General features: G+C 49.2%; 1 protein-coding gene across 3 annotated transcripts; it reads right to left on the bottom strand.

The window, feature by feature from the left end:
* Positions 1-23,495: 23,495 nt before the first annotated feature.
* On the bottom strand, positions 23,496-65,264 carry LOC122379064 (sushi, von Willebrand factor type A, EGF and pentraxin domain-containing protein 1-like). 3 transcript variants are annotated; one of them, XM_043360956.1, is made up of 13 exons: positions 65,090-65,264; positions 56,267-56,446; positions 39,819-40,031; positions 38,325-38,411; positions 37,814-37,947; positions 37,280-37,491; positions 36,694-36,902; positions 36,288-36,464; positions 35,845-36,024; positions 35,399-35,581; positions 31,761-31,925; positions 28,954-29,035; positions 23,496-24,724 (listed from the first exon to the last, which is right to left on the bottom strand). In XM_043360956.1, exons 1-13 carry the CDS (start codon positions 65,130-65,132, stop codon positions 24,388-24,390), a joined length of 2,202 nt encoding a protein of 733 aa, XP_043216891.1. In that variant the 5' UTR covers positions 65,133-65,264; the 3' UTR covers positions 23,496-24,387. The 3 variants fall into 3 exon arrangements, with proteins under 3 accessions (XP_043216891.1, XP_043216889.1, XP_043216890.1); XM_043360954.1 differs by having other exon boundaries at positions 31,761-33,917; positions 65,090-65,242; XM_043360955.1 differs by having other exon boundaries at positions 24,717-24,849; positions 31,761-33,917; positions 65,090-65,242.
* Positions 65,265-72,089: the final 6,825 nt, after the last annotated feature.

The following is a 72,089-nucleotide window of genomic DNA, read 5'->3' as shown; positions in this document are numbered from 1 at the left end:
AACGCAGCATGGATCAGATAGCTCTCATAGTTTGCTGAAGAATGTGGCTTTTGCTTGGTTATTTTCAAGTTATCTGTGATTTGGTGCGCCGTGATCGTAGCATTATACAAATTACCTATATCAACTTTAAAAATTGAATCAACTTTTGAAGTGAAGTTCACATGAAAAATCAAAAGTTCAAGCATAATAATTGTTTAAACATAATGATGCAACATGTGTCTCCCAGATGGAACTTATATTTCAATTAAAAACTGAAAATGGAAAACAGAAGATGGATCTGCGGAGTTACTGAGATCACAAGGTGCTCTTTATTGTTGGTAATTGAAGATGTTGAGAGAACTTGTGAATCTGCATACCAGTCCTGACTTGCTTGATTGTTTAAAACTATTTTAATTCTCATAATTGTGTAATGTGTAGTGACTGTGCACACTGCGCAGCACATGTGCGCAGAAATGTGCAGGTGGCTGGTAGGTGGGTTAAACTTCGGAGATGCGAATTTGGATGTCAGTTATAAAATTAATGGTTATGCCTTGTAGAGTAAGCTCTGCTGTTTTTTTGTAATTGTCTTTTTTATAATTGTAACCTACAATGCTGTTAGTTTCATTTTTATTTAAATGCTCGACCAGAATTTGCACTTGTTCATGCATGAATGGCTAAGTTTGGGGTGTTTATTCAACCCTGACTGCTCAATTTTTTCAAAGGCACATGACACAGCACGGCTAGATCATCTGGTACCTACCTGTTGACTATTTTTGTTTTTGGTGGTGATTTGTTTGCTGTTTGTCTTTTGCAAGGTGGTCAATGAAATAAAATAATGCATTATTTTGGAATGTTTCCTTGACAGAAGCCAGGAGCCGGATTGATGTGTGCTGGTGAATGAGATGGTTCAAAAGCATTATCTGATGTTTTTCAATGTGCATAAGCCATAACATCCCTTTCATATGCTGAAGTTTTAATAGCTTCTCAGTCTCTGTCATAGTCATTTTCCTGAAATATTGGTGTACAGTAGATAAGAGATATCAGTACCTTCTCACTTTCTCAGAGGTACCTGCCTTCTGCTGGATGAATATTTAATTGGTTGGACGAAATGGACAGGTAGCCTTATGATAATGTAATGAGAAATCTTATTTCTATAAAACTTTGAAAATGAAGTTCTAATTATTCATATGTGCATACATTTTTGATGACTAAGAAAGTTTTCCACAAGAGTAGAAAATGTGGGAAAGTCTATCAAATAACACATTCTGAAGGCTCAATGCTGACAGAGTGCTGCCTCAAAGAATAACTGACTTGCTGGGTTACGAATATTTCTTTATTTTAATTTTCAAATGTAATGTACAATACATTGCAGTGAAATAACAAAATAGTGCAGTAAAATAGTATTGGCGACGATCAAACAACACGTGCGCCATTGATGTCTGCAAAAATTGCTACCAGATTGCTACCAAATCCGTGACGTCACCACGGCGCCTTTATTTCCCTAGTGAACCAACCTGAGTAGTAAAGTAATCTTGGTTGTAACCTCCCTGAACGATCAGTTTGTTTGCAACGACCCTAGGGACGTTACAAAATAACTGCTCGTTCCGGGACGTTGTAACGAAACTGGGGTCGTTGCAACCTCCCTAGTTAGTATGCAACGAACCTAGGGTTGTTACAAAATAACTAGGGAGTTTAAGAATTCATCGAGTCTCGTTTAACAGGAGGGCCGTCAACAATCTTGTCCAATGAAAATCGAAATGAATGTCCAAAAATAAAAGAAAAGGAGAACCAAATTTGAACATTCAGCTCAGAAGTATATGTGGTGCCCGGGACAAAGCACGTAACTGCTGTGTTAATTTTGGCTGCATTATATCGTCAGCATATGCTTACATGTAGAAAATATAGTTACTGGGGTAGGTGTGATGGATATCCGTCGCTATCCGTGTGCGGGTTATCCCTCACACTTTTAGGGGTGCGGGTCGGATAAAACCCATCGTTTTTTTCGCTATTATCTCGCGCTAAAAGCGGCTGATCGTGACGAAACTTTGAGTGTCCTCGAACTTATCTACGTTACTGGTTACACATTCCCTATACAGTTCATGATCCTAAAACCAATGACCTTTGATCTGATTTCTGAGACCATGGCAGACCGAAATGATTTGCCGTTTATGTTAGCGCACTTAAAATTGCGTTTCCAGACTTCTATTGTGATTACATATAAACGTGCCAACATGTGAACCATGATGGTTGTCCCATGCATCATGATGGCTTTCAAGTTGACTTGTCAGTTGTCGGCCTGCGGCCAGGACAAGGTCATTGACGTTTGGTGACTTCGGGTAACTGTTTCAAATTTTACGATTTTAAGGAATTTTTTAGCTTATTTCAAATCCAGCATTCGTTGATACATTTGAGAAGTACGTATAGTTGTGGTGCCAATGCAACTTGCTACGAAGCTGTCGCTGGTGGTTTAGGTACACCTGCTATAAACAGGTGGTGCGGGTGGAACGCCTTCTGTACTACTTGGCCCAAACTTACCCAACCCAGCCTAGCTTAATCCTCGCCCCCTCCCCTAGTTTTTTTTTGCGATAGCTCCGAACACGCCAGCAACAGAGAGCTGAAACTAGGCATACCTGACCTTTGATTCAAGCCGGATCTTGTTACACCAACCAGATTTTCAGGTCAGGTCAGGTTACTGACCGACGTCATAAGTGGACGGTCCTCAGATGCCGCAACTTCGCAACGCCCTTAGTCCCAGAGGAGCTTTTACAGGGGGATGAAACTTACAGTACGAGCATCTTCTAGAAGTCTCACAACTTGTACCTCTAGGATTTTTCCTAAAGATCACATGAGGTCAGGTCGGTCACGTGACCTCACCACTAAAGTCAATTGAGAAAAATGAAAACTGCTATTCTGGCGCCGGGAACGATCTCAAACTATCTCAAGCACACGGATTGCGATTTCATGCACTCCTTGCAAGGTAAGATGCTTCAATTTTGCATTGTTGACGTTGCATGACGTCATTTATGACGTCACTAGGGTCATACGAGCTTTTCGTCAATAACTCCCGCTCAAACTGAGCTAGCGAGTCGGTCAAGCCACCAATGGACTGAGGAAGACCTGCCGAATCGAATAATATGCAACATGACCTCCTTTGACCTGCTATTTTTGACAACGATGAAGCCGATTTCACTCCTCAGCGAGGAAATCACGATTTTGGAAAGATAAGCACTGATTTTCGAAAAGAAGTGCTGCCACCTGGTGCAAGAAGAAGAAGCCAGCTTTAATATGCCCGTTGTTTGTGTGGTAGTTTGATTTGTGGCCTGAAGTTGAAACTTAAAATTGAAGCATCCGAAGATGATCGATATTGATCGAAAACATGATGTTGATGAAAAAAAAATATGTTAAGCTGAGAGAGGAGGTCATTTTATCCAGATGCGGTGGTTAACTTCATGCAATTAATTATTTTTGTTAATTGACGGCCGCGCATCATCCGTCATTACATGGCAATCGTCATAAACAAAAATAATTTTAAGAAGTAAACCACCGCATCTGGATGAAATCGCCTCCTTTTTCAACTTAACATAATATTTTTTTCATCAAAATTATGTTTTCGATCAATATTGATCATGTTCGGATGCTGCAAATTGAAGCTACAACTTCAGGCCACAAAAAAGGGTACACGTCAACGTTGGACTACCATACAAACAACGGCCATATTAAAGCTGGTTTATTCTTCTTGCACCAGGTGGCAGCACTTTTTTCCAAAATCAGTGCATGTGCTAAAAATGACAGCGATTGACCAAACCTCCCCCGAATGTAATGTCTTGATGTTTTTAGGCCAGGTCGGGTCAGGTCAGGTCAGGTCAACCAGTAGGCGTCTTGCTAGCTGTCCATAGTAGGTGTCAACCACCACTGGCCACTGCCAGCTTCGTGACATGGTACGAAGGCGCCAGTTACTTCGTAAATGTTCAAATGGGTGCTAAATTCGAAATCAGCTCCAAAAACTAGCCTAGAAATATATGAACCCAGAAGAAATGAGCTAAGGTCATCAAAGGTCAATGACCTTGACCTGACCTTCACGTGACCTTGACAGTTGACACCCACCATAATGCATGGGACCACCATCATTTCACATGTTTGAATGTTTACGATCACAAAAAGACTGGAAATGAGCGGATAATAGCCGTTTTTACGAAGGGCTTCCTGGCGAATTTAAAATTTGAATTAATCAAATTTGAATTAGTCTAATTTGAACAAATATGCACCAAATGTGCACCTAACCTGCACAAAATGTGTAATAGATGGCCGTCGTGAAATACTCCTGAGCTGAATGTTCAAATTTTGTTCTCCTTTTCGTTTTAAATGAACTAGATTGAACAAGATTTTCATTGGACAAGACTGTTGACGGCCCTCCTGTGAAACGAGACTCGATGAATTCTTAAACTCCCTAGTTATTTTGTAACAACCCTAGGTTCGTTGCATACTAACTAGGGAGGTTGCAACGACCCTAGTTTCGTTACAACGTCCCGGAACGAGCAGTTATTTTGTAACGTCCCTAGGGTCGTTGCAAACAAACTGATCGTTCAGGGAGGTTACAACCACCCTAGGGTCGTTGCAAACTAACTGAAATCGCATACTCCCTGTAACATATATATATATATATATATATATATATATATATATATATATATATATATATATATATATATATATATATCATTCGACGCGGCTTGGCAAGACGAATGCAATAGTACCACTGCCGTAGTTCTAGGACCATTTTTGTCGAAGTTATTTGCGAAAAACTAAAACCACATTTCGGGGTCGTTGACCTGACCTCTGACCTCAGGTCACCAAAACTATTATTCTATTTTTGTCTAGGGCAAACGCTACACAACCGTGCTCGTAATTTGTCTTTATCTCTTAAACTCTATTTTAGCAGCTATTTGAAGTTTGCGTCTTTGACTCCGTAGTTTGCCGTGCAGGGGTCTAGAAAAAATCGACCCTGTGACGTCATCAAGGGGGCTTGGTCCACATTTTTTACTTTAGAAGATGTCAAATTGATTGGAGAAAAGGTACTGAAAGTTTTGCTTTCCTATCCCTAAGCGTTCGGGAGCTATCGCAAATATTCGCCAGGGGGGGGGGGCGAAAAACGCCCCCCCCCCCCGGGCCCGCGAGGGTCAAAGAAAGCGTCTGCAAGCCGTTGCATTTTGCCATGTAAGCACCACCTTCGCTCGTCACCTAGGATGTCATATCCTCACTTCATAACATTTATTGTCCACGCAAGAAAGTAAATTATGTGTAGGCATGCCTTGTATACGTTCACCAGTCACTATATACGTACCTGTTGCATTCGACATCATGTTACTTCATCGCATTTATTCGCATATAGTTAGGCAAACAACCTAGCAAACTTGCAAATCACAGTTTTGTGTTTATGCATAGACTCTGACTTACGTCAGGGACACAATAGTAAGATGAAGTTCTTTTTGCTTGGGTATTTATGCAGTCGTGTCTTCCTATCAATGTATAAATATTCTGTAAACATAAAGGTTATTGACTGTCTATAAAAGCTTTCTTTCGGTTCTGTCTTTATTTCTTCAAATCCTGCTTTGAAAATGTCTGATTATTGTGAAAACGCGTATTCTGCTGCCTTAAAAAAAGTCGATTATGCGATCCACGCTTATAATATGTGATATAGTTGATTGACGACCAACTGGAGAACCGCTTTACAAGTAAATATAGATATGATATACGTTTACAGTGGGAGTCGAGCTTCACAAAAACGGGCTGTGGTCAGATAGATATATGTGCATCTGTTTTGTATACATCTGCACAGATAATAGGCATTATTTTTAAATAATGGATCACAGCCAATCAATCTGAACACCTTTTGGTGGTGTGCTCTCGCATGCTATATCAGAATGTCCTAACAAAGCATGTCCTATCAAAGCATGCCCTCAGATTGACATGTCATTGCATCGCTTCGCCCACATCTCCCTCTCTCCATCTCTCTATCTCCCTGCTTCATCCTCCATTTTCTCTGGGCGTGCCACCGTTACTCTGGGCGGGGAGAGCAGCCGGGGAGTGGCGGCCCTCTGCGGCGGCGGCGGCGGCCCCGCCCAGTGCCTCTGCCGCGCCGTCCGGCCGTATCGACTGGCCGTTTGTGTACTCAGCGTGTCTCCCGGGCTACCCTGCATCGATCGGCACATCAGCGCGGACCAGCGCCGCCGGCGGCGGCGGCGGCGGCGCGCCGGAGTCATCTCTGGCGCGGCGGCGATCGATGAGTGCCGGAGCGTCCCCCGGGAGTGGCGCACCGCCGCCGCCGCGGCGCTGCTGTTTGGAATAGCGGCACGCGTGACCGGCCGGCAATTAGGCGAGTCGCGACTCGCCAACTCGCTGGCTAATGCTCCGATGATTGCCTCCTGATGGCGCTTGCATGCAGTAGAGCGCCGTGGCCGGCGGTGCGGGGCGCCGGCCAGATCGCCGAGCGACTCCGCGGCAGAGGCGGCGCGCCTAAAAGGCCTCCGATCGGAGGGGGAGGGGCTGCCCGCCCTGAGGGACAGTGCCAGGGGGAGGGTGGAGAGAGGGCAGCGACACAGAACGGCAGAGGGGAGGGAGCTGCAGTGTCGCCACTCATGATCCATGACCACTGCAGGAGCAATGGAAGCACCGGAGTGAAGTCAAACGGGCCTTACCTTCCAGCAATTAATGTGCCTCGGACTTTAATTATGAACTGCACTCTTGGGACCTGAGAACCGAGTTACCGAGAATATAGAGCCCCATCCTTCGCCAGGGAACCACTCGTTGAATAAAATATGGGCGACGATGGAGCATGCGTTAGTTAATTAATTAGCTTCTGATCTTATCAAAATGAAAATCAACGTTTCAATATGATGCAATCTTACCAGATGGTATTCATGTTTCCCCTTATGGCATGTTCGTAAAAAGCCACCGAAGAATAGTAAGGAATCATAAATATCGTTCACTCAGTTCTATTTGAAGCCGCAATCTGACTTTGTTGCAACGAATGAATGGGCAGAGCTCACCTGGATTGGTCGCAGACAGAAATTTTGGCTAGGAATCCTGAGTTGTCTCTGGCTCTGCTGCTGCCTTGCAATAATTCACAACTTTTCACAAACTTTGTATTAATTTATCGATAGAAGTTAATTTCAGTGCAGTACTTGAAACTAAAGGGCTTGCGGGAAATGGCGACGACAGTTTTGTTTACGTAGATTGTCATGTCATGAGCAGTTACAGAAGCATGTAGAACTGATACTCAATGATTTTAACATAACATTATTGGGAAACCATACCTACCAAATATCAACTAAAACCATTGGAAGATCAAAAGAGCCAGTTTGGAAAAAAAACTGAGCAAAAAAAAAGTAATCAAATCCAGTGCATGTTGCAGTCCTGTTTGTTTTTGTAATGCACCTTGAATTATCTACGTGGAGCCAGTCATTGCTAAAAGATTAGGAAAGGATTAGGCTTAGAATACCCAGAAACAAAAGTTATATTTTCTGTGATTGTATAACAAAATGTTTGCATAAAAATTGCGTCCCCCTTTGATGTTGTGGATGCAGTCTATGGCTGTTTTATTAGGGTCTTTGTAGAGCTTCTCTCCCCCCCCCCCAGTCACTCGCGTTACTGAATATAGGTCATGCGCGTGTTAATATTATCATGTGAAACGAAGCACGCACAATGCATGGAACGCCTGCGCCCTACGGGTTATGCAGTGTCATGTGGAATCGGGAATGTAGCAATGCTGGTCAACACAGAATAGCTGACAAATCGCATTTATGGAGGAAGTGCTCGCAGGAATTGTGCATACAATATGTTAGCCTTGATGACTGAAATATTGTATGTATGTACATATGTATGCATGTATTGACATCAAAAGCCTTCCACATATGGTGTGGCGATTACGACTTTATACGCGCATGTAATTGGCTATTGCGGCAAGTGAAATGTGTACAGCGCCATAGACAAACAGGATGTACTGAATGAGAGTTTCTCGTTCCGCTTTTGGCACCTATCGCGAGGACTTGCATACAATAGGCTCGCACGTCTCAAAATTGTAAATAAACTCCGATGTCCACCTATTTTAGCACTTCTACTGAATTCAACAGGTGTCGTTGCATGACACAGTCGATACATCGAGGTTCAAGATGTGACATCAGCCATACTGGTTCATTTCGAGGCCAGGCTCAATCCTGAGCACATCAGATAATGGCACAACAATACGAACACTGATAACATGCATCTAAAAACTAGAAACAGCGGCTCATCTCTGTTGGGGCTGGGCGTCTATCATGGCCAAATCGGTCAAAGACAGGAAAATGTGCTGCCGCCGCCGAGACGCTGTCATTCTGGGCGGATCGGCGAGGAAACTGGGCCCGGATCATTGTCTTCAAATGACAGCCACAGCGGGTCATTTTTGCGCGGGTAGATTTCCTCGGCAGGATCGCGTGAGCCTCATCGCCCGTTAGCTGGCGACTTCTCAATGTCCATCTACTCTTTTCTGGTGCATCCAGCAGACATGACTCGGTTTATCCTTCCTCGAGACATGCAGACAATAGATAATGAAATGGAGCAGCTCTTTGCAGCCAGCAGATCATGCGAAGGGAACATCATTATTCCACCAGACCACCCAACTGTCGTAAGGTGAACTGAGTGGGGCTGTCCATATCACTGCGCATCGATCAACTGTATCAATTTAGACCGAGAGTTGCACCAGTCACAACTCACAATGTAAGGCGGAACGTTTGCAGACACTCGATTTCGAATCAAATGTGTAACATTTTCAGTTTATCTTGCTCAGTGTAAGGAAACATTCATCCATCAGGTCACGTGAAGGGCATGCGTCATTTAATTCAAGCTGAGGGTCCATTCTTTGATCTTATTCCAATAACGAAAACTGCTGGTATAGGCCATCTACAATGTGTAAGACCTGCCCACCCACCTTGCCGGCAGATCAGCTCACCGAAATCTCAACAGTTCAGTGCACCACAACTGTGATGCAGTCAGCGTCAGTCCAGATCCCTAGTGACCTACGCAACTTCCCCTAGCGGTGATCTGGCTGCAGCCTAGTCCTCCTGCAGCGGTGACAAATAGTTTCCTGGGCGCTTACCTGACCCTCTGACGGTACCCTCACTGAAGACCAGCCCAGCTCACCAGGTCTGGCCAATCAGGCTCTCCTGGTGGTGCTCTGCCCAGTTCAGATCCCTATTGACCTAAGCTCCTCTGGCGGTGACCTGGAAAACTCACCCCCCCCCCCCCCTGCTAATGCTCCCTTGGCGCTGAGCTGACCATCCCAGCTCCCCTGCATATGAGCTGCCCAGCCCAGCCCCTGGCGCTGATCTGACCATCCCAGCTCCCCTGCATATGAGCTGCCCAGCCCATCCCCTGGCGCTGATCTGACCATCCCAGCTCCCCTGCATATGAGCTGCCCAGCCCAGCCCCTGGCGCTGATCTGACCAGTCCAGCTCCCCCCAGCCCAGCCCCTGGCGCTGATCTGACCAGTCCAGCTCCCCTGTATATGAGCTGCCCAGCCCAGCCCCCCTGGTGCTGAGCTGGCCAGCTCGGCAGCCCCGGCCGATGACCCAGTCGTGGGCCGCTCCCTAGCGTCGTCCGGCCGCGGCCGCCGTCGTAAAGCGGCCATAACTCATCCTGGTCGGAGCCGGGACGGCGGGTCGATGGGCCGTCCGCCCAGCTCCGTCTCAGATTATATCATCGCGGCCGGCTCTGTTGGGCCCTGTCTCCTAGCAACGCCCACACAAAAGGCCGCCGGGCCAGCGCCGGCGGCGGCCGTATCCCGCCATTGCAGCGGCCCGGGCGGCGGCAATCACTCGGCAAATACGTGCCGCGCCGCTACCGAGAAGGCGCGGCAGCGGCGGCGGCGGCGTTCCCCGATCAATGCCGGCGACTATCTCGGGGAGGGGCGGCCATCTGGCGCACTGGCCGGCCGCCGACGTCGGCCCGCGCCGTCGAGATCGATGCCAGCAGGATCTTGGCCGGCGGTGGTGGTGGTGGTGGAGGGAGGCGGCCGGAGCTGGAGCCGCTCAGACGCTGAGCTGAGAGCAACATGGCGGTCGGCCAATGAGAGCCAGCGAGCCGAGATGAGAGGCGGGCCGAGCCGCCGGCGCCGGAGAGGGAGAGAGAGAGAGAGAGAGAGAGAGAGAGAGAGAGAGAGAGAGAGAGGAGAGAGAGAGAGAGAGAGAGAGAGAGAGAGAGAGAGAGAGAGAGAGAGAGAGAGAGAGAGAGAGGGAGAGGGAGAGAGAGAGAGATCCCTCCCGTCGGCGCCGACGCGGAGAGAGAGCGAGAGAGAGAGCGAGGGAGAGCAGCGGGGCGCGGCCCGTATCGAGCGGCGCTCTCGCGGCGTTTGGCATCGGTTGGTTGCCATGACGACGGCGTCAGGTGCGGCGCTGTTAACTGAAACGATTGATCTGGCGGCCACGGACACAAATGATAATGATGATTGCCGACCATGATGAATGTGGGAGAGATGGGGGAGCGTGGGCGTCGGCTGCTGGTATTACAGATGAAATTGTACACGCACTCTGACAGTCTGTCACAGCACGAGGGCTGGTGGCAGGCCGACCGCAAAACACTGCGTCCAAAGAGGGAAACGCATCCAACGTTCATTGTGTAGGGATTGTGTAGTGTGTACTGTTTGGTGATGGGCTGATCGTGATAGTCCCGTGTCGGCGTGGGTTAAAAAAAACAACGAAATAACATTTATTTTGCTTGCACGCCCAGCTTATCCGACAAATTATCAGTTTTAAATGCATACAATTTTCTTTAAATAAATGTCTTCGCCTATAGGCGGAGATTGCACTGTGGGCCATTATGCAGTTAATTAAAACAATTAATGAAGCATGTTTTTTTCGGAACGGTGCTGGTTTACTCGTTGTTGACTTTACTTAAATTTACTTTGAAATAAAGCTTAAATTTGAGCTATTATGTCTTGATTATTTATTCTTTCTTTGCATTTATTTGTTTGGGGCATTTCGTTCAGAAAGACCATTTAATGCGCAACCAACATTAACCCTATTAGTGGCAGGGGGGGGGGGTTGTTTTTATCCACCCCTCAGGTTTTTCGGGAATATCTCCGAAACCGCTGAAGCTGCGATGCTGAAATTTTCTGACTTTTCCTAAAACTAAATTGGGCACATTCCCTGAAAATTTCAAGTTCATAACTTTACCAGGGGCGGCTCCAGAGCACTGGGAATTGGGGGTCCTATTCGTGAAGCGAGTCATTTGGGCGAAGATCAAGATGCTGCACCAGTTTTACGAACAGTGAATGAAAGGTATCATGTGATAACATATACAAAGTTATTGTGCATCCTCTTTTGACACGTTTTTGCTATAATAGGCGGATCCAGGCGTCCAAAAAGGGGGGTTATTTTTTACCTCCCAACATAGGTGCCCTGACACCGCCTATGCATGACCAATACATTTTAATCGTTCTCTCATAAGAAAATTGTAACATAACAAGACCATTGCTACCCTTTTTAGAAACAGTACCAACAAAAACCTTATTTACTATACTTTTTGTGTACCCCCAATCTCAATGATCTGTATCCGCCTATGATTTTTGAAAGTGCATATTTTTAGGATCCATGTGAATTCCTGGTTCATTCTCTATCGATCGGCAAAAGTTGCGTTAAGATTGGTTCAGAAACCTGGCCGTGATAAACAGTCTAAAATGTATCTGCAATTTGCCCGTTTTTACCCCCCTCTACCCCCCTATTGACATTTTTTTTTTAGAAATGTAGATCTCGTTGAGCCAAATCGAATGCCGTTTGAATTTTGAAAATCAGCCGGTTAGATCTCGAGATATCAAGGGGGGTCGTAAACAGCCCCCCCCCCCTGCCACTAATATGGGGTAGCCAGGAGCCTGCCACTAATAGGGTTAAGCTGTTATGATAAATAAGCTCAGCTGCAGCGGAAATATTGGCTACACATAAATACTGGCGACACATCTAAACATCAGTTTTACCAGAACGTCCACAGTATTTGCTGAATGAAAAAGAAGCTCGACCACCACTGATACTCCTCGGAGGAAAGTCTGCCTCTGAGCCGGCTTTGAGGGAGGGACTGAGTGAGGGGCATTAGGAGCGGGACACACTCACCTGATGACATTGTGCTGTGATCAGCTCAGCCGGTCTTCTACAGGCGCGGCGGCCCCTAATCCTCCGCCGGGGCACGGCACACCTGGAGTGTCATATCACACACGGCCCGACTTTCCCGAGCTGGCCTTCCCAGCCGAGCACGAACCCGCTGACACCGCCAAAATTCGGAAGGTGACCTGTGATGTCTGATGTAGTTGATGATCATCTAGAGCCCAGGTGCATCAATCGACGGCTTTGGATCGGCGCCGGGTAGTCGGGCCCTCAGGTCTCCACTGTACATATATCGGTGGTCCGGCCGTCAGGTCTGCTGTGTCTCGGTGGTCAGGCCGTCAGGTCTCCACTGTGTATCGGTGGACGGGATGTCATTTCTACACTGTGTATCGGTGGACGGGATGTCATTTCTACACTATGTCTCGGTGGTCGGGATGTCATTTCTCCACTGTGTATCGGTGGTCAGCCATCAGGTCTACCGTGTATCGGTGGTCGGGTCGTCAGCGGCCGGTGGTCGCGGAAAGCGCCGCTCCGCGGTGATGGCGTGCAGTCGCCAGGATCTGCCGCCGGTTCCGCGCGCCTCTGAGCCGGTCCAGAGCCGTTTTTCAGTCTCCTTTTAGGGCTGTGCCGCGGTCACCCCCGCCCGGCCCTCTCCGGGAAAACGGAGCTGCTCGTCGGCCCACCAGAGCGCCGCGTCGGCCAAGCAACCCGTATTTTGCAGAGGTGACAGCAGATGACCCTGTGACATTAACATTAAACAGAGGTAGCATCAGGTGGCACTTGCAGACTTTTCCTTCGCACAAGATGTCGAACGCAGCTCAAAGCCAGCTGACCACTCCGCTAATGCTCCATGCCGGTCGTTCCATCCAAATCGCGGGATGCCTGCGACCTGTGCAACATTTAGCAAGCCCGCGACTATAGGACACTCACATAGTTCTCCCACAGTAAAGGCTGTCTCCATTCCACCATTTGATAATCTCTCAAGAAAATCAGCCCTTTCCACCAAGTCATCAACTAAAGGAAAGGTGTTGACTTGCATCATCCACCCACAACAATCGTATATCTGCTTCGCTATTGCAGTGTTGCGAACCTTGACGCACTTTCCGTTCGAACAGGGCTGCGGTTGCGGTCTGCGATACACCTTTCCGATCAGGGGAGGGGCGCTGATAGCTGACTGAGCCCTCCACCGACAGACGCAACAGGCGCACATGGCGATACTGCGTTGATAACATTCACGCAGAGGGGAGGGTGTCCTACGACTCACAATATGTAGAGAGGGCTTCTTACGACTCACAGTCTTTTTTGGTTCGAGTTACCGGTGCAGGGTGATGTCCGCCGACACGCACTTAGCGGGCGGGCGGCCGGTGCTCTTTTGCAGTGCTCTGCGCGTGCCGCAGTGTCGTGACAGCCGTCACGCACAGTTTGACAGCCGGTCAGACACGTGAGATCGACGGCAGAGATTACACCCGGACAGGTGGGCTCGCGTGCAGTGTCCTCGGCCCTCCGCAGAGGCTAACTGCGGGCGGCTCTGATTTTGTATGCATGTGAAAGTTTGAATATCACTCTTGAACCTCGAATAACATTAAACTAGGTTTTTCTTCTCGAAAACAGGCTAGAAGCGTTTGCAGTATCGTTACAAAGTTCCCAAGAAGGGTATTTACTCGTTTCCTCGTCGGGTTTCAAATGAGGTCAGTGCCGTTTTAATGGAACACTTTCGAACGGCGCCACATTCCATACATGTTAGGCCTGGAACCGCACTGGCACAGACACAGGCAATCGGAAACTTTTTACAGGACTGTCATTTGTATTCTGTATTGACCTCAGGTCATGGGTGTCACTTAAAACCTTTGGGACTGGGGGTAATGTTGTCTGTTTGCTTGTACGGATGTTTTTCTTTTTTCTCTCATTCTCTCTCTCTCTCTCTCTCTCTCTCTCTCTCTCTCTCTCTCTCTCTCTCTCTCTCTCTCTCTCTCTCTCTCTCTCTCTCTCTCTCTCTCTCGCACTCATCAGGATAAGCTGTCTGTGTCTATCCTTAAAGGGACCCTCCCACCTTAATATTAGATTTGAGTTGAGATAGCCAAAATGGGGTCCCTGGCTCATAATTACCGGTTTCGGCACTCACAACATCGAGAAATGCCTTAAATCGGAAATATTGAATTTCAAAATTGCAGCATTTTGATTCAGAGGGGTTAATGCATAGGAATACCCCTCTGAATGTGTGACGTCAGCGCAGATATCTAACGATTTTTAAATGTTTGACTAAAACGTTTTGTAGCACGCGGTGGTATATGCTGCTTTGCGCGCAACAAGTGCCGCACTTTCAGCTGCCAAACTATTGCTTCCAAATAAAGTCGCTAGGAACAGCGGATATCCTAAAAATTAAACAAAAGTAAAAGTCTAATATCTTGAAAACCGGTGAATATTTTTCGGTGAAATTTAGTAGATATTCGTTTTCGCTCTTTCTGAACCGAGCGACATCACTTTCATGCCAATTCATAAACTTTTTTGAAGGTGGGAGGGTCCCTTTAATCTGCCTTTAGGTACATAGTTACGTTTAAAACAGCCGGTGCTGTTTACTTTCGAGACCTGTCTGATTTAGGCATATAGGCAAACAACTTCTGGCTTCGTTTATGTCATTTATGATAGAATCGCAAAATATGCATTATTTTGCGTCATTTCTCATTGTCACCCACTTTCAAGTGTCTCATTGTTATTTCACTGTCACAAGCGCTCGCTCGTGCATGATTGTACCCTGAATGTATTTCCTTATAATGACTGGATTTGGTTTTAATCCCGCCTGTGTATATTCAACTGGAAAACCCGACCAGTTGCTATCTATCTTCTGAGTATACGAGCTCATCAAAATTGACCATTAATTTTTGTCCTTGCGCTTGGGAAGCGTCACGGACCTGGCCAAAGGGATCCAGTTCCTTTTGTGCGGTCGACACAACCGCTCAGTGCGGAAGAAGTTGACGGTTTAGTTCAACTGTCAAGGTGGTGGCACTGCTCCTGCAAATGTGATGCATATGGCATCACCCGATCTGAGAGGCATTTAAAGCTGCAGTCTGCAGTTAACCTGTAGAATACTGCTTCTACACTAGTCGATTATTTGAAGAAAAAAAGAACATACCACGTGTGGCTTTTCAACAGGATTGATGAGCTATTTTGTGTGACACTTGTTTCATACAAGTTCAGGTTTCAATCTATTTCTATGAAATGTTCATGGTATTATGTAAGTAGAAATGCCTTCAGATTTCACGTCCGTGATATTACTTCGTTGCTAGCGCGCCCGGTTACATTAAACTGTCATAATATATAAATACATGTATGTAGACCTTAACTCCCATTTGCCAGCGCCATATTGTATGCATGCTTGAAAACTCAACAATGGCCCTTAGAAACGCCTAAGGCATGTCTATGAAGTTCACGTATGTATATACCTGCGAGTGCTGAATTCTGAATGCTGCTCCACATATTTTCTTGTCGCATCCCCTCCCTCTAATCTCCCATCCCGTTTTCTCTCTCTCTCTCTCTCTCTCTCTCTCTCTCTCTCTCTCTCTCTCTCTCTCTCTCTCTCTCTCTCTCTCTCCTCCCAGGGTGTCGCCAGACAGTGTCCTTCTCGCCGGCTTTGTCCCGCCTATCACTAGTGTCATCGCCGGGTCAACTCGCTCCGGTTTTGCTAGCGGCGATTACATCAGTCGTGCTGGTGACCTTGTCAGGTCAACAGAGAGCCCTGCTGAGAGATAAATCCTCGCTGCCGTGGCCGATGTCTCGATTTGAGCTGGCCCAGTGAGCCAGCTCAAACAAAGCGCCGGGAAAAACGGGCGCCCCACGCGGCCGGCTGCGCCGACCTGCCAATCGTGATCTATCATAGGGGGCTGATTGTCGAAGATGTGCCGGCCGTCTTGGCTCGTGCCGGATAATTGATGAGGCTGTTCATTGTATTGGCACGCTCCTGCCATTTAACTGATTATATTTGTTTTTTTTTTCTCTATGTTTTTGCTTAAACAGCAGTTCTTCACTGTTTCTTGAATTCGAATCAATGACTGATGGATTTGGGTCCGTCTAAGAATACCCATTGCCCTGGCATTTGTCAACATTGGCCTCGGATGTTGAACCGTTGCGCTACGATTACGATTGTTTGCGTTTGCAGTTGGCAGTTCACGTCATATGGAAAATGCGAGCCGTAAAAGGCACCTGCTAAAAATATGGCGCAGTGGACCACGTTTGTGTCTGCTACGGCGGCATGGTATGAATGGCCGCATTTTTGTTACCGTGTTTGCTGTTTGTTGCAAGGCTGAACTAAAGGACTTCATTTCCTTTGAATCGGACCAGCTTTTGAAAATTGTTTTTGTTCAAAATCCATTCATGGATTCACATGTAACAAATTACTCAAAACTGTCTTCTGTTATTATTCAAAGAAATGTGGCTAAGTGTCATGCTCGGCAATGATGAGTATTATTTGTAAAAAGGTACGCCCTTAGATGGTAAGGCTGTGAGGGTAATATCAATTTTTTATATAGAAGACATAATTCGTTTTATTGATATGTTTAGTTCTATTCGCGAAATGCTTCTGAGGTTATAGAGTCAAGGATTGGTGCCCCCTTTTTGGAGCACATTTTGGCGCGAACCCTACTCGGTTAGGTCCCTCATTCTCCCCTTCCCTCTCCCTCCCTATCCCGCGGCGCAGTCCGTCTGACTCTTGTCTCTGGCGACCTCGATCGAGAGAATCTTAATAACCGATGGGCGCAAAAACAGAGGAGCGTCTCTGGCCTGTCGGCGGTGCGCCGGTGTCCAGCGGTCCAAAACACAGGCGGCGGCACGGTGCGCACCTGAGCTGCCTAATTACAGTCGGCCAGTCGGCCGGTCGACGGGGGGCGGCGGCGGCGGTTTATGACTCGGGCCCAGATGACACTGTCCGCCCGCGGAGGGGAGGGAGGGAGAGAGAGGACCATCTCCCGGGGATGTGCCGGCCCCATTAGGACTGACCTGTTTTCGGAGAACTGGGAGGATTACCATTAAACTGCTGGGATGTTTGTGAAGGGCGGCTCGCGCGAATTCCGACGAGAAGTCGCGAAACATGGCCAGGAGAGGGACGCTTCAAGAGATCCATTATTCATTCTGGGAGACGATAGGCATTGGGGTAGCAAGTGGAGCAATTTGTACAGAGTCTCGCTTCAGTCGTGCGCTTTGCCACTCGGTCAATGTAAAAAGGAGACTTAAAGAAAGTTTCTGATATTTTATTAACAGAAATAAACCACAATACGAATGGAGGTATTCGATAAAAAACTGACAATTCAGCCTTCCCATGTAAGAAAAAAACGAAAAACATTGTAGAATGAAACCAAGAAGTATTGGACCGCAGGAACAACTCCCGAAAGCTGTTGGTTGCTCATGGTTCTACCTAAAAAGTAAAACGTTGCGACCTTTTCGTGCCCTGTGTTGCACCTATAATCCACATGCAATGATTGCTGGAAACAGCACGCCGAGCCAGGAAATTATCATTAGAGAGACATTGGTAAAAGGTAACTGGTAAATCAAATGTCATATTAACCATATGATTCTATCTACGCATACCATATGCCTGATATTCAGCACGCAAAAGGCGTCCTTAGAGAGTGAAACTATGCTTTACAGGATGTTCTTTACAGGCAAGAGCATCATCGACAATTTCACTGCATTGATGTTGTTAACCCGCGCCGGGCCGGTGCTCCGCGACTTCCGTGCCGGGCCGGGGGGTGTCTGAACCCCCCCCCCCCGTCTAACTCGGCTCCTGGGCTACGTAGCGACACGCAGTAAGCGGGATTCAAAAGAGCGTCAAAAATAATGACGGAAACACTTCGATCATTTTTTGGGTCAGGTCAAAGATCAGGTCGCCAGAGGTCATCAAAGGTCAAAGGTTAGTCCATTTCAGCAATTTTTGGAAACTGCCAACGGCTAACTCGGGAATCAATAGAGCTACAGCGCCGCGGAAAAGCTCATTCGATAGCCCTTTTACAGACCTTTCTAAAGATTGTCCTCAGATTTGACCTCATGTCAACGGTTTAGCCTCCAGAGGGCAAAAACTGTAAAAATAGCAGTTTTCACGAAAATGGTTTTTCGTCAATAACTTCTGACTCAAGAGAGCCAGGACATTAATTTTGGGAGCATCGTGTTCTTCCGTCGAGATGCGTCGAATGAACTATTTGTTAACCTTGTAAGGTCATTTTGAAAATTTGACCTCAGGTCAAGGTCATGACCTGGCCGGAAAGGGTTATGTTGCATATCAGTCGATCCGTATCGTCTAGCTGAATACATCTGACGTGTTTTCATCGCTCTAGCACGTCTTTATCAAAAGTTATAGCCAAAAAACTGCTGGTAACCGTTCATGACCTGAGATGACCTCAGGGACACACAGAGGGGTCACAGGTGCATTTTTCCGATTCAGTGTGTCCTGTTTACCTAATAATTAATGTTTGAGAGGGTTTGGAACATCATTCGTCCAAAAGAGGCGCATTTCAATTTTTTCCCATTGACTTATAATGGAGAGATCGCAAAATTGACCTGACCTTAGGTCACCGATATCAAAATTCCGAGATAAACGTTTTGTACATACTGTTCTTCTCATCAATCGCTGAAAGTTTCAAGGCGATCGTTCAGTCGGTGTAGCTATGACGAGGATTGAAACTTTTTCTGAGGTGAGGTCACTTGACCTGACCTGGTGAACTGACCTTGAGAGCCCTGGGTCTGAACATATGTGGAAAGGATGCATGAACAGGTGTGCCAAAAACGGTGGCGCTCCGCGCCGCCTTTTTTAGATATCTGCGAAAAACCGCAGGGCGGGTGTTCAAAACCTCCCCTCGGCCCGACGCGGGTTAACACTCCGCAGTGTGCACTTAAATGTTAAGATTCCGAGTATAATACCCCAGTTTGCGCACGGAGTTAAGGACGGTTCGTTTAATCGACGTGTCAATCTTTACGCGTTGAGTAGTTTATCAGAATATTATATCGCTACTGATGGAAATCATCTATGCTGTTTTTGTTGATAGAAAGTTGGCTCAGTCGCGTTTCCGCCGGACACTTTCCGCTGGACAAGTACAGTTATTGCATAAGTTCTGGGTATGTTAGTTGCGTTAACGGTCTCTTTCAGACGCGTTTGTGATGGGCCCATGTTTGCTGGGAATGGGGCGATTCTCCCAAATCCTGATTGGATGGATTTCTGGTAGGGCTATTCCAGCTGGAGCATTCTGCTGCTTTATGGCATCCGTTTGATGTCAGCGAGAAACTCGGAGCGTTACGTCGTGCCATGGGCAAAATGTTCTCCAATTCATAACTTTCCGTTTGGACAAAAATTGCCCGGTTCAGCAGTACCCTGCATACTATATTAATTTGGCAATAAAGCCTTATCTTTTCGAGTATAACTGGCTTTTGTTGCTAATTGTTGCTAATTTAAATGCTAATTGAGAGCAACAATTTTTCTTCCTTCTTTTGGCAATGAAGATTGCTTGCAGAAATTGTCACTTGCGGTCTGTATCTGTAATCTACTTTTTTCTCGGTTTCTCGGTCTTGATGTTCATAATCACAAGGTTTTCTCATAAATTTGCTCTGGTGGCGTACTTCCCCTTATATCATGGACTTTTTTCCTTTTGTCTCCTCCACGTAAAGGCCACGGAGCGCAAAATTGATTTAGTTTGGCGGGGCGTAGAGTCATAACTCGAATCAGGAGAGGTGGTAGGCGCCAGTCCGGAGCCACTACAAGGGTCGAGACGGCAGCCAATTTTACCAGGTCGCCCACAATGGGACATAAAGCATCTTCTGTGGCATCTCGCCGATGGAATCCGCCCCCTAGAGGAGCGCTGCGTGTCCCTCCGAGACGGTACCTTTCACCGGCCCCTCATCTCGGCCGCCTCCGCCCTCTACCCTCCTCCCTCCCCTCTCGCCGGGGGCGCACATCTCCCGGCCGACGGCGACAGCGGCCGGCGCATTTTTCTGTATTTCAGGTATTCATTACCATGAAAGATTGGGTAGTGCGCGCTGCCGGCATATTTGGCGGAGCGGCGGCGCCACTGGAGGACCGGGGAGGACGGGGAGGGAGGACGCCATCGGAGGACCGGCGGGGACGTTCAGTGGGGAGGGTGCCCGCTCGGGGAGGCGGCCGGTCCGGCGCCCCGCTGAGAGCCCTCTCCAACTCCGCGGCCCACTTTGACTCGCCGGGCCATAATAAACAGACTCACTCGTTAATGTGTATCGCAGAAAATTGGTCGGCGCACAAAGGCAGGCGGCGAAAACAGGTATCTCGGCGCGCTGTCAGCAGAGGCTGCTGCTGCTGCGGCCCCGACCGAGAGCCTGACTTGGTGATGAGTCGGGACGGTGAGACTCACACACCAGAGGGACCCAGAGGCCGGCGGGAGGCCGGCTTACGAGCGATCCAGCGCGGACACAAGAAACGAGAAAGTGATCGTCAACTCGGGCTGCTCGATCGGGCAACTTGTGTTCCGTCTTAGAAGTGCATGTTGAAATTAATTCACTTCAACCGTTGTAGAAACCACTTGCTCATGCAACCATTCAGAGTGAGCAATTTGTACTAATTTAGCGATACTTATTTACATCACAGTCGCTGCTCATATCGATGACAAAAAGAGCAATATCGACGGATCTTTGCAAAGTCTATTTACTTTGTAAGTTTATTTTTTTCTGCTAATTTTGTGGACCTATATTTCATTGTCTAATCTTAATTCCGTAATCTTGAAGTAGAAAGCAGAGTCGGCAAGGACAGTGCACCGGTGCTGAGCCGTGCTACGGAGGCGTATCGGCGTTGTTCCAGTGTCGGAGCTCATCTGATGCCCCCGATACCGTGTCTGTGAGCGGTGGTGACACGTTTTCCTGCCGTGGACGGACCGGTTCGGCAGTCGGCCCAGCACCGTGTGTTCGGACCCCACAAACGGAATGTCCGAGCCGTCCGAAACTGCAGAGAGTCATCAGCTATCGCGCTGGCGGCACCGCCGACCAGGCACAGGTGCGGTCACTGACGAACTGATTACAAGATCCGGCTATTCATTTCGTTACTTCAAAAGCTACGGCCTATACGGACTCTTATCAACTTGGGTCGTATCGTCACCCTGCTCTTTAGATTAAGCGGGTGTGCGCCAGATTAGGTTATTTGGGATGCCACTTTCGAGTCTCTCACCGTCATGACGTCTGTCACCAGCGGCTGTCACCACTGGATGTCACCACTGGCTGTCACCACTGGCTGTCATTACTGACTGTCACCACTGACTGTCACCTGTAACTGTCATCTGTGGGTGTCCCTAGTGGGTGTCACGGCGCTGAGACGCTGATCTAAGCTGCACTGCTGACATCAGCCTCGGAGATGGAATGGCGCTGATAGCTCCGTTCGCTCCAGTTCTTTTCTCAGTGCGACGTTTGGTGAGGCGATCACGCACGGTGCCTTGCACGGTGCACTCGTACACGCCACGGTCTGATGGGTGTGCTCTGCAGTTAATGTTTGAGATAACGGGACCTGTCAAATCAAATTTATTTCAGTGCGCTTGTTTCGGAGTTGAAACAGATCCCTTGGGTCCTTGTAAGCAGTCGGTAGTCCGTAGCTAGTCGCTAACCAGTGAACGGCAGTTTTACAACGTCAAGCACTTACGGTCATTTACATACATTTTTATTATTGCCAGAGATATGCTCATGCTCGGTACTGGATGGACTATCGTTTCTATCTAACCACCTTCGGTACTATTTTCAGTCTTTGGCCGATAGTTCACCATAGCCGTTTTCACGACGGCCATCTGGTACACATTTGGTGCACATCTGGTACAGATTAGGTGCAGATTTGGTCAAATCAGGTTCAGTGTGTCTCTTAGCAGCTATCAGCTAGGGTTGCACTAATTGCTTATATGCCTGCTTTGTCATATTATCAGAGAGCATCATCGATTAAAACACTGAAATAAATTCATAAAATGAAGATATTTGCTGTAAAAGAAATGAGGTGCAGATTTGGTCAAATCAGGTGCATTCGCCGGATAGCCCGTCGTGAAAACGGCTCATATCACTTACGGACAGGACATACCGGAGTGGACAGGACACTGGTGGGGGGGGGGGGGGGGGGGTCCGAGTAGCTCCGGGGAGGGGAGGGGGAGGCTCGAGTAGCTCCTGGGCGGGGTGTGGGAGGGGAGGGGCCGTATCCGGCCGGTCGTATCGAGCGTGCACACACGCCCCGTCGACCCATCATCTCTGAATGGGCCATCGTCGGCACCGACAGTGTCGGCCGTCGCTCAGCCGGCGGGGCGAGTCAACAGGCCGGCCAGCCGGCGCCTCCGTGCTGGCAGCGCAAACACCCGCCGGCGGCGACTGGATATTTCGGGTACGACGCACAGCGTATAGCACGGCGCACAGTGTGTGGTCCGGCGCACGGTGTATTTTGGGCACGGCCTACAATGTGTTTTGGGCACGGCGCACAATGTATTCTAGGCTCAGCGCACAGTGTATTGCACGGCGGGCAATGTATTGCTCAGCGTACAGTGTATTACAATACGCTCAGCGTATTGCGGGCACGGCGCACATTGTATTGCACTGCACGGTGTATTGCACGGCGCACCCGGAGCTGCGGTATGGCGCCGAGTTCAGGAGCTGCGAACCGCGGAGACGCCAGGGAAGGATGAAACACAGAACCTCGGCGCTGAGAACTGTCCGGGAATAACGCTAGGCTATGTTGGATGAAATGTGGACAGCACGACAGCCCGTTTAGCGTGCATTGCCAGGCGGTTATTCAGAGTTCCTCATACACTCTGACTGGTATGTCAGAGTGTCATGTTCTCATGATATAACATGCTCAATTTGTGTGCTTCAAGCTCGATTAACAAGCCTTTCCCAGTGCGGCGTGTTCAGAATACACAAACGCCTGTATTCCGGGCCGGAAGCGGCAACCGTCGTCACTCTGAAACTGTTATTAACGGTCAGCTCTGTCCGGAGTGTACACTTATTTACCAATATCACCACTCTCCCAGGCTGTTGACGCTGAATACGAACGGGCGGTGACACGCGAGTTGTTACCGCGTGCAGGTCTGCCGGCCATGCCCAATGGACTCATCTGCTTACTGTGAGACTGCTGACGGTCCGCGCGATGACACAGCGTGAAGGGACTGTGACGGATTCCGTCGGCCCAGCACCCGGTGTGGCGGTGATGTCTATCGCTTTGACGTTCGGTGGTGTTTGCTACCTGATTCACGCCTGCACCTGTGTACGATTATAGATGCTTTATTTATTTTTTATGGCAAACCCTGCTTCCGTAGATAAGAAGTGTGGGAAATTTGTTTTGTGTGTTTGAATCTTTGTTATGCTTGCATTTTACCGAATCATGTTGAAAGGTACGGCGGATGGTGGATTTGATAAATTCCAAACACGACAGTTATCTTTCATTTTTATCTTAACTAAGTCTCCACATTTCACTTCCATTTGCAATAAATAATAAACAGTTACACTCAAACATTCGTCCATTGCAGTCGCGCCAAACAAAACAGCAAATCACACGCTCCTAATACGAATACAATATCACAAATATATACAACAATAACTGGTTTCAGCGGTAATGTTATAGCTGACCCGGCAGCATTTACCAACCTGATTAAATGGTCAACAGAGACAATGTCGATCGTATTTCGGCAAACGTCGAAAACAACAGCCGAACGATCGCATGCACGCCCGACAGGAGAAACGATGGCCGTTTTCCCATGTCCCAGCTGTGCAAACAATGTCAACCTTGCACCGATAAAACATACCTATTAATGCGCCATTACATTTGGCTTAGTCAGCTTCTTTCCCTCTGTCAACAATACTAAAGTGTACGGTGCTGTGCAGTTTCTTCGCGGTAAGGTGCAACCGCTAGTACGTAACAAATCAACAACGTGACAATGTCAGCCCTATCTGAGTTACAAGCGCAGGTAGGGCCAAGTATCTCACGGATGCTAGCTTTCAAGACGCGACTGGGAACGCAGCGCCATGTGATGCCGTGCTGATCTAGTGCCTACGAGATATTCGGATCGAAACAGAGTGCAGTGCAGTACATCCGACATAGACGAATCATTTGGGTCTTACCCAAGCATTGATTTAGTTTCTACCAACCCTGTTTTGGGCTCTCCGCGGCAAAACAAAACTTATCCTTTCACAGGTCATAACGTGGCATCACGCGCTTCATCACGACAGACTGTGTTTCGCAATTCGCCCGCAAGGTAGCACTGCTAACCGCGTATAGATGTCGCGCACGTCGCCGCTCGCTGCGAGGCGGCGCCACCGTCGGCGCCTACTTCCTGGAGTGGCGCGCCGATCGGCTGTCGCGCTCCTCCTTATGGTGCCGGTGGTGATGGTGGTGGTGGCGCCGCTTATCGTCGCCGCCGCGGTACATGTGCGCCACATCAGCCACGGTCAGCTCACTGGCGTCGCGGTACATTTCCGAGCGCATGGTGGGCTCTCCGCGCGACTTGGAGCCGCCCTCCTTTGCCGCGTTGTGGCGGCCACTCGACTGCAGGTTCTCCCACGCGCGCTTGTAGTACTTGTTGAGGCCGTGCGTCTCGGACTCCGTCGAGTAGCTGCTTGAGTTAGCGTTAGCGTGCGCGCGACGCGGAGGGTAACCGCGGTTCCTGCGAAACGTCAGGCGCGCGTGAGCGTCACGTGTGAGGCGGCACGTGTCAGACGCGGTCGTCGGCACGTGGTGGTGCCTCGTGGCCGCCACGTGGCAGAGCCTGCGCGCTACAGCTCGCGCGACCTGCAAGCCAGAGAGTTAAGCGGTGTTAGTGCGTCCTTCGTCCGTCAGGGTGCTAGTGCTAGTCATGCGCTACGAGACACAAACATGGGGTGGGGCGGGAGGGTCCCTTCAGCATGGATTGCAGAGGGCAGCACTGACCATCCGGCAGAGGACAGGCTGGTGGTGAGGCTGTGGGTACGGGAGTGGGGTGCTAAGTGCAGCTACAGTCCACTGTCCACACCGACACAGGAAAGCACCAGCTGGGAAGCAGTTGACAGCAAAGCACAGAGCACAGAAGAAGCCAAGCACCAATGTGTGTCACGTCTCCTACATGCTCGCTTTGTTCCCTGGGGTCGGGAAAGTTTTCTGAGGTCGATTTAAGGACGACAGGACAGCGCCACGCCTGTGAGAAATTCACTACAAAATCGAAAATACCCTGAAGTCCGACGGGGACATTTTTGTTACACTATGACAATTGTATCATAAGGAATGAAGTATCAAAACACAGAAATCATTGGCTGCCCTTTGAGAGGTGATATAGCTGTCCAGTGTCAACCTGCCATGTCACTAACATTTTGTAATCATTTTATGAACAATGAAACATTATTGATTACAACGGTGAATCTGTTTCCTTTTGTGCATTAACATGCAAGAAGCGTGAACGCTAACGATAAGCGTCAAGTAGTGCAGTGCGAGGGACTGGTCGATCAGGGGGTGTGTTTCGTGTGGCCGGAGTGGAGAAAGAACATCTGATTCGCGCCCATCGCCGTGTGGCGCCCTCTGTGCAGCTCGTGTCAGTGACGGTGGTGGCCTGTAGACGCTTGCCAGATTCTCCCGTGCCTTCAGCTCGTCTCTTATCTACAGGTGAGGTGATTCTCCGCTCACCCTTCCACTTGTGGGGCTTTGTGTTGTTATGACAAAGTGCTCAGTGCGGGACAAACTTAGCGCCGGAGTCTGCCTAAGATGCCGATTTTATATACAGCTCGGTGAGTGACTGGTGCAGATCGACGGATGTTTTTTGTGTCTTAACATCTCATCCACTCTCCATCGTGCTCCTCCAAGTGCAACGCGCCTTTCCGAGGTGTATGCCGTGCTCCAGGTGATAAGCCGCGCTTTTCCGTTCGTCCCAGTGCGTCCGTCTGTGTCCATCCGTCCGTGAGTCGTCTGTCCGCGAACGTACCGGCGTCTCCGTCTCAGCGGCACGCTCGGCCCTCTCCAAACAGCGTCCCCCTAATGGAGGTAGGGGTCCCGCGAGCGGCGCGTGAAGTCGGCCGACGGGTGGCGCCGCCCCGCGGTGCGGAGGTGGCGCCGCCCGGTGGTCTGATCGGCAAACGGCAGCGCCAGTACGGTGTACCAGCGCTGCGGCGTGGTCGGAGAGTCGGGCGGCGAGGGCAGTCCGGCGTCCGAGGCCACCATCACGGCGTCACTGGGGCTGGTGGCCGGTCACCGTCGGCGGTCAGAGGTCAGTGGTCGACCGGGGTCGGTCAGTAGTCGACCGGGGTCGGTCAGTGGTCGGCCGGGGTCGGTCAGTGGTCGGCCAGGGGTGGTCACCAGGTCGGCCAGGGATCGGTCAAAGATCGGCCGGGGCCGGGGGGGGGGGGGGTTGATGAGGGGTCCGCCAGGAAGTTGAAGGCTAGCGGCTGGACTTTGAGCGAGGCAAAAGGCTGGCGGGTTCACGCAGTCAAGATGGGGAGCGTCAAGTTTATACGTGTGGGCTCTTAGGATTTCATGGCATAAAATAGAAAATTTGAGGAAAAGCTAGACTTTTAGGAACTTTAGGTTCGGCCACGGAGCAAGCACTACGTGCTGTATGGTGATGCAGGTAAAAGTGGACATTCTGCCAACTTACTTTCTTGTCATCAGTGTGATGTGGATTATACTAGTTTTGTGATGCGACTAATGCGTGAGCTAGCTTGAAGCGTCCTTTTATGCATGTCATTTCTGTCCGGCAGTTTCGAATTGTTATGAGCTTATGATCAGTTTTCTGGGATGAGCAAAACGTTTAAAGAGCGACTACCATTTAGTTTTAAACATGTAAGTCACTTTGTTAAGGTAATACAATTTTAGAATCAGCGAATGTTTAGATTAGTCAGTGCCCAAATACGCGTTCATGCATGGCGCCTCAGCCCTCAATCAAGCACTGGCTCGCTCAATAAATATGTGAAAAGCGGGAGACGGACGGTGTCTATGTAATGATGTTATCAATTATCATACCTTAACTTAGAGGTATCATCAATAGAGAGATGGAAAAGACGGACAATTAACCCGCGCCCCACTGGGGTCTGCGTATAACAATAACACGCCCTACTGGGGGGGGGGGGGGGCTATTCATGGGGGGGGCTATTCATAGCCCCCTCCTAACTCCGAAACTACTGGGCCGATCGTCAAAATTCAAACGGCGTCTGATAGTCCCGGAAAAACTGTCGAGCGAAACCTAATTTCATTGACCTCGAGGTCACCGATGTCGTCACAGGTCAGGTCAAGGTAAAAATTATTAGCATTTTGGCTTGTTCACGTTTTGGGCTCTGGCCGCCGTCTTACAAGTCAGATCAGGCTCATTTTTGGTTCACACACTCGTGAACAGATGCTCTAGATACCCTGAGGGTACCAAACTTGTACTTTGATTTTCAGGTCATCACAGGTCACGAAAATATTATATCATGCGTCGGTCACGTGACACATGTTTTATGGTCCATTTAGGCCAAAGATTTCGAATTTGAACTCGTCTGTGTCATTCGAGGTCATTTTGAGTCGAATTTAGCTCAGGTCAGGTGACTTTCAAGTCAAAAAAGGTCAAATTTTGAAGTTATGATTTTTCAACAGAAAAGGTGTCTATTGGATGCAGTTTGAGCTCAGAAACACGATGGTGCTAGTTATATTGGCGTACGATGTCAAATACGTGGTGAAAAAATTAGTTGAAAAATTCATTATTGTTATTTTTTGCAATAATGCGTATAACTTGGCCATTTTTGAAGATATTTAGCTAAAACTTGCTAGAGTTAGTCATAATAACGCTTTCTATCACATATATTCCGGTTTTTTTGAAAAATTAAAAACTTTTTGAAAAAAAATGTAAAAATGTAAATTTTGAATTTTATTATAATTTTTTTTCGAAATTTTCAAAATTTCGAAAATCCGAGATAGCAGTTTGATAGCGCAGTCTATTCTGAGTCCTCTCATGCAAAGAAATTGGATCTAGCTTAAAAACTGAGCCCTTGGGAGCGATTGCCATGGTTCAATGTTTTGCGTCGAAATCGGCCGAACATGACGTCACTCTGACGTCATTTCCGGCCGACCTATGGTAGCTACGAAGCTCAAATTTTGACACAAGGTGTCAAATTGATGTAGCCGAAGGTACTGAAAGTTTGGCGTCGATACGTCAAGCGGTTTGGAAGTTATTGCAGAAAAACGGGAGGGGGAGGGGCTATAAATAGCCCCCCCCCCCCAGTGGGGCGCGGGTTAAGAAATGGAAAAGATGAACTACATAAAGATTGAAAACACGGACTAAATAGAGATGGAAAAGACGGATTACACAGACAATATAGAGATGGAAAAGGCAAGCTACATATAGAGATGGAAGGAAGTCTGGCGTCATGTGTCGTGTCGTGTCAAAAGCAAGCGGTTCCCAAAGCAAAGCAACACAGAACAAACGATAATTGGGAACCAGGATGCCAAAGCACACTGTGAACATTAATGCAAGCACTTAGCACATAAGTACAACAAAGTCATAAAGCTAGAGGCTAGAGAGCTCAATATATGGGAGCATTTGATCATGACTGCATAGTTTTCATCGCAATGAAGCATACAGACTGATGATTTGTGAGACAGGTGAACCAGTAATACATAGGTAGGTATATCACCTGAAAAGACAGGTGACGTATAGGAGCTAAATGGGAACTGTCTTAAGTCATTGCCCAGATTGCAAACCATACTTCCCTATTTGAATAAATGATGCAATGCACTTTGCAACCATACCAATATAAAAGTAGCACACAATATTGTGTGCTACCTTTATATTGTGTTTTATATTGTGCAAGTCTTAGTAAACATGCTAAGCACTTGACTCTAAAGACAAACTCATCCCGACCTCTACAGACGAGCACTGAACGCCTTGTTGTCGCTTACCTTCTGATGAGGATAACGATCGTCGTGACGACAGCAGCCAGGAACACGAACCCGCCGAAGACGCTCAGCGCGATGATCCCGCCTGAAAGAAGCGAATTCAGGTTAACACTCGATATGCCCTACACAAACACAGGCGAATCCAGGGGGCATTTGTCACAAATGCTCCTCCACCAACAGCGCCCGAAATCGACGAAAATTTGCATTCTTTCGAAAATAAGACGATAAACTAAACAACTTTAAAACGATTTTTTTTAAACGGCACAACAGTGCTAAGAAATCGACATCCGTTGAGTTTTTGGAGTTTGGAGAAACTTTTTTGGGGATATGCCCCCCCCCCGCAGCGTCCAAGACCCCCTTTCTAGATCCGCCAGTGCACACAAGCGCAACAAAGAGTGAGTTTAAGGTTAACATGTGCGCTGCTGAGTACTGAAGCAAGGCGAAATATTCCCGTACCTGTGTTTCTGACATTTCAGTAAGCATTGTGCAAAAAAAAACAATGGGCATTTGATTCTTTGGGGAGATTTAATGAATATTGAGTATCCATGACAGATTGGCTAATGATGTAAATACGACGATTTCATATTTACCAGCAGCTGCCAATGCCTACCACTCTTCTCCCGCCTTTAGTATATAATAATGCAACGTGTTCATAGATGGCGCTAGTGGTTTACTCCTGATGGTAGACTGTGCCGGAATGCTGAACGCAAGAATCGCGTCTCTTGGCAGACGAAATTGGAAAGCTGCCGAGGCGGCTGCCACATATATTGTTGAGGTGCGATGTAAACCGTTGAATAGCCACGGTATTATCTTGGAGTTCAGCTCCGATATTAATGTCAAATGTGACAATGTTTCGGAGTGACAACCACGGTCCATGGCAGTATTACCCAATTTTCATTTTTGCTGAGGAGCTCTGGCCTGCTCCACCCCTCTTTGCCCTGTTATTTTTTTTTTTGGATGGATGATCCCTGCTAACCAGCAGTTTTGACTGTTGGACAATGGACATTGGTGAGCCATCTGATTGGCTTTAGAAATTCAACAGAGCATCTACCGGGTGGCCCAGAAAAAAAACGTTCCCAACTTTAAATCAATATTTCTCAGAAAGTGGTAAAGATACAACATTGAATCTTCGAAAAGTCAATGCGGCACACATTTTGAGTAAATGGTGTGATTTTCATGGTGTTCGGTAAACTAATTTTTAAACGGTTCGTGTTTCAAGCATGCCATGTAAAAAATACTTTTTTGCTCCGATGTTTACTAAATAATGTGAGTGAACGGGTCACTTTCACCCCGCGGCACCGCGGCCTAGAGCCATGACTTCTACTGGCAGCTAGTCTCATTGATGGTTCGGGTCTCAGGATGACACATTCCCTCAGGCAACGACGATGGCTGGCTCTGTGACAGCGGCATCGGAAGAAGTTTCCAGTTTTCTAACCATCTTGTGGCTCAAATGCTTTCCTGGCTGACATTCCTGGGAAAAGGTAGCTTTTTAACCAGTTTTTTCTGTTATCTGCTGGCAATGTTGTTTTTTCATAGACTTTTCTGTGGTTTTCTGGCACAGGAACCAGTCTGCTTTGGTTTGTCTTCCTTATCCGGTCGTTTTATTGTTTGATCTACTGAAAGGAGGGTAATCAGCAGTAATCCATGCACCGTGCCACTCCTGCTCGAAACATGATTTGGTGTTGACACAAATGGCATCCATGAGCACCATTTTGGCTTAGTATTTGAATATTTGGCACATAAGTGAGACAAAAATATTTTAAATAAGAACATACGTGTTGGTTTCATCCACGTGCTCTATTTTTTATTCTTTTTTTATGACATGGGACGTCTAACCCAATCATCACAATCGTTTGACATCGGCAAAAAAAGCAAAAACGTCTTGCTTAATTCAACTCAAGATTACCAGCTTGAAAATGATGGTATAGTGTTATTATTTGGCATACCAATGCGCAAAGAAATGACGCAAACTTGATGAAAATTTTGGCTCGTTATTTGCACTCGAATTTGATATATAGGCCTTTAAAGTTCGGAACGTTTTTTCTGGGCCACCCGGTATATAACACAGAAAGTTCCAAACAAGCGTTGGATCCTATTTATGTCATCGGTTTGGCAAAGCATCTAATCAGCTCTGTGCAAGAAACAAAGTACCCACTAATATTATCAAGAAAAAAATCCACTCTATTTGGGGAGGTTGACCTCACATTTGCACAACTTCATTGATATTGATGGTAAGGCTACGATAAAAAGCAACTGTTTTGTAGTGAGTTGTTCAGAAATAATGTCAACCGAATTTATAATCACGTCGGATCACATCAGATTGAGGGAACATAGATCAATGATAAAACACAAAGAACGAACATAAAATTGTGTGTTTCATTCAAATCAACAGTACATATGCATACATAAATGTTATTCGCTTACACATAGGCCCTAAAACACCTACTTTGCGACAGGAATTCATGAAAAAGCAACAAGTCTCATTGTGTACCTACTTCGTGACCCAACGATGACAATATTGACAACATGACAAAGCACGCCACTTAAACGTGTCAAATACAGTTAGTTAATGAATTAAGCAAATTACCTCCAGTCACACTTTCCCTTAACCTGTCCTTATTCTCAACCATGTCCAGTTTGGGTGTCCTGTCTAGCACACCCATGATCTGTCTGGTCACTCACCTATGTAGATGCAGTTTGGGTCCAGTGGAGCGCGCGCCTATTTTGGGTCCAGTATGGTAGGTACTCGCCCAATTTGAGTCCGATGTGGTACTCACCCTGTCAGGGTCCGATGGAATAGAGGTACTCACCCATGTGCAGTTTGGGTCCGGTGGAGCGCTCGCCCAGCGTGTTGTCCGGCTCGCTGACGCCCGGCGCGTTCTGCTGAATGTTGACCGTGTCGGGGATCTCGTTCTCTTCGGGCCGGCCGAAGCTGATCACTCCGGGCGCGGCGGCCACGGCCACAGTGTCGCCGGCTGCAGGGGACGCGGGCTCAGCTTGGGAGGGCGACTCGGTGGGGGAGAACACGACCACCGGCCGCTGAGGGGGCCGCAGGGTGGCCGAGGGCACAGGAGCTCGGGGAGAAGTGGCTCCGGCGGAGGGAGCGCCGCTGAGGGCTGGAGGAGGAGTGGTGCTGGTGGGGATCTCTGTGGTGCTGGTGTGGATCTCTGTGGTGCTGTGGAACGGAGTGGTAGCTGTGAGTGGTTCATCTGGTGTAGTTTTAGTGTGTAAGATTCTTTCAGTGGGTACCTCCTGTGAGCTAGTGGTGATCTCTTCAGTCCCCGCTGTTGAAGGAGGGACTGTGTCGGCAGAGACGGACTCGGACTGATCGGGCCTCGGTTTGAGCACCACCACCAGTTTCGGCTGGCTGGAGCTCGAGATCCTCCTCACAGGCAGCGTTGGGCGATACTTCCTCCTGCGCAGCGTGTCCCCAAACGGCCGTCTGCCCGAGGTCCGTCTGTCTCCAAGCTCCGGAACATCAGACTCGTCAGCCTCAGCGGCGGGCATCGGAGTGGTGACATATTTGCTCTCAAAGGTCACGGTCGGTCCTCCGTCCGGACTCAAACTGACCGTCACCCGCCGGGTGGTAGATCCCTCTGTGGTCTGGGTGGGCGCCGCCGTCTGCTCTTCTGTCGACCCCGCAGTGGGCTCCGCAGGGGTCACTGAACGCGTGTCCTCTGCCGTTGTCTCCACAAAGGTCACCGTCTCGGAGTCAGCGCCGTTGACGACCGCCGGACGGCTGAGTTCTGGCGCCGGTCTTCGGGGGAAGGTGAAAGTGCTGCCCGAGGGACGCGGACGGGGCCTCCGGCGGCGCGTCTGACCCAGACTGAAAGCCAGGCTCGGCCGCGCGGGGGAGGAGGACGCTGGAGTGGCTGGCGTCTCGCTGACCTCAGGCTCTGCCGGAGGAGTGGTGATATCGGGCTCGGCGGCTGGCAGCTGCGGACGGAGGCGGCTGGGCCTACCCGGCCGCAGCGGAGAGTCCGGCCGCCGGTCCGGGCGGAAAACCGAGTCCGTCCTCCGCCGGAGTCCGCCCCGGAGTCGGTTCCGGATCAGACTCAGTCGCCGGGAGGGAGCCGACTCGTCCTGATTCGACTCCTCCTCGGTTGTGGAGGTGAACTCCTCCGTGGTCGCCTTCTTAGGCTGTTCAGTAAGCTGTTCTGTGGGTGTTCTCGTAGTTGTGAAAATGGGACGCTCAGTAGTTCTTTCTCTGACCCTCACAATAGCTCTGTTAGTCTCACTCTGCACAGAGGACTTTGTGCGACGCTCCGATGACTCGTCAGCTGTTACCTCCTCTGTGGGCCATACAATGGGTCTATAAGTGGTAGGCTCGCCACCCTCCTCCTCCGCGGGAGTGGTGGACCTCTGTCTAAAAATGAAGACCTTGCGCCGCTTCTCTCCGTTGACGTCTTTAACCACCACCCTGTCTCCGGGCAGTACCGTATACGGCGGCAATGTCGTCGGCACTTCAGTCAGCGCCGTCGGACCGTCCGTCTCGTATGTCGCGTCTGCGTATGTCGTGTCTGCGTATGTCGTGTCAGCGTATGTCGTGTCGTCGTAGAATGGGTTTCGGTAGTCGGCGGGGCTGGTCGGGCGGGGTCGCCGGAGACCGGGGAGGGGACGGAGGCCGGGACGAGATAGGCGCCTCCGACCGGGGGCTGATGGTCGGACGTACTCGTTGGCGGTGTTAGAGGCGGCCAGAGCCAGGGGATCTTCCACGTACAGGTCGTCTAGTGTCAGACTGGGGTCGGTAGGAGTGGAGAGGTCAGGGACGGTGTGGAAGGACAGGTCAGAGGCCTGTCCAGTCTCGGTGGGGAAGCTCAGGTCAGAGGTGGGGGAGGACAGGCCGGGCTCGGTGGGAAGTAGTCCGGAGGTGGGGGAGGGCAGGCCAGGCTCGGTGGGAAGCAGTCCGGAGGTGGGGGTAGCAGTCGCTACTGTCCGTGCACTGTCCGTGGTCGGTAGAACTGTCTCTGAAAGTCGACAGAAACCGGCATAGTCTGAGACAAGGTCGTGCGGAAGAGCGTCACCGTTCGAAAGCTAGAACGACAGAAGAAAGCAAGAACTGCGTACGTCACCAACTCTCAGACACAGCTTAACTACGTGTGTGCGACCACATTTAATGATGTAAAAAGCATCCAGGCTAAAAAAGCACTGCAAAAGAAACGTTGATGCTAAACTGCGATGTCCAAAAAGACGCCCAACGTTCAACACAGCACACACAAAAAGAACTAAACATGATACTCAGTCACAAACGAGGATGTAGCATCAGCCATGCAATTCACATAAAACAGCAAAATACAAGACAAGCGCATAAGTCAAGCTGTTTACATCAAACGCACTACTTCCACAATATATACAAAATTTAACATAATGTGCATGTAAGGTAAAGACATAAGAAAAGGGAAAAGACAGTAAAGAAGATAAGAGAAAAGATATTGAAAAGTAAGAAGATACAGAAGCAGAAGTCGAGAAGAGATTTAAAATGTTCCACGACGTACACTGGATGAAAATCTCATCCAGCGCATTCAGAAGAGAATATACGAGTAAATGGTGCATGTGCCATGTAGCATGTAGAAGAGCTAAGAGATGATCTACCAACAAGCTATGTTCAACGTCATGTCACTTTGTCCATTTTTGCATATTTACAGGGATATATAGGTACCTAGAATGTAGTCAATGAAATTTGATGGAACAGCCGCTGGGTATAAGATTTGAACCCAGAAACAGGAAAGGGTGTGACGATTTAATGATTTTAAGTGCATTGATGGTCTTAGGTCTTTGTAAGTCTCATTCAGATGGTTGCTGGAACCTTTTCAGAGATGCTCATTTCCGTCTAGCGGAGAGAAATGCCGATTTCGTTGATGATATTGGGCTGATGAATTTGACGGTTGCCGGTGATTGGAGTCAGCTGGCCTCTGTTTGTGTGGCGAGTAGCGATTCGGTAGCTTATCATTTCTTTTGTTAAGGGAATGGTGAATTGGTCCGTGGTCACTTCTTGTGTGAAGGGAACAGTGATTCGGTCCGTGCTCGCTGCTGTGTGAAGGGAGTAGTAATTTAATGCGTGCTGCTGTAAAGTTGGCTGCTGTTTGTGCCACAGATTGCGAATGTTTTTCATATGGATACAGTTGCAGCTCAGTTATGGCTTCGAAAGGATTGAGGAGCTAGGCACTGGACATTTATTCCTGCCTATAGGCATTTGCCAACCACTTCAGGAGGCCTATGTATGGCACAAACTCGAAGGCTGCGTTATGCATCAATTAAAAGCTTTCTAAGTGAGTCTCAAATCAAAATATCTTTTTTAATGTTAAGCATACAAATATTCACAAGCATATTTGCATATCGCACAAAAATGGTTGCTTTTGGATTTGGGTGACCCCTTATAAAACAGAGTGCGTCAGAGCCGTGCACTATCAGTCCCGCTGATCGCCACCAGACGGCGGTGCAGTCTCACCTCGGCACACGGGCGGCTCCTGGTTGTAGGTGCCGTCTCGCATACAGCGCAGTGTGCTCGGTCCCGTCAGCGTGAACCGGTCATCCAGACAGTAGTACTCGACCAGCGTGCCCACGATAGTCGAGTTGGTCGACACGCGGAACCCGCCGTTCAGAATTGCAGGCGGCTCCTTACAGAACACGGCTGGAAAAGGAAATGAAAAACGCTGGCATTTATTTCAGTCGTCAAGAACTACCGATCCCACCAGCGAAAGAATGCTATTTAGTACGGTACTGTGAGTTGATTTTTTAGTAAAAGTGATTGGCATGCATACGGACCTTAAAATATTCCTGATGTTTATCACTTATGGAGCCTCTGGGTATATGTAAGACTAGTCACAGCCTTCTGGCAAATGGGTGAGGCCTGGCTGTTGCAGTCTCCCCGCCGCTCCCGGCTCGGTTACTCACGCTCGCAGCGGGGCGGCGGGCCGCTCCAGCGCTCATCCACGTCGCAGATGAGCTCGTTGCGTCCGACCATGACGAAGTCCTGGTCACACTCGTACACGACCATGGAGAGGTAGCCGCGCGTGCCATTCACCAGGCTGTAGCGGCCGTGTCGGATCTCGGCCGGCATTCCGCACTGCAGGTCTGTGGGCGTCAGGTCAGGTCAGAGCAGGGGTCTCAGCCGCGGTCACGCTGATGATCTCGACGGTAGGTCACAGCCCAGGTCACATGACAGGTCATGACGCCAGGGTTCACAGGAAAAGCTACGACTCATGTCGCGAACAGGTCCACAGGATAAGTCAAAACACATGTCATATGACAGGTCAGACCACGCACGTGCCTGCAGTCCTATGTATGAACAGGTCAGATGACAGGTTATAGCGCAGGTCACAGCTCCAGTCACTGACTTTTGCAGGTGGGCGGGTAGGCGCTGTAGAAGCCCGTCTCCAGGCACTGGCGCTCCTCGGGGCCGGACAGCAGGTGTCCGTCCTCACACCGGTACGAGATCGTGCTGCCCACGTTAAAGTCGGGCGCGATCAGGGTCGAGTTGGGCGGCTGCTCCGGCTTGCCACACGTCAGAGGCTCTGCAAAACGGAGAGAAAGTTGACATTTAATCAAACTAGCTATGTTGCCTCGTTCTACGGATGTTGGATAGCTACACTTTTGCACCAAGGAGCAATCGCAATAATTGCAGTGTTGGTGTTTTACTATGCTTCCGCATTATTGTGCCCATTTTTCCTCATTGTTTCCGGCCGTTCAAATCGTTTGATGCAAGCCCGCGACACCGCTGTCTTGCCCTCCCGGCCGACTCACGGTGCTGGCAGATGAAGTTGAGCCGCATGTCGCAGTTGGTGTCTGACCAGAGCCAGTCCTTTGTACCATCAAACCGGGCACAGTTCTCCTGACCCCCGGGCAGACTCCAGAAGCTGACGCCGAGGTCCTGTCCGGTGATCCACTTCCAGTTGGCCGGATTCTGCGGGTCCCGGACGGCGCCCATCCAGTACTGGCCGTTCGGGTCCTCCCTGAGGAGCGCCAGGGGCGAAGAGGTCAGAAAGGCCGGCAGGGGTCATCAGAGGTCCGCAGGGGTTGGCATGGGGCCGTTGTCAGCATTGACATGAAGTCGAGAAAAGACGAACGCTAAACCTTCCAGCATTAACTTTTCAAGTACGTTTAAACATGTATGTAGATGTTTATCTATAGAAATTCTTTCCATGATTTATATATATCATCTTCCATTTTCTCTCTCAGCTCCTGTTATCTTTCTCAACATTTTCCTTCTCCCACGCGTGTCGTCTCCCACCCCACTCGACTCATATCACCATCAGAGCTTCCAGTCCGCCTGTGTCTCCTGTCTTCATAGACCCCCGCCCTCAGTGTCGCTACCTAATCCTCCGCCTACCTGTGCCGCCTCCAGAGCTCCCAGCTGAGGAATCCCTGCAGCGCCGGGTTTGTCTCGTCGATCAGGGTCCCGCCGCGGCTCTGACAGAATTCCTGTGCCTCGGAGAACCTCTGCGGCTGCTGGTTGTAGAAGGTGTAGCACTTGCCGTTGTAGGTGGCCGTGCTGCCCGGCGGCTGATCACGGAACTGGGGACACCGCTCGATTGGCAGGGCCTGGAAACGGGAGGTGGCGAGCAGGGAGGGAGAGTTGTTAGATGCTACGAATCACGGGGAGCGTCTGTCAAATATCTAAATTTATTGTTATAGAGACGGCAGGTTTTGGCTGGTGTTACCGTGAACTGCAATTATTTTATTGTTATTCGGAACTGTTTTTTGGACTGGCTCGAAAGTGTAAAAATACCCTGTGTTTTTATTGTGCAGGTTTTTATTGTGTTTTCCCCTTAACATTTTCTTTTTTATTGAACTCCGGCTTAGCCTTGCTTCTTATCCAAACCCATTCATTTCGCGCGTAACCATTTGTATTTCCGGGTCTTACCTGATCGGTGTAGACAAAGGCCTCGCATATGGAGAGCATCTGGCCCGGCGGTCCCTCGAGGTGGACCGATATGAACGCGCCCGGCATCGGAGGGTTGCACGGCAGGAACAGCGGCCGACCCTCCTCCAGAAATCCTGAAACACCAGGCGTGCTCATCAGAGTCTTATATATTGATTCATCTCCAAATAGCAAACAGCAAGCAGAAAGCAGTGAATTTCATGCATATTTTCGAAACAATGATTGATTTCGTAAGCAGCAAGTCAATATTTTTTTTTAGGGAACAGGATGAGTTGTGTGGTCTGCATATGAAGAGACCGCCAAAGCAGTGAAGAAACTCCATGCAATCTTCAGGACGACGCATATTTAATTAACTTAAACTCAAGAAGTATGCCCAACCTGTATTTCGGTAGCCGCCAAACACGCGTCTACAGCGTCCACGTTCTCTTGCAGCTGCTATCTTATCACCACTGTCCTCCTCTGTTCGTCTTATCTCTCCCGAGCAGTCACTCACCAGTGAATCGGTTGCAGATCGGGTTGATTTTCAGGTCCGGTCGGTTGTTGCCCACTCGGACCACTACTGTCGCAGGCACGTTGTTTTCTGAAACAAAGAATCCTGTCAAACTGGGGTACGGATAGCTAGACAATCCGTGCAGTAAGAAGATTTGTCTGCATTTGATTGATCGGTACGACAAGAGGCGTAATAAATCGTCTCAACACAAGCTTGTCTTTACTTCAGATGATAATTGACCGTCAGTAGTCTGGCCTACATTTAGGTCATATAAAGTCGTTAGGATTTTTTACAACTGTCCTCAAAATCATCGGCCCTTTTTGGTCCATCCACACAACAGTAACTTTGTGAGAAGTGTCGTAAACGCGACGGACAGCGGACTGGGACAGGAGGGCACACCGCTAGCTCGCGTTATTTAACGCCTCAGGAATCCTTGGATACGGCTGACGAGCCGCCGACCGTCTCAGACTGGTCTGTGAGAGCTCGGGACGACCTCAGGGGGATGGGTGGAGCGCTGGACCGGTCAGGGATGGCAGAGGGTCACGGACCGTCTCAGATCAGTCTGTGAGAGCCCGGGACGACCCCATCGGTGGACGGGTCGAGCATTGGACCGGTCAGCGATGGTAGTAGAGGGTCACGGACCATCTCAACTCAAATCGGTCTATGAGAGCCCGAGACGACCCCAGGGGATGGTTTGAGCACTGGACCGATCAACGATAGCAAAGCTAGGGGGGGGGGGGGAGAAGGCAGAGGTTAACTCGGTCAAAGAACCTTCACTATCAACAGGCGTGACTGATAGTAAATGTTTTCACCGTCACGGAGAGAGAAGTGATTGTTATCAGCGGCTTGGTTTGGACAGCGCGGCTAGGGATAACAGCTGATTCCTGCCGAGCTGACAAGTTTCACGCTATATGTTGTACTATTTATTTGATTGGCAAAAGCGATACAACTTGTCTATCTCCTAGAGATACACTGTGCCCTAGAGGACTTGGGAAAACGAAAGTGTTGTTGAAGCATCGGGAGAAACGCCCATGGACATTGCACACTGCACGTTGGTGGCGATAGACGGACGTGCATGGTATCAACGGAATTTGGGTTGTACAAGTTTTATTAGGTAGAAAACGCGACAAAGTTTTATCTACATTTTCCTGCAATTGTTACCACAAAGGCATGTTTTATCCAGTTCTGCAGATAGGAACAACTTTTTTACGTCGCCCCTCCGATCCTAAAGGGTCCTCAGATCCGGAAACTTTTTCTCATCCCTCAATCACTCAGTTCCCAAGTTAGTGATCGGTCCCACTTCATCTCTCAGTCCCTAACCCGTCTCCAAATCGGGTCTAGTCTTGTCTCCAACTTCAAGTATTGTCCCCCACCCCCAGTCCCGTCACTCAGTCCCCTGTCCCCGATTGGTTGTCTTGTCCCTCAGTCACTCAGTCTCCACCCTTTCCCATCCTGTCTCTCAGTCTCTCAGTCCCAGTCCTCAGTCCCGTCACTCACCGCAGCAGGACCTGCCGAAGTCGAGCCGCACCAGCTGCACCATGTAGGGCTCCAGCAGGTTGACGTACCACAGCGGCGACGTCTCCTGCTCCGTCAGCGTGCACGTCTTGGGGTTGAAGAAGCCGCTGGTGCTGCCGTCCACGGCCTTCTGTGGGATGCCGCCCTGCGCCGTCGACGACTGCATCGGCGCTTTCCCTGCTGCCACGTTAATCACTGCAAAGGAAAGATTGAAAATTAGTTAGTGGGATGCAGAAACTTGATTATCAAATGACAGGTGTGGTATATATGTAAGTGCATGTAAGGCCTAAACTTTTGAATTCTTGCGTTTTACCCCTTTCAAAATGAATTCAAAAGTTTAGACCTTACATGCACGTATAGCACATGCAGAAACTTGTCTTGCGAACAAACAACATGCAGCTGAATGTCCTTTTGCTTCTTACGTTATCGCGTGTCAATATAAAATGATTATAAACACAGTCCATTGATAACTGGCAGTTTAATTAGTTCATATCTGATAAGAAACCCTGAGCAACCGTTTTTACACAAGGCTGCTCCGACCGCACGGTGGTTAATAACCCAGCGCATTGTTGTGCAACAAATGCGTGTCATTGTGCAACTGCAACTGTAATGGCCATCTCGCCACATCGTTAGTCGCACCACTCGCACGATGTGAGGTCTGTGATGCCAGTGACGTGAGCGACTCAGGTGTCGCGCTGATATTACACGGATGGTGCTCAGCTGGGCCACGCCGTTACACGGAGGCTGCAAATCACTGCACGGGCTCAGCACGGAACACGGTGGGGATAGTGACGAGACGCGTCTCGTGGTGGGATCGGAGATGGGGGAACTTCGTGAGTGGGAGACACTTGGAAGGATGCATTCGCAACGGTATTGGCAACAGAAACTCGCAGGGTGAAACATCATTAAGAAATATTTATTGGTTTTACTAGCTACTTCGCAGATCTATGAAGTTCCATTAGCTCACAGCCCACATATCATGTGTTACTATCCACGCATGCAGTCAGTGCGGATACCGGAAGTAATTTACTTCCGGACAGCTGACGCGGTGTGTGTGTGTGCGCGCCGGTTTTGTCGCCGGACCGAGCCGCGGTGGTCGCACCACCGCCGACCACCGCGCCGCTGCGGCCGAGGGACATTCACCCTGACGCCCACAGCGGGCCGCGAGTGTTTGTCGGGTAGTGGTGTGTGACTGCCAACCTTATCGGCAATATTTGGCGCTCAGACCAGCGGCAACAGCACGCATTTTCCACTCGATAGCTCACTGAACGGTGTCGTGAGAATTCAGCACCGTCAGAATCCAAATCCATTCACATGAGAACTCGACATTTTTGCTGACAGAGGCAGCAGGTTTGAGATGAGGTATGGAAGTGAAAGACGCTGGAGCATGTCCTGATCTTTCAACAGATCAGGTCGAGTCAGTTGTAACAGGTCAATGACCGTCCATATCAGTGTTCTTAAATACACCGAATCAGTTTCTCACAAACTAAGAGCACGCAAAATCTCACGAACGCACCTCGCGACTCGCGAGTCGTGACTGGTTTCGGGGATGAAGACATGGAACTTCAAGTATGGTATTTCAAAGCTGTTCCAGTTTTGGTAAAGCTCGAAGCACGCACTAACCTGTGTACCGTCACCGTGTCCCTAACGACCTTCACATGCTCATCCTCACTTCACAACGTCTATCAGCAACATGTAAGGCACGTCGACCTCGTCTTGCACGATGTTTGCCTGTCACCGGTCCCCACTATGACGTAAGAAGCCGTCCCCGCCGCCTGCGACCCACTCTCACATGCGGAACTGCTCGGGGCTGAGCCTAATCGCCATTGTACGCCCACCCACACACTCTCAGTGTATGTAGTGATTAGTCGCACTGTAAGCCCCCCTCCCAAACACACACTCCTTCTATGTCTGACCCCGTTCCACGCCAGAGGAGAGAGAAACAGAAGCGAGAATTGGAACAAGCTCATTAGCGACAAGCCATTTTAAGAAACCGGCATCACCCATCTAAACCGATCCATCTCATCTAAAGGCTCCCGTTCGGTCGCGTGGCGGGCGGTAATAAGCACAGCGCGGTGGCCGCCCGGGGCCCGCCGCTGGAGTCGGCTCGGCAGATGTGCGAGTGAGCGTCGGCCACCAACGGTAGGATCTCCTTAGAGCCGGTGGGTCGAACGGTGCCTGGTGATGAATGGACCGGCCACCGCGGGAGCCCACCGGCCGCCGGCCGCCGGCGGTGTCCGCGTGACGTATCCGTGACGCTGGCGCGTGTCGTGACGCGCCGTGCCATATGGCGACGCCGTGTGACGGCCAGGACCGGGTGACGCCTGCCGGCTGCCTTCCGTCGATGGATGTCTGAGTGACGCCTGCCTGCTGCCACCGGTGTGCCGTCCGACGGATGGGGCTGTTGCTGTCTGGCAGATGGGGTTTCGACTGACTTTCGGACTGCAGTTTACTGCAGTTTTTGTTGGGGGTGGGGACAGAACTTGTTTTTGAGCCAAATGCTATTTTTATCACTTAAAATGAACAATAAAACAGCTGTGTAATTTTGCACGGCGTCGCATATGCCTCACTTCTCCGATTTCGTCTCGCCGTCACCTACCGTTCTGCATTGTAAGTGCAGAATCCGCCGAGGTTGTCACAACATCTACAGGCATGTCATTTTCCGCCAGCTTATAAATATGCGTGAAACGCGGCGACAAAGTGCTCACACCGGCGTGTCCAGGTTTGTGTTGGTTAGCGTGCGGGGGCTGTATGCGCGAGTGCTCGTGTGTATGAGAGAGGGCCTGTGTGGGACAGCAGGGGTCAGGTGCGTGTGACTATGACACGCTCTGTCGTTGCAGGTGTGTGAGTTTGGTCACAATCGTATACCTACCACCTTTGAAGGCTGAGAATCACATTCAGTGTGGAAGGAACGGCGTTTGGGCCTCTCGTCACGGGTCGCTAGCCTCCAATGACGGACGGGATAGGGAGGAGCAGTGATCGGTCAGAGCTACGACAGCGACAGAGCGACCAACCTCTTGATGACGTTCAAATCGATCTGACCTCTTCCAAGAGGTACGGCTCTCGCGAGATTAAGCGGTAGGTTTTGCACCTTTACATTTCCGGTTATATCTCAGATACTAATCGATCTACGATGAAGTCATTTTACACGATCATGGCCGGCTTTTCCCCCAACAAGTCGATTGCATCTTCAACACTTAAAAGCTCAAGACGACGAAGATATAGCCTGAAGTACACTGAATTTTCTAGGTGCAAAACCTCCCGCTAAAACCCGCGAGACCTGTACCCCGGAGTACCCCAAGGGGTATTCCGAACCTACATAACTCTTAGCCAGAGCTCTGTAGGCTGTTAAAGTGTTAAGCGGTCATATATTCCATACCTAAGTCATCCAGTAATTTAGCATATTCAATATTCAAACTAAGCTTGTCTGAAATTATTTGCAACAATAGGGTCACCTCTGATCTTAATACTGACATATGCTGATTATTCTTCTTCAGTTCAGTTCGGTACATCTGAGCGGGTCAGCCTGGCTGCTGGTCAGTTTAGTGTTCTGAGCTGACCTCAGCGGGTCAGCCTGGCCAGTGGCCGCCGATCAGCTGAGTGTTCTGACCTCACCTCCGCGCGGTCCGCTGACCCTCCTACAGTTTGCACGACTGGATTCGACAGTCGCTGGGCACGAAACGTGACACTGGTCTGCAAATATCAGTACCGGATAATCCAGTGGTATGGAAGCAGCAAAGCTAAACAAAGCGCCGCTTCAGTGAGTGACATATCAGGTAATGGATCCCTCTGGGGGCGGGCTGTTACTGACGCGGAGAACTGATGGGATGTCAACATTCGTTCCAGACACATTTAATCGCACAACAGGAAAGATAAGTAGGCTGATTATGCTTTAGCTGTATTGTAGGGATTAAAGACCGTATCTAATTAGTTATGGGTCAGCAGCTGGTGACAAAATGTTGATAATAAAGTATATCAAACTTGGGTTCAATGTCGTAACATTTTCAAGACACTGAAAACAAACCTTCGAATACATATTCTTGTTTTCAGACGAATTTAAACAATATAAATATTGTTGATATTCGTCTGAATATAAACAATATTTATATTCAGACGAATATAAATATTGCACCTTATATTTTCTTCTGGTATTTTTCAACTTCATCGACCATTCTAGCATGTCGACCGGTCCTATTCTAGACCGGCTGGACGGCGACCACCCCGTTGACGCAGTTCCGGACCCAGATCTGATCCGGGCCCGGAGTTCTCCCTTACTGGACTGATCTTGGCTTATAGGTCTCACAGCCTGAGTCCGGTCCGGGTCCGGAGTTCTCCCAGTCCGGGTCCGTATAGTTCTCCCAGTCCGGGTCCGAAGTTCTCTCAATCTGGCGATACAGGCCCATCTGACGCTGCGGCCGCCGCCTCCCCGCCGCCTCCCCGGCGCCTCCCCGCCGCCTCCCCGCGCCGCTCGGCGAGCCAGACGGCCGCTGATCCGTGACCGGATCTAACAGTCGGGCAGCGCCGCGCCCGCCGCCTGCGCCGATACATTAACATGCCCGCATGGCGGCCGGGCGACCCACTAAACACGACGGCAGGTGGTAGGACTGCTGGATACGACCAAAGTGGGCTGTAGCGGACCCGACGGCGCGTGGCTCAGTTCGCACTGTCATGCAGTGCAGTGTATAATGTGTAGAGCAGGGAGTGATAACAGGGGATCATGCCCGTATGTTGAGTACCCGGCACCCCACTGGTGACGTAGCGGAGTGGACGGGATCGGGGTCCGGGTTCTTGGTACGCCGGGTCGCGGAGCGGCCACTCGTGTCCCCTGGCCCGGTGGCCGACTGGCCCGGTCGTGGCTGGAGACCGACCGGGTCGGCGGCGGCGACGTGGCGGCGAGTCGGGGCCGTGACAGGAGGGTCAGAAAGACTGAGCACGCCACACTGAGTCGATACGCTCCGCCGTAGACCGACCTGCGCGGGTGCCACCGCGCACTAATAAGCTCACTGATTGCCACTGCATCAACTGCATCAACACAAATACAGGGCGCCTTGAATGCCGCGTACTTCAGCAAAAGCATGGACCGGAACGCCGCTAGGTCGGGTCAAGGGCGGCCGCGTATCTATCAAAGTCATCATTGAAACAACGTGGCCACCTGACCGGCCGCTGTGGTCGGAAACTCTCACTTGGACCCACTTTTCTGCACTGTGCTGTGCAATCCTTCCCACTGCGGCCACCGTGACGACTCAGGGAGCCGAGTTTCGCGGCCAGCTGGCGGTCGCGCTGGGCCGCGCGGCTTGGTTCCGCATGGTCCGCGAACAGTGGAAAACAGGCCACTCGGGCGGCCTGCCGGCAACTGCGGGGATGTGCGGCGGACGAACGACGGACGGGGAACGCCGCGGGGCCTGTGTGCTTAGGGAATGAGCGTGACTTGAATGTAAAGCTTCACAAGTAACTTTTGTCCTCATATCATGGTTAATTGTGGCATATTTTAGGAAAAATCGCACGGCAGTTGGAGTTGATTACATACAATGAGATTGAAGGCGTCGTTATTCGGTAATCCAATACCTATATGACTATTCCTGGACATTATGTATTAAGCTAAAATTGTGTCATCTTTGAGATTCAATTTTATTTGAACCATGACTGTTCTACTCGATTAGAGTGCAGTAAACAAGTGTTGTAACAACCCGTTTGCTGTAACATTGTTTCGTCGCCGCTTAGTTGTGTAAGCACTTTTTCAGTGATGTTTTGCGTCGATTCGGCGAACGTCAAGGCTTCTTTGTTGAGTCAAGTCAGTCAAGTCAGCATTTAGGCATATCGCCAGTAAATAAAAATGTTACGATACTATAGCCCCGATTACATAGGGCTAGTTGCCAGATAGTGGAATTCCGATGCCGAGACATTTATTCCACTAACGAGACATTTCAGGAACATTCCGCTAGTTCTGACGACCTATCTGGCCTTAGGTCGTCAGAACTACATAGCGGAATGTGCCTGAAATGTCTCGTTAGTAGAATAAATGTCTGGGTATCGGAATTCCACTATCTGGCAACTAGCCCTATGTAAACGGGGCTACTGATGCATTTAAACCTTTGCAGGCTCACTTTCACGTCAACCCACAGCTACACCGGACATTCAAACGTGGACGACAGCTACCTGTTGCCGGCTGAATGTGTAAGCCCAGCGTGCCAATGAAGGAAATCTAGCGATTCCAGTACCAGCTTAAGTGCAGATAATGAATTGTATCGGGTCCTGTCAGTCACCCCAGCCCGCCCCCGCGCACGCCGCCCGCGCCTCTGACCAGCTCCTCTGGCGAAGGGTTCAGTGGCCTCGCGCTGCTGCCGCTATACACGCCCCTGCGGCTGACCCAGAGAGCAGACTCACTGGACCGGAAAGTCGCGGCGCGTCAGAGCCGGCTGCAGTGACGGAGAGCCGGCGGATGGGAGACGGGAACGGCACTTTAGACCGGACTAGAGGTGCTGAGGCCGAGAGACAGGAACGAGTTTGGAGAGTCGGCGGATGGGAGACGGGTATGAGCACTTTAGAACGTTCCAGAGCTGGGGAGGCTGGGAGACGGGAACTACCACGGGGAGACGGCGGGCGGGAGACAGTTTAGGAGAGACTGACTGGGGAGACAGGGGAGCAGTTTGGGGAAGGCTTGTGGACAAACTGAGGGAAGACTGCGGAGCTAATAGGAGGTGCGGTCAGTGAGAGAGCATAAGGTGAGTGTCAGGCAATTTGAAGGAAAAAAGAAAGGGAAAGAGAGGGAGAGGCGAGTGAGTATAAGAGAGATACTTTCTGAACTCTGAAGACAATATGCCGTTGACAGCTGCCAGGCCTCCGTGTGACACGCGATTGAAGCGGATGAGAGGAGAAATTAGCCGCCGTGATGGAGGTAGTGTCCCCAGAGGGACAGCACGGCACCTGGCTGACGCGTTGGACCCATGTGGCGCAGAGAGCGGGTGTGTGACACGGCGGCGGCGCCGTCTCGGATGGCTGCCGACATCCGGCTGTCGTCCCACATCGGACGGCGTCATCGGATGACGCCGCCGGCTCGCCTGACGTCATCCATCAGTGGATGACGCCCCGCCGCCGGTCGTGAGCCGGCAGTGGCTGACGGTGGTCACGGCGCCATGAGGGGAGGGGGGGGGGCGGCACTGCAGGACGTCGACCCGGCCCGATCTCGTGGGACGCTTTCACTGCGCCGTATACGGAGTACAGAGAACGGCGCGGAACTGTTACTGAAGCCGGAACTATCTGCTCTCACAGAGCTTGCAGCGAGTGAGTCAGGTCGGGCGTTCACAACAGGCTGGAGTCGTGATCCAGCTGCAAATTGTAGATATTGCCGACAGGAATGGAACGTAGAAACGTACGGCCGCGACTGATCGAAATTATCATCGTGTTTTGGCGAGAGAAACTCCTGTATGACGTGTCCTGGTTCTTTGTCAGTAGATATCGCGTTGTTACGGAGCGAGCGAAGCGAGCGTAGTCTTTCCTTAGATTAACGGAAATTTCTGAGTATGAGCGGCCGGCCGGCCGGCCGTGGTCACGCTTTTGCGAGGCTTATATCTCAGCAACCACTTGACCGATTTACACGCGGTAATTTTTGTAGGGTAGCTTCATTCCTTCTACCAAGTATTGGACTATTCCCGATGCATGTGGGTGACCCCTTATGCACGTGCCACGTGCAAAACGAAGAGGTGTCAGTTTTGTAATTGTTGCAATATCTCGGTAACTACTTGGGCGATTGCGCTGAAAGTTGGCATGTAGGTAGGCACCCACTAGGCACTGCATATACATGTGCCAGAGTTGGGGTGCTGCTGCACGTGCGCACGTGCAGGGGTCGTTTCCAGATCTCGGGAACGGCTGGACCGATTGCGCTCAAATTTGGTACACGGTTAGGGACCGGTTAGTAGGGTGCCGTGCACAAGTCAGTTGGGACCCATTTTGCACGTGCGCACGTGCAGGGTGCCGCTTCCAGATCTCGAGAACGGCTGGGCCGATTGTGCTCAAATTTGGCACATCGCTAGAAACCGGTTAGTAGGGTGCCGTGCACAAGTCAGTTGGAGGTACCCCCTCGAAATTTCGCACGTGCAAGACTCACCCCCTCGCTCGCTCCGTTAGTCGCCCCAAAAGGCGCTATACTGGTCAGTAGCACCAGCTTACTGTGGTAGGCTGGTACTGTGTTTTTATCTCTCAGCTGCGTACTTATGAGCAGCTATTACTTCCGAATTCATCAACCGTAACCGTTATCTAGTTAACTGTGTTGATACGAACCACACGGAGACGCACATTAACCTCCGAACACTCGGAGAAGGCGCTTTTTACAGCTGATGTGCGTGCAGTGATTGCTCCAGATAGCTGATGAACCGGAATAGCCCCGGATTAGGCCGGGCCAAGGTCCCAAAACAACGGGTGACCGACGTCAAAGACTTGCAATAAGAGGCCTCTGTAATGGCTCTGCGTCATGTCGACCCGCGCGGCTGATGATGGCCCATCCCACGATGATCGAGTCACTAGGGCACTCATCGGGTGTATACTTGAATTGAGACAGAATATGTGAACGGGGAAGACCGCTAGGCATACTTTCTCACTCAGCTTGGACTATTTCCGGTATCCTTTCTATCCGGCTCACGGCGCAGTTTTAAAGTTTTATCACTTTGAACTTGAAATGCTAGCATCGATTTTTATCAATCACAAAAATGTCCAGAGCACAGAAAATAGGCATAGATAAAATAAAAAATCATCAGCATCACAAGCATAAACGAGCGTCGCTTTTAGTTCTTCGGTTGTGAAAAATATGGTCGTGAATGTGCGCTATGCTATGTAGATGTATTTTTTATCAAATAGATATCTAAATTTGTTCTATGCCGCATAACCACGAGTAGAGTGAGAATCTCGTGACTGCTCACCATCGTGTGACGGCACTGGCCGCGTCAGAGCAGAGCCGCTCATTAATTTTCTCCGAGGCCCAGTTTCCAGTCGGATGACTTCCTCTCAGGTCACCTCTGATCGCGTATATCTGTGACGCGATCGGGCGTCTTTGAGGGTTCTCCCTGGGTGTGCCGGAGCCGCTCTCCGGCGCTGGCGCACGCGGGGCAGACGCACCGGTTCGTCACGGTCCCCTGGTCTCGACTCTCTGACCCAGATCTGTGGCGACCGTCGCCCCGACAGACCCCGCTGCCCCCGACGAGGGGAAGCAGTGACACAGACAGGACAATGTCAAATGCCGGGGACAGATTTGCGTCAAAGTGCAGGATCCTAAGCCATGTCTAACACTAAAAGCCAGGCAACAGACCACGCAGACCCGAGCTGGCTTACTTCGTCTCAGCTTTTCTAGCCGTCAGGAGAATCACTGCTGGTAGTAGGCATCCTGTTGTTGGCCTAATCCTAGCAATTATGGGCCGTCTCACCGTTATCGAGCTGATGAGCACAACACACACATCCCAATGACCGCCTGAGCTTCCGGCACCTTTCTTCTCACACCAGTAGTGACGTCATGAACAGGAAATTGGCGATCACGTGACTGCACGGCCGAGTTGCTGTGGCGGCTCCCGTGCTCGGCGGGGAGCTCCGGCTCCGGCTCCGGCTCCGGCTCCGGCTCCGGCTCCGGCTCCGGTGGTCCGGAGCCGGTCCGATAGGTCGCTGGAGCGGAGCGACGCAAACATCACGTCCAACACGCCCGGGGCAGACAGAGTCCACGAGAGTGGGCGCCAGTCGCGAGCCAGGCGCACAGGTCAGCCGACGCAGAGACAACGAGAGTGGGCGCGAGTCGAGAGTCAGGCGCAAAAGTTAGCCGACACAGGAGGTAGATTTCAGTTGCATCACAAGAGTCAAGACAAACCAGAGTCACCTCGGGAGTCATACCCCGCCGCTAACTCAGAAAACATATTCCTTCAACACTTGCTCACGAGTCATATTGCTATAATCGTATGCAGGTGCAAGAGTCTGGGCTCATCTCTGGAGCACAAGTTACACACTCCAAAAGTAGCAGCTGCGTTGCACTCTGCCTGCTGTGTGCTGCCAGCAGCAAACAAATGGCATAATTTGTCCGTTAGAAAATGATTTGCTTGCCTCTCACGCCTCAACCGTACCCATCAGCCTTTGACGGTCTGCACAGCCGGAGCTAACCCAGCTTCCTCTTGTGCCAATGATGGTTTCTCTGAGGAGCAGATGGCCGCTCCTCCGGCACCTGAGCACCGGTTTCCCGTGTCTGCAGCGGCCGTCGGACCGTTGTAATTTCCCGCCGTCATTAGCCGATTGGGGCAGCCCGCTGTGGGTCGGCTCTCGGCGCCGCTGCTGCAGACATCTGGCGTGCCGCTGGGACCGTTTTGGCCGAATTAAGAGGCGGGCATGTTAGAATGGAGAGTAAGCGAGCGCCGAGTGACTACGGAAGGTGCACGGCTGTGTGTACCAATCAATACCTATGTGTGTGCGCGAAATGGGTGTTTGTGTCTGGCGTCTGCATGTGTTTGTGTCTATTTGTATGCGGAATGTTTGTTTGTGTCTGTCTGTGTGTGCGTGTGATCGTGGCTTGATGCTGCTCACTGGCGCTGAAAATCTGACAGCATGTAGCCCTCGGCTCTACGTAGATGGCCGATTTGTGTGTTCGCCTGGGCGAGACCGGGAAATTAGTCGGAATGTGTGACTCTTGATAATAGGGTAACGGTGCCTTAGATTCAGAGTCACACGTTTCTTGAAATGGTGGTCTGTATGTTTGTGATGAATGTCCATTGTCAGCTAAATAGGCGGCGAGATGCACACGTTTGTACAAATGAAATGTTTCTTTACGCCTTAACCCTTTATTTATTTATTTATTTTAAGTGGTATCTTGAATGTTTTAACCTGTAGTGCTGTACAAATGCAAGTATGCGACCTTTTTTATTAGAAAGAAGTGGTGTGTGAAGCAGTTCTAACGTATCCATTAAAATCTAATAAGAACGAGATCGACATTTTGTATTAATAAACATATTAGGGGAAGTTGGGGCAATGCCGGAGTTGGAGCAAAGCCGAAATTCGAGATATTTCGAAAACCGTAAGACATGGATGCCACCTGTCAGTGATGCTCTGAAGCTTAAGTGACTACAATTATCGCATGTTTGTTACGAGTCGTCATTCGGAATACTTCGACTGTGAGGGCGCCAAGAGCGTTTTCAAGGTACGTTTCCCTTGTACTACATGCGCCTTTGAAGCTGCATTTTTTATTCATTATGCTACCGTTTGTCTGGCCAATTCGGTCAAGTAATCTTTAGCATGTCTTTGCATAAGTGTGCTGCCTATTTGAAATTTATACAGCACGTTGAAAAGTTATGGGCCTGCAAATGAAAGTATGGCTGGCTGGGGTAATGCCGAAAACGTGCGATTACGCACGTGTTAAAAGCACGCTACGTGGACTTTACTGCTGTAGAATAGCAACGCGTATTTTTAGTCACACAAATTACACTTTCAACCGACACAACGGCCTGTTACCTATAAGGAATGATTTACCTGGCATTTTCTTATTATATCACACAATTATAACTTCCAGTGTGCACCGCGTCCTCAAGCTCTTGAAACGTGTGTCAGCTTTGATGAATTCTGGATAAAGTTTGAGATAAAATGGCAAAACATCAATGTCGGCATTCCCCGTAGATCATTTCTCCCATTTTCGGCTTTCCCCGCAGTCCGGGGCAACGCCGAAAAAGTCACTTCTTTGATATTTTTAGTCTGTGCGCTTAACGGTATGCGAATTCATCAAATGCGCCTGGTATGTTTTAAAGGCAAAAGACTGGCCTCTCGAATGACGCCAACAAGAATAGCGTATGTTGTCTACCTTGCGTGCTACGGGCGTCAGAAAAAAAGTCTTCGGCGTTCCCCCAACTTCCCCTACTGAAATAGTGTGCTTTGCATAGTTTTCAAGCATTTGTAAATACGTTTAAGCCTGAAGACTAAACATTTGCAATCGTGCAATCGCAATGTTATATGTTCATCTTCACGCTGCCCTGTAAAGCTATGGTCCCTATTTGTTCATTGTATAGTTATTGTTCACGCATTTTTCAGTGGCTACACTTTCACACTGTTGCTGGACCAGTTGGCTGGCGTATAAAGCGAAAGCAGAGCTCCAATTATTGTCGAGTTTTTGTCTCTGTTATCTTACGATCGGGGCGCTGAGTGTTTTGTGGAGCTCCCTCCGGTGGTCGAGTGGTCAAGTGGACGGTTGCCAGCCAGCTAACCTGTCCAGAAGCACTGCCAGCGCTCGAACGAAGTCTCAAGACCAGAAGATGATGTGGGAATAAGCTATTAGCTAGTGTAAGATTTTAACATGAAAATAGTGGGGCACCGAATCTAAATCGTTATAAGAGCCCCGGATTGATCTGCTATAGCTCTGACCAATGGCAGACACGGCTTGTAATAACATCATACAAGACCGGCCTGATCGGCATCCTGCCTCATTCTCACACAAACGAGACCCGAGGCGTAATCATGACCGTGTTATAGAATAATCATTTTCAAAATTGATTTTTTTATATAAATAGTCCTGATAAAGATATCCCTCAATTTACCTAAGATCACAGGCATTTCATCGCTCTGATTTTCCTCCGGTAAGTACCATAAAGCTCCTCCATGCCGACAATTATCAGCTTTCTCAGCCATGATAGCGGTGCGACCTTGCCCACATATTGGACCACATCCTTGGCCTTGGCGGCCCCCAGCGCGGGTCGTTCAACGCCCGGGTCAAGTCAGAGGTCAGCCGCCGCGTGTCGTCTGCCACAGACACGTGTCGACACAGTTCCATGATACGACAGTTATTGGTCCAGCTTGCACCGGGCATGCTACCGATACTGCGTCACTAGGATTATATGATCACCAGAAGTGGAAAAAACAGCGTCACTGGTGCAACGCTGCTTCATATATAAAAAGCTCTCTGCATAATAAGTGAGTAATAGCGCATTTCCTAACATTATGGTGTCTGTTTGCGCAAGGTGACGCTGAAGTTACGGCTGATGACGTCGAAGTCTGGTGTTGGCGAACTTTGAGAGAAGGTGAGACACAGAGGCAGCGAGGATGACGTGAGGGCCGAGTGGAGGCCACTGAAGCGTGTCGGAGTCACCGTCTCCTCTCTCTCCCCTCTCCTCTCTCTCTCTCTCTCTCTCTCTCTCTCTCTCTCTCTCTCTCTCTCTCTCTCTCTCTCTCTCTCTCTCTCTCTCTCTTCAAGGCGAAGAGTAACGGACTGGCAGCTTGAGGGTGGACGACGGCGGCAAGAGTTTTGCGACAGTTGGGATGGGAAGTCAGGGAAGACAGGATCGGAAAGAAGAGAGAGAGAGAGAGAGAGAGAGAGAGAGAGAGAGAGAGAGAGAGAGAGAGAGAGAGAGGGAGAGGGAGAGGGAGGGAGGGAGGGAGAAAAAACAAAGAAATGGAACGAGAAAACTTGCTATGTTGTCTGAGAAGCATCACTTTACGCTTTAAGATCAACAGGATGAGCGAGTTTGAACCAGTTCCGTGCTCTGCAGACTGGGTTAATATCGGGAGTGGGGTAATTCATGGTTATCATAACGGGTATCGTAATGGGCATCATAACGCTGGGCGTCCCTATCAATTTCGGATGATTGAATAATGTATGTGGAGCCCACCCTCCGCTTATGCTGCGGAAAAACGCGAGGTCCAATGCAAAAACATGAATGAGCTAGACGCCTCATTGGAATATTTCAGGAACGTGATGACCGCTTAGTTCCCTGTTTTGCTTCCCTGTCTTATTCTGTATGGTCTTTTCATTTCAAGAAAAACGGCTTCTATAACCTGGAGCTCTTCAGCTTCGCAGTTTTCCATTTACTCGGTCTTAATGTTAATGGGTGCCAAGATTGCCTAGCTACTTTATTCAAATGGTCCGCTTTGGTGACTGCATTTTCACACAGCAAAGTATCCCCTGAACCGGAGACTGCCGCTCAGCACAGAACGCTAACCCTGTGGCCGAGTGGCGGTGCGGTACGGGTAGATTTACATGCCTACTGCACGCGCTCACTCAACTCTTCATGCTCGTAAGGTATCAACTCTTCGAAACATTCGTTATTCCACCATATCCTCGCTAATGAATGTAATATTTCTCATTGGCGGTAATCAGGTTTCCATTCGGCGCGTCTCTAGGTTTAAAGGGACCCTCCCACCTTCAAAAAAGTTAATGAATTGGCATGAAAGTGATGTCGCTCGGTTCAGAAAGAGCAAAAATGAATATCTACCAAATTTCATCGAAAATATTCACCGGTTTTCAAGATATTAGACTTTTACTTTTGTTTACTTTTTGGGATCTCCGCTGTTCCTAGCGACTTTATTTGAAAGTGCGGCATTTGTTGCGCGCAAAGCAGCATATACCACCGCGTGCTGCCAAACGTTTTAGTAAAAGATTTAAAAATCGTTAGATCTCCGCTGACGTCACAAATTCTAAGGGGGCATACCAATGCATTAGCCCCTTAGAATCCGAAAACTGCAAGTTTGAAATTCCATATCTCCGAATTAAAGTATTTTTCGATGTTGTGAATGCCCAAACCGGTATTTTCAGGCCATGGCCACCAATTTGGCTATCTCAACTCAAAACTAATGTTAAGGTGGGAGGGTCCCTTTAACCCGCGCCGTGCTGGTGGCCTGAACTTTCCGCCGAGTGCTGGGGGGGGGGCGTTTTCACGCCCCCCCGTCTAACTCGGCTCCTGGGCCACGTAGCGACACGCGGTAAGCGGCAATCGAAAGAGCGTCAAAAATAAGGACGAAAACACTTCGGTCATTTTTTGGGTCAGGTCAAAGGTCAGGTCACCAGAGGTCACCAAAGGTAAAATGTTGACTATTTCAACATTTTGGAAACTGCCAACGGCTATCTCGGGAACCGATAGAGCTACAGCGCCGCGGAAAAGCGCATTCGATAGCCCTTTTACAGACCTTTCTGATAATGTTCTCAGATTTGACCTCAGGTCAACGGTTTAGCCTCCAGAGGGCAAAAACTCCAAAAATAGCCGTTTTTACGAAAAACGTTTTTTCGTCAATAACTTTTGACTCATAAGCGCCATGACATTACTTTTGCCAGCATCGTGTTCCTCTCGTCAAGACGCGTCGAATGAACTATTTGTTTACCTTGAAAGGTCATTTTGAAAATTTGACCTCAGGTCAAGGTCATGACCTGACCGAAAAGGGTCATGTTGCATATCAGTCGATCCGTATCGTCGAGCTGAACACATCTGACGTGTTTTCACCGCTCTAGCACGTCTCTATCAAAAGTTATAGCCAAAAAACTGCTGGCGACCGTTCATGACCTGAGATGACCTCAGGGGCACACAGAGGGGTCACAGGTGCATTTTTCCTATTCAGTGTGTCATGTTTACCTATGAACCGATGTTTGAGAGCGTTTTGAACGATATTCGTCCAAAAGAGGCGCATTTCAATTTTCTCCCATTGACTTATAATGGAGAGGTCGCAAAATTGACCTGACCTTTGGTCACAGATATCAAAAATCCGAGATATACATTTTATACATACTGTTACTCATATCAATCGCTGAAAGTTTCAAAGTGATCGTTCAGTCGGTGTAGCTATAGCGAGCCTTTGAACTTTTTCTGAGGTAAGGTCACTTGACGTGACCTGGTGACCTGACCTTGAACGTCCTAGGTCTGAAATTTTCACAACATGTGCGGAAATGATGTAGGAACACGTGTACCAAAAACGGCGGCGCTGCGCGCCGCCGTTTTTGAGATATTCGCGAAAAACCTGAGGGGGGGGCGTAAAAACGCCCCCCCCAGCACGGCGCGGGTTAATAGGGCGCTGCTGTCTGACTAAGCGGCCACGCGCCGGCGAGCAAGTATCGCCCGGCGCCGGTCATTACGCCCGGCACCCGGTGTGGTGACTACTGACTGCAGACGAAAGCGGCGCGTCGCGGCGTTTCACACGCGGCGCCGACTGGCCGCAGTGGCACAGATGGGCGGCCAGCCGGCGCGCCGCCACCCGCAGCCGATGATGGATGAATATGGATCGGATGGACGGAGATGACCAGTGGTTTGTTTTACATACATAGCTGCTTTCATAGCGGCATTAGGTTTCTATGGATTTTCATTGAGCTGCGGTTGGAATTTAACCGTGACTAAGCGTTCACGCTGCCGTGAATTTGTGCCACTCTGGTGCCGACCACAAGCGCGCCGTCTCGGAATGCAGTTCAGTTCACCATAGGTTCCCGCATCTTATGTTTACCTTATTGTCACAAGAAACCGTGGAGATATCTTGGCAAACTCTAAAGCCATGACTGTTTCAAGCCCACCACGCGTGTCACGCGAAAGTGTACGGAGAACAATGCCCACGTGCGTTATTCTCGGTGGCCGCGGCGGGGGATCCGACGGGTGAAAAACGTCCGGCGTTTCTCCGCGGCTGGGATGTGTCCGCTGCGCGCCGGGCCGTGCCGGGCTGAATGTCACACTCACCACAGAAGGGGATGCCGGCTGGTGTCCAGGTGCTGTTGCCCTGACACTCCTTACGCGCCGGCCCGAGCAGCTCGAAGCCTCGGTCGCAGCTGTAGGTGGCCACGGTACCGGGCCCGATCGAGTCCGATGAGAAGGTCACTGTGCTGTGAGCCGGCGCGCCGGGGAAACCGCAGCCCATGGCTGAAACAAAACACAGAGAGTTAGTGCTGGGGAAACCGCTAAAACAAAGCACATTGAGTCAGAAACATGCTATGTCATCCCCGGGAATTCGCATCCCATTGCTGAAACAAAACTTAGAGAGTCCGGAACCCGTAGCCAATACTGCAGGACAAAATATATCATGTCAGCCCTCAAAACCCGCAACCCATTGCTGAGACAAAACGGACAGAGTCAGAACAGGGAATCCGCAGCCCACTACTGAAATCAAATAGACAGGCAGCCCCGGGAACTTACAGTCCAACCCCGGGCCAAACAGGGAACCCGCGGCTCTTTGCTGGAACAAAAACGCACTGGCTACATTGGAACGGTACAGGGGAAAGAAGTTCTGCCTGGTTTGAGTAGTGAATCCTTCTTTCAATCCCATGAGACAGCATATATGACAGTTCCTACGGCCTGTGAACTATTTGCAATACTCTGTCAGTGATTAACCAAAGCTATGCAATCTCAGGTAGCCTCTATGTTTGCTAGCTGTTGATTGTGCCGAGCCTAATTGGGTCGCTCTTTTTAGGGGTTGCATAATCGGTGAGAGAGTATAAGAAGCTAGGCCGCAAAGTCAGCTACGCGTGCGATAATAGAGTGGCAATGCCGTGTCACTTGTGACAAAAGCATGGCTGTTTTTTTACACATGTTTTTTACTTAGGCCCAATTAAACTCGCATTGCAATGATTGGCAAAGCAATGTTGTGTTGCTGGCCTATATCTAAGCTTACAGCCTTGAACTTATTGGCTGCAAGTTTTGCTATCTCTTTGGTGTTCATGCATTTTATCGTCACATTGTTAGAATGCCAGCTAGGTTTAAGGAGAGCATCTGCCAAAAATGAATAATCATACGCTAGAGCGGCTTCACAACACCTCGCGCACATCTCTCCTGTGTGTCGGAAAAAAGTATTTGCCTGGTTGGACAGAGGACCAGCCCTGCAATGACGTCTGCGCCCGCCCCAATCCCGATCGGACTGGTGAAAGTGGGGACAAAAAAGTGGGGCCGGACGCCGCCGCGGTCCGCCGTGATGTTTTTGTCCGGGGCTGGTCAGGCACTGCACTGGTCGAGGCACTGAGCCCTGACTGAGTAGCCCACGTGCCTTTTGGTCACTCAGCGTCAAACGAAATTTGATACCTTTGCATTTATTGGAAGCGAACTTGTCACAATTCTTATCCGGTGAATACTGCTCATAGTAAAAGTCGGTATGTCACTGAATGTGTGTTGACTGCAATCAGTCAACTATTTGTGTTATATGTTGGATAACTTTTGACAAATAAAACGAGGAGATGCTATGCAAAATGAATGTGAGTGCCTACATTTTCTGAAACTATGAGCTTCATGCTTCATAGCACATTCCTCTTCACTGACATTGTGAATATGCTTTAGTGCCATTTCACAACGTGAGACTTGGAAAGGTAACCAAAATGGGCATTTCGTAAAAGTCGCGAGATATCCCAACTTCTGGCAGAGATCTCCAACCAATACGCATGTATTTCATACCCCACTCTCTTTCAGCACCACATGTATCCCAGCAAAGGTCGTCTACCCACTGTCTCGTGACCAACGGCCTCCTCTGGCGCCGCAAAACCGAAATACCTAAGTCGCCACCATCTCCACCGCCGTCGCCGTCGCCACCGCTGCCGACTGTCGCCGTCGCCGATGGTGGCGGTGGATGTGGCGGTGGCTGTGGCGACGGGAACGGGGCCGCTGGCCACAGACAACAGGTGGTCACCACACGAGGACGACGGTAACGCGGAAACGATGCGCGCTAACGACCATCAGCGGGAGAGACAGCTGGAGAGGCTGCCGGAGGAGACTGCGACCGCGCCCCGGCCGCCGCCGTGAGATGACACGCTTCGCTAGGCGGACGTCGACGCTTGTGACGCACGTGTCGTCGGACGAGATTGGTGACGGTGGACGGTGGACAACGGATGGCGGACGGCGGGCATCGGGTAGTGTAGTTTGAATGCAGATGTATGGATGCTGTGTCAAGATGCCTGCAGCAGCTGAAATAATGCTTGCAGGTGAATGATACACATTTCATAGGGCAAACCCTGGTCGGGCTATGAAGGAAGTGCTAGAAGCATTGGACTTTGGTGAAAATGATAGCCATTACCTTGTCATTGTCCGTGATAACCTAAAACGTGACGGTGTCCCTGTTTCAGCCTTTGGACGCTACCAGTCCCTGTACTGAAGGTGGTATGGTCTCGACGAATGACGCTGGGAAATTGTGAACTATGATGCCAGTTGCTTCGTTCTGATCATAGAGATAAGAACAGCTCTTGTTGATATCATTATATGAGAGAGCAATAATGCTTAGATTTTTCCTAATTTGTCCCACAAGGTTTCAGTTCCTTTTGAATGTCTGAGAGCTGAGACATTAACAGATGCATTATCCATTACCGCAGAATAGGTTGTATGAGGTGCCGACCGTGTGTGCTCCTCAACACACAATCAGCTACGGAAAACAATCTCCTCTTTTTCGTAGCCTATTCTGATCTGAACACACATCTGATCTCCACTCCTCCCGCCGGCGGCGTTCCCTGAGGGCCGACGCTATGTAAATGCGGTGTCGGTGACAGGCGCTATTGGCCGACTCCACCCTCCATTACGGCGGATACTTCCCCACAGAGCCTGTGGTCACCGTTATCTCCTATCGGGCACACAATTGGCTCCGTCGGCCAACATATGGCTAGCACCGAACGTCAGTGCTGGCGCAGCCGCGGGCGCCGGCGATCCGCGGAGCGTGAGTTCCGCGTGGCTTAGTGAGTTCCACGTCACTCTGATTGAGAAGCTCCAGAATTCCAGCATTGGGTATTATGGATGTTTGTGATGATTGAGACTTCAGACATCTCTGTGAACGACGGCTTAGAGTAAATCAAAGATTCCAAATATTATCTGGACAATTTGGCATGCTCTTAGGTAGAATATGATTTGAAGTTGCGAATATTTTGGGCGCCGCAGTGATCTTTTTTTAAGGTGGCATACCCTTTAAATGTGCCATGTCACCCAAATAAATATTCTATGCAGAGAGGAAATCGATTAGCGAGTGCAAAATATCAGGGATGACAGCTCCACGGCTCCCATCTAAAGCCGGTCCCGTAGCTTAGTCGGTAGAGCGTTGGACTCCACGTGGCGAGAGCTCGCGTTCCCCATTACAACAGTCCGGGATCGGAGCGTGACGGGTGCTTGACATTTATGGGCCTTCTGACAGGCATGGTTGCGGTTGGTGGCAGGCCGAAGCCAGGCGAAGTCGGTGAGGGGACTGGCCGTACGCGGCTATGTGCGCACGTTAAACTTTCAACTCCCAATCCTGCCATAGAACCGGAATGCGCGATCGGAGGGTAGAGGGCAGGGCAGGGCCAACGTAACAAGCTTCGCTTAGCGGGGGCTCTGTCCTTGTGAATCCTTCCATTCAAAAGGTTCGGACTAAATTTATTAAAAAAAAAAGAGTCGAACAGTTGCTCTGACAATGGAGACAATCCCTATCTGACGCCGAAAACCATGCTATTACCGGTGTGTGTCACGCAACGGAGCACAATCGTAATTCAGGAGCAAATAGCGGTGGAAAAGATTTTCAATCCCACATGGGTTTAATGGCACGGACGCATTGACTTTTCGCCTTGTTCCCTCTTCTCAGCGGGGACAGAGTCGTCACAGACCTCTGACAGGACGAGAGGTGAAGAAGTACTAGTTAGAGACCGATGTTTTTTACTTTTGTCTATTTAGGCGTCACTATTGTCTATTTAGGTCACTGCTTGGGAGTTCATGCATTTGTCCCATGATATTTTGAATCCTGGGGCATTCCACGATAGATCGTACCAGGCCCGTCACCCTCATCTCTCAGATTTTAATGAAAATCGGTCCTAGGGGTAATCATAGGCCCCAAAGACGCCTGGCAAAATATCAGACTTCTCAGATCAAAACTTTTTGAGTTATATTGCATTACATTTTTTTAACTTCGGTATGTAACGGTGAGTTTGATGGCCTATAACTCAAGAACGGGTTAAGCAACCAATAAAAGTAAACAACACTAAGCTTGCAATGAATCAAAAATTAATACTACTATTTAAAAATTCCAAAGAAAAAATTTCTTTGTTGAGCAAAAACCTTAATCTTTTTTCATTTGCCTCTAATGACTTTTGGGACCAAAATATTTCACATTTTTATTTTTTCAAAATAATCTTCATGTCATTGCAAATCGACATGCAAAAAAATTAGAAAGGTGTTCTTTCTATAAGTTCCTCATTTTCCCGCAAACAAAATGGGTTTCGGAGGGGTTGATACGACCCCAGCACGCCGTTTCGCTTCTAATAGAGCTAGAGCCTCGCGGAAAAAACGAGCGTGTGTGCCGTTACAAGTCGCAGCGATTGGTACCCGATTTTAACCCTCGCCCCGTTGGGGGGGCCATTTTGCCCCCCCCTGTGGTTTTTCCTGAATAGCAAGAAAACGGCGGCGCGCAGCGCCGCCAAATTTTCAGTACCTTCCCGGGCATCAATTTGACACCTTCAGACCAAATTTCAAGTCTTAGGTCACCTTAGGTCAGGAGTTATTGAGGTCAAACTGAGGTCATGTTCGAGCAAAAATGAGCAAAAAACATGCAATTTTGAAACGCTCACCAAATCTACAGTTATCAAGCAATTTCAAAGTTCTTTATATGGTCTAGTAGACAAAACACGGCGCTACAAAACTGCTATCTCGGATTTTCAAAATTTTTGGTTTTTGACCAAAAAAAATCAAAAAATTGATTTTTTTAGAAAAACTTTGAAAAAATCCAAAAATTTTCCGAATTTCGAAAAAAACCGGAATATATGTGATAGTACCAGCGCTCTTCTATATACATACCAAATTTCAGATCGATATCTCGTTTTTTGGCCAAGTTATAGCGAAAAAACTGTTCAAAAATGATGACGTCAAATTTTTGAACTCAATTTTTAGCAATTCTAGACCACGTACGGCAAAACAAAGACCACCATTGAACTCCCCGTGACGAGCTGCATCGATTCGATACCCATTTTATGCAAAAATATTAACTTTGAAATTTGACCTAATTTGACCTGACCTTGACCTGACCTTGACCTGACCTTGACCTGACCTTGACCAAAACGTGATCTAAGCTGGCCCCAATGGCTGCCTGACCCATATAATCGCATTTGTCATATAAAATGGACCATAAAACATGTATCACACGACACTTTCATATTGTGACCCCCCTGTGACCTGACCTCTGTGACCTGACCTGGTATCAGTGACCTCAAATAGCAAAATATGTGTTTGAAGAACATTTCCCCATCGATGATTTTCAATGAAATGCATTTTACTCGATTTTACAACGCATTTCTTGAAGTGCCTGTAAACGGTGAAAATTGGACCTTTGACCTGACCTGTGACGTCATCGGTTTGACCTAGGTCAATAAAATTGGGTCACAAGGTAGTTCCCCGTTGGGGCTATTCAACGCCGTTTACCGCTTGTCGCTATGTTGCGTGGTTCTCGAGATCTTAGGGGGGGCCAAAATGGCCCCCCCCCCCCCCAACCGGGCGCGTTGCTCGGCAGAGCCCAACGGGGCGCGGGTTAAGGTCTCAGGTTAACCGGTAGCGTCTGAGGTCAGGTCACGTGACTGAAGTTACGGGTTCGGTTTTTAGTAAATAACTTCGCAAAAAATGGCCGCAGAGCCGCGATTTTGGCATCATTGTGTTCGCTTAGCTCAGGTGCATCGAATGGTATACTTTTTGCTAGGGTGAGGTCAACTTAAGTAGTTGACCTCGGTTCAAGGTCAGGTCAGAGCCCCTCAGGTCACGAAGCTGGGCAAAGGGTATCACATGGCATATCATTCGATTCGGAAGGTCTTCCCGAGTCCATTGGTGGCTTTCCCGACTCTCTAGCTCCATTTGATCGGGAGTTATTGACGAAAAACTCGTACGACCCTAGTGACGTCATAAATGACGTCACGCAAGGTTAACAATGCAAAAGTAAAGCATTGGACTTTGCAAGGAGTGCATGAAATCACGATACCATATACGTGGGATAGTTTTAGATCGTTCTCGGCGCCAAAATAACAGTTTTTATATTTCCCCATTGATTTATAACAGTGATGTCACGTGACCGACCTGACCTCATGTAACCTTGAAAAATTCCCAGATATACAAGTTGTGAGACCTCTGGAGGACACCATGTATGCGTCCTGTAACTTTCATCTCGGACAGCTATGGTCATTGGCGTCCAAAACAATGTCAGAACCAAACAGCCTTTTTCACCCTCGCGCTTATAGGGAAGAGGGTTGAATGAACCCTCTTTTCACTTTTTTCAGATGACTCAGACTTGAATTGAAATTTCAGTACCCCGTGATGTCACTAGGCAGCTTTACCACGCCATTTGTAAGCTCCCCTCCCGAAATCACTATTCGAAACCGTTATCGTGACGTAAAATAAATACATTTATAGAAAGAACACCTTCCTAATTTTTTGCATACTTCTTAACAATGAGCCAAATATTTTTTTAAAGAAATAAAAATTCAAAAAAATTTGGTCCTTAAGTCCAAAAAATACAAATGAAAGAAAACTCGATATGTCATATATCAAAAAAAGCGTATTTTCGAAATTTCAAAAATACATATTAATCTCTGTTTCATTGCAAGTTCAATGTTATATAACATTTGGCATTTGAATAATCCGTCTTAGAGTTACAGCCCGCCAAACTTAGCGCTGCAAGGCAAGATCCAAAAAATGTTACACACCATAACTCAAAAAATACTTATCTGATTAGCCTGAAATTGTTACAGGTGGATTCAGAGCCCCTGATTACCCCTGAGACCAATTCTCGTCAAATTCCGAGAGATGAGGGTGTCAAATTGGAAAAAAGTGGTACGATCTATCGTGGAATGCCCCTCCTGTCATTGCGAATGCATGGAATAACCGCATTGCTTCCTGGTTCTGTCACTGATTCTAAGCCCTGGAGTACGCCTGCATTGACCGATCGGACCATGCGGACTCAATATGCAGACCGCCAATCTGGTGTATCTGGATTAGAGGCTCTTATCTGGTCTCACCGGTATCGGAAATGTGCTGGTATGGGGCTGGCATAGCGGTTTACTTTCATGTGCCTCGTATGGGAAGGCTCCAGTGGTTACACATACTGGTTTGTTCGGCTGTGGGGTTATGCCGGTATGGGTCATGCTGCGGGTATAGAAATCGGACTGCCGCGCCGGCCACCACTTCCGACTGTAGGTGCCATTTTTCTAATCAGGCGTGGTAGTGGTTTGATCTGACTTGCCCACTGCGGCTGCGGCTCTCCTTTGTTGACATCCCGCTACCACTATCACTACCACTCCACAGCAATGTAGCGGAGTAATACTGATTTACAAATGCAGTTTCTTTTCCCGGACACTTGAGACATTGTGCGATCTGTATACCCGTCTTCTGATGGTCTGAGACGAGGGCCTCGGTTGATGAGCAGCGGCCTTCCGCCGACAGTCGCCGGTGTCTATGCCATTAATCCTCGCCGAAGTCGGCACCGCCCGCCGCCCGTGCCGCACTGCCGCTACACAGAACGATTACTCAGTGACTGGTATGTGGTGTTGACAAGCCCATCTAACGCACAATGACAGTGGATTAGTGTTCTGTGTCCGCTCGGGCGGCTGACTGTTTAGGGCCAGCACCGACCAAGTCTGGGTAGTATGAACCGGAGCTGGACCGGTCGGTCAGACCTGATCTGTCGGTCCGCCGTCTTTATGAGCTCTGTCACTTCATCGGCACTGGGTAATGGGCAGCGCGGCGGGCTGAGGTCAGGAAAGTGGCCCTGCATGTGCGACACGCCATTAGACAGGTTTTTATATATCAAAGTTCTCACTTCCAGAGGGAGAGAGGCGACGAAGTGTTCAAAGTCCACACATTCGATGATAGTGATGTGGCTCGGTAAGTAGGATAGTTGACTTTCTTTCGTTAGTCACCAATCAGCCGAAGCGAAGCTCGCTCACTAGGCATGACTAGCTTGGCCGGGTTAACTCCGGAGCTCACGCATCACCGGTTGATTTCGAACGGTGACTGGTTAGGACGGCGATGGACCGTACGCTGAATGAATGATGGAATGGGTAATTTGGCTTCATTGTGTCTGTCAATGGGGTTAATTGTGTTTGTAGTATTTGAGATATTTCATTTTTCTAGTGAATAGAAACTTTTTCGGTTATAAAAAGAAGTTATACAAAGAGTGCAAATTAGGCATTACAATTCGGAATAAAACATCGTTTTTGCTACAAAGCATCATAACACGGCTAATTAGTCTGAACTTTATTTTGGCAATCAAATCGCCTTTGGACCCTAATCATTCCTTCCAATTTTGTGGCTGTCATTTGTACTCAGCACTCCTGGAGCAAACTCAAGGATTTCGTTTGTAAAATAAGTAACAAGTAAAAAAAAAAAAAAATCGAGCCCGAAGCAAAATATTCCAACGTGATTGCCACATGCCAGACTCCGACTGACTTTGATTGACCTTTATCGCAGCTCCCATCGGGCGCCCGCATCGCTGCACACTGCACAGCGACTGCTGGGTTTGTGCGGGTCACCGGGACGGTGACACTGATCGGGGTCACGGGGGCCGCGCCCGCTCCTGTCGCGGTGTCACGTACTCACCCACTGCCAGCAGCGCGGCTGCCATCGCCCACCGGAGCACCATGACCAGTCCTCTGTGAGCCGTCCTCTGTCCTCCGCGCTCACCGCCTCCGTGCGAGGCGCTCTCTCTCCACCGGTCCGGACCTCACCCGGCACCTGCACTCGCTGCGCCGGCGGCCGCTCGAATGCCGTCGCCGACGCGCCGGGCCGCGCGTCAGAGCAGGTAGCGGTACCGGGGCCGGTCACGTGACGGCTGCCGGAGTGGCGCCGCGGCCGCCGGCGCAGTCACGTGGCTGGTCGGGATAGCGGCGGGCGACTGGGTGCCGTGCTGACCCCGCATGGTCAGGGGCGACAGATGGCACTGGGGATGACGGAGGTCACCGGGCAGCTGTCAGCACGTGTCACAGAGTACCGACGGCAGGAGAGGTTATACAATAGGTATACACTGTTCAGTTTCCAGACAGCAGCCCGTTAGCATACACCCGACCCGGAGCAAGAACACTGCTCACGGGTTTGGCAGGCATCTAAAAAAGGTGACCTTGTAGATCCTATGCCATTGGTATTTTTGAGTATGCTGCAGTAAGGAAATTGAAATATTTTGCATCTTTGCATCTTTTCTGACTCATCTATCTTGAAATCTATCTTGAAATCTATCTTCTTTATTGACTTGTTCTTTTTCATTCAAAAATATTTAAAACCTGACAAATATGTTATATTTTCAGCTGACGAGAGAACTTTGATGTCAGAAACTTCTAATTTCTTCAGTACTAACATTAAGCAACCACCTACATACATATGAAAATTCATCACTTAGCAGCATGACCAAGCCATAATAGACAAAAATTTCAGTCATTTTTGCCTTCAAATGAATGTCTGACATTTTAATCAGCTGCTTTTCATCCATGGCCAATCGCAAGCTAACCGTTAACGGCCTGTTTGTATTACAGGCTCTCTGCTGCTCAATTGTCAAACACACCATCTCATCGCCGTTTTTTCATATTTCTATTCACTGATAACTGCGCTCGGATGCCTCTGTGGCCACATAGCGAGGTCGCTGTCGGGCATTATGACTTATTATTCCGTGTCCGCCTGTCGCGGTCGTACGCCATCTGTCCTGTACGCGCTGACCAAAGCCGTTAGTTGCGCCAGCTGCCGGCCGGCACCGGCCTGGGAGCCTGCACGGGCCGGGCCGCGTACCGTGCCGTGCTGCTGGGGAGGGATGCTGGCTCCGGATCTGGTGGCATGTGCGTATATTGTACCTGAATCAACCACTGAGTATTTAATAAAGGAAAGGAATTCCATGAAATTTCAGGAAGCACAAGCAGGTTACGTTGAATGCCTTATTGCCTTTTTTACAATATTAGGTACTAGTTAGGAACAATCTAATCTTATTAGGCTCTTATTAGCCCTCGCCCATGTAGGGGGGGGGGGGTTGGTGCACCCCCCCCTGAGGTTTTTCGGAAATAGTGCAAAAACGGCTTGGGTACCTTATGGGGCAAACCTTGCGCATCTTTTGATAAAAAAAAATTGACCGGGTCATGTCAGGTCACGGAGTTATGACGTCACAAAAGGAACAGCCTCCGGCCGGATTTTCACAAACTGAGTGCCAACGCCCGAGGTTTCCTGCCGGTGGTACGGAGATTGGTTGATGGATCGTGATGAAACTTCCCGTGCATGTTGGGGCAAGTATTGGCTATCATATGGTATAAGAAACTTGACCGGGTCAGGTCAGGTCACGGAGCTATGACGTCACAAGAGGAACAGCGTCCGGTACTATTTTTGAAAAGCGCCCGAACCACTATTTTGCTAATTCTTGTCACCTCAATGGGAATATGCAGCAATATTAGCTTCTATAGGGAGCAAATGGACCTCCCAAATCCAAAAATACAATCAGATTTCAAAAATTTAAATTTTGATTTTTCGAATTTCTGCCGCCGACTGTGACCTTGCAGACTTCCGGCGCTCCCAACGCGCCATTTTTAGAGCTAGGGAAACGAAATACATACCAAACGATAGAGAATTGATCAAGGAACACGATAGTGAAGGTTTGAAGTCGATATCTCCCACCGTTTTGCCGCAATCGCCGCCGAAAGTTGAAAAAGTATATTTTCCGAAAATTTGACCTTTGACCGGTCAAAAGTAGGTCAAATGTTGACCTAGGACCAAAAAATATGCCACCAATCGCGAGATCTCGGCGAGAGCAATCCGTTGGTCTTTTCCGCTAAGCTCTACAACGCTCCGTTTTCAAACGCCAAGGGGGGGGGGGTCGCACCAACCCCCCCCCCCCTGCATGGGCGAAGGTGGCAGATCGCCGTTTACGGGCGAGGGTTAGGCTCCATCACATAGTACAGAGCATGTCCTGCTGTGCAAAATAAGCCCTATAGGCATTGATGGCATTATAAAATATCAGACCACGGTGGTGTTATACCCGGCCAGGGCCGGGGGGGGGGGGGGATCCAACTACCGCAGCCCGGGGACGTTTTTCGCCCCTCTCCCTATCTTACTATCCAAATAAGCCCCCTCCCCCCCACTCAATTGTCAAAGCTAGAGGTCAAAGGCAAAAACAAGCACATATACTCGTATAGTGAACTTAAGCTACGTGTCGCAGAATATGACAGTACGCATAAAATCAGGCAAACTTGGTTGAAACGGAAGAAGACATTATGAGAAATCTGTTGATGTCCTCGAAGTTTGAGGTTAACGTCAAAAAAATCGCCTCAAACATACACTTTTCAGTTTTACGTACCTGTATCGTATTTGCCGAAGCATAAAATGCTTTGAAATATTTTCAAGTTGATCAGGCCCCTTTTTGTGGTTCATGTAACAATGCTAGGCTGCCAATGGGTGCCAGAGTCGTGATCAGCGGACACAAATACGCAAGACCTACCATGCGTCAAGGTCATCCAGGATCATTCAAGGTCACATGAGGGCAACATAAAACTTGACTGTGTCCAACCAAGTGCATCTCATTCGACGCGTCTTGACACGAGAAATGCCTTGGCACCACTGTCGTAGCGCTACGATCATTTTTGTCGATTTTTTCGAGGCATTTAAATGCTTATCCTAGCTACAGGGTGTTTCACTAAAAGTGTCAAAAAGTAAAAGGTCATAATGCACATAATAACAATGTTTTCTACGGAAATTTGCATACCATTTCATCCGCAATTGTTGGACATTTGAATATATGAAAACGATAGCACCGTCACTCAAACCTATTCCACATATCCGCCCCTTCTTTTGATGCACCGTTTTGGCACGAGTCCGGAGGTGCCTCACAGCCCGTTTTCATCTTCAGCGTCCAGACTGTCGGCAAAACCTTGAATGGTGCTCTTCAGCTCCCGAAGTGATGCGACTTGAGTCTTCCTCAGCTCTGCGAGAGCTACTGACCAAAACCAGAAGTAAAGCGGTGACAGATGGGGGCTTTGCGCTGGCCAGAGGCGGGCGGCGAGGCAGCTGATTTTTCGGCGCAGGAACTTCTAATCCAGCCAGTTCCTGGTGGTTACAGCCATTATAGTGGCTGTTTTTGATAACTTGTAAGGCCTTGGCTATTTCTGATGTTGAAATTAGCTTCTTGTTATCTTCAAAGACCCTCAAAAAGACCCTGACCTTTTCAACGGTTTCCGCCGAGAGGTGGGGGACCCCGTCTTTTTTGGACTGGGACCGGCATCGAAGGAACCCTTTTAAACCTCTCAAGAAGCCCTTTGAACCTTTTATAATCTGGAACGTATAGCGAGGTGAGAGAATAAAACGTTTCCTGACAAGTCGGCATACGGTTTCAATGTTTCTGATGGCACCAAATGTAAGTGTAATTCACCCCTCCTGTTGCGGTGTAAATAACCTGTTCAGTGTTCTTGTTCTGCATAAGGAAAAAACGACTAGTAACTTTGGCCTCCTGCCCTCGCTCCATATGAGTGTAAAATATATCTTAAATGGACAAAGCATAAATGTCCAAAAATTTGCAACAAAGCCACGTGCGCAACCACGTGATTTGCATATTTTATATATATTTAATAGGCATTTACTTTTTGACACTTTTAGTGAAACACCCTGTAGATGTTTTTGACCATGCCTTCCTTTGGCTTCAGGGCACCAAAATTATTTGTGTAACTGCTTCAGTGCATATGCTACACAACCGGGCTCGTATTTTGTCTTTATCACTAAAACTCTTTTATTGATAGAGCTGTTCATCAGGGGACTTGTTATGAAAAAAAAAAACTTCAGAAGATGTCAAATTGATGGCAAACGTTTGAAAGATATCGCAAATATTTGTCAAGGAGAGGGGAGGGGTGACAAAAACGACCCCGGAACCACGAGGGATACCTTGGGAATTTGCCTAGGATGATTTCGGTTGACCTACATCAAGTAGCTCCTTCTCAATGGCTGATGTCTGACAATTGCTGTTCCACTGAGTTTCCTTCGTTGTCTTATGTCGCGTCATCCCTGTTTGTGTCTCAGTCGGTTTTGTTCACTGTCTGATGCCTTGTCACTCTGTTTTAGTGACTTCCGTGCAGGGTCTGAGTCTGATTATATCCCAGTCCCAGTGAGTTCCGTGCGGTGTCTGAAATCTGGTTAGCGCGTCTGACGCTTCTCTCCGCCATCTGGGCGGCTGTCAGCTGTCGACGCCTTATATCTGCAGCTGACTCCGTTCCAATAAGTCGGCCATTATACCACACGCACTGCCATCGAGAAAAGCTACCCCAAACACCTTTATCGCTGCTGCTGTCCTTCATTGCGTCCGCCCATGATCGCCGCTCCAGGACGCTGTGATAGAACGCCCGCCTTAGAATGCCCTCCCGCTTCGCTGCCTCAGGACACCGCCATGCAGAACGCCCGCCTATGAACGCCCGCCCGCTCCCGCTGCCGCAGAATGACCGCCTCAGATGCCTGTCTCAGATAGCCCGCCTCAGAATGACAAAAAAAATAAACGCCTGTCCTTGAATGCCCGCCTCAGAACATTCGCCTCAGCTACATATTTGCTGCTCTGTACTTCCATGGTTGCTTGTTTGAGGCCGCGCGACGCCTGCACCGCGCCGCTCGGCACATCACCTAAAGATGGTGTATTTTATAAGTTGGTGTAAAACTTGTGCGTTTTAGGTTTTAGAAAACGCCAGCCCGTTTCAAGTGAATGTCATGTAAATATGGGAGTATATGCCATTTTTAGGCAATGAACAAGGCTTAGGTGTGAGAAAGCTGCTCCATAAAAGCAGAGGCTCCGAAAAGTGACGTTTATGTATCTACCAGCCAGGTCAATCCCCTCGGGCAGCAATGTCTGTATTTGGCGCATCAGCTGTCTGTATCTGGCGTCAAGTGTGCATGGGTTGTGACGAGATGTTGCGCAATGGTATCACACACAGATCTGAGGGCATTAGGCGTTTGCTTCCTTATTTTTCTGATTATATAACCTCGGGCTTAGTGATTGCACAACCCGGCTGTGAATAGGAAAATGGGAGAGACTTCTGTACCACTAAAAGCACTGAGATAACGTTGTCGAATCACCAGACATGTGCGTTTTCAAGTGAACGGTGTGATTTCCGTAAGGTGTGATCAGAAAAAAGAATAATCACTCAGACCACTGACTAAACAGGCCACTCTAACGTTAGAAACTTTCACTTTGCTGTGTATGAATGTTGCTATCACTCTGCAGAGTTTTACAGAAGTTTGGTTCTGTTTAAGTTCCCATGTTTCTGCAATTCAGCTATACATAAAGTTCAATGACCTGAGATGTGCGACAGCATAAGCCATACTGGAGCTGTTGACAGGCTTTTCCTATATATTTATTACGTTTAATCCAAGGAGAGGCCGCTTTACTAGTTTTTGCTCATGGGCTGTTGCCAATAAAGAGCTCTGAAGCCAGGGGTTTTGCGCTATTTAGATATATGTTCACTAATTATGCACAAATCGGCGAGTAACTGTAAATGTAATTATCCATCTGAATCACGCAATACAGGTCGCTACTTAGGTATATGTATTTTGCTTGGGTTAGGTACATCTAAAATATATAACTGACTCATTAATTTTGTGCGCCCGAAACATTTTGAACTTCTTGACATCATCAATGACAAAAAGGCCATCATCAAAGCGTCGTCACTAATTTCCGTACTCAGCCTCCGCGTAGATCACATGCCCAAGTAAATACCACTTCTGATGAGATGCGCTCCTGCGTTTAACCCAGATCTATCAGGTATCTGGAAGACAGGTGGCTGGTGGCAGCGATCCGTTCGAACCGCACGCCACCCACCGTTGGCATTGTAGAGATCCTCCCCATCTGCTTATGGCCAATCCAGGTCATCGAGAGCAGAATACACGGAGCACAGCAACAGCTGGCCACTGACCGTACATTATAGTAATTTACGAGGTTCGCACACACGCGAACAGGTCGATATATTGCACATCACGCACTTTGATCCCGTTATAGCTGGACGAGACAGTTTCCATGCTTGTTTAACGCGTCAGTTACGGCGCACGTATGCGTTGGAACTCACACGCTTCTGGAATGGGCTACCTGGTAAACGGTAACCTAATAACTATGTACTATTTACCTCTCTCATTACTTATTTGAGGACACTTGGTTTAGCTTGGCTTGAGAATACATTCCTCACCAATCATGAAGGCAATCCTGTGTCCAGTTTCTACTTTTGAGGACAACCTTTTCGTGGTCCGCTGCTGATGAGTTGGTTTTCTCTCGAAAGGACAAGCTCTTCGTGGTCCAGTGCTGATGGGTTGTTTTCTTCTCGTGATTCTCGTCTCCGCAGTCTATCTCCGTCCCCGTATCCGTGTCTCCGACCCGTGACCCGTGTCCGTGTCTGCGGCCCGTGACCCGTGTCCGTGACTCCGGTCCGTGACTCGTCTCCGTCCAGCTCCTCCGTTCCGACGGGGTTTACTGCCGGTAGGGGCAATGACTGATCTGCGGACTGACGGCACGTGAGGTGCGCTCGACTGCTCCCGGAGCCGACAGTGCGTCCACTCTCAGGCCATTCCGGCTTCAGTTCCGACCTACGCTCCGACGTTGACCCCTTACTGC

Source organism: Amphibalanus amphitrite, unplaced genomic scaffold (genome assembly GCF_019059575.1).
Source record: "Amphibalanus amphitrite isolate SeventyFive unplaced genomic scaffold, NRLGWU_Aamphi_draft 000070F_arrow, whole genome shotgun sequence".
NCBI classification, from domain to species: Eukaryota; Metazoa; Arthropoda; class Thecostraca; order Balanomorpha; family Balanidae; genus Amphibalanus; species Amphibalanus amphitrite.
This window is presented reverse-complemented; position numbering and strand designations above follow the sequence as displayed.

Coding starts and splice junctions, on each gene's coding strand:
- LOC122379064 (XM_043360954.1), bottom strand. CDS start 65,132: ATGGTGCTCCGGTGGGCGATGGCAGCCGCGCTGCTGGCAGTGG. Junction 56,447..65,089: donor AGCCGCGCTGCTGGCAGTGG/GTGAGTACGTGA, acceptor GTTTTGTTTCAG/CCATGGGCTGCGGTTTCCCC. Junction 37,948..38,324: donor GATCTGCAACCGATTCACTG/GTGAGTGACTGC, acceptor CTGGTGTTTCAG/GATTTCTGGAGGAGGGTCGG.